The 72,089-nt window shown below is 40.6% G+C and overlaps 1 long non-coding RNA gene and 1 pseudogene across 1 annotated transcript; one reads left to right on the top strand and one right to left on the bottom strand.

Moving 5' to 3' along the window:
- Window positions 1-13,300: 13,300 nt before the first annotated feature.
- On the top strand, window positions 13,301-13,826 carry LOC133254100 (cytochrome c oxidase subunit NDUFA4-like; annotated as a pseudogene).
- A 19,439-nt stretch (window positions 13,827-33,265) lies between these two features.
- On the bottom strand, window positions 33,266-70,557 carry LOC133254099 (uncharacterized). The gene is made up of 4 exons (XR_009738570.1): window positions 69,968-70,557; window positions 69,368-69,408; window positions 56,110-56,228; window positions 33,266-37,154 (listed from the first exon to the last, which is right to left on the bottom strand). It is a non-coding gene; the product is annotated as an uncharacterized LOC133254099 (long non-coding RNA).
- Window positions 70,558-72,089: the final 1,532 nt, after the last annotated feature.

Raw genomic sequence — 72,089 nt, 5'->3', positions numbered from 1 at the left:
AAATGAAGACCACTGAAGGGCTGCCTAGTGTCCCTAAGCATAAGAGGACAGAGACGTGCTGACAGAGAAAAGAGCTGTGTCAGGTACACCCTGTTCAGGCACGAGTTCTACTGTTATTGGCTTCGAGATCAATGTTAGTGAACTAACAATATATGTTGAACAAGGTGTCTGTGACAGTTAATTTTATGTGTCAATTTTACTGCTCCTTGGGGTGCCTAGATTAAACATCATTTGGGAGTGTGTCTGTGAGGTGTTTTCTGATGCAATTTGCGTTTGAATCAGTCAAGTTGATTGCCTTCCCCAGTGTGGGCAGGCATCACCCGCTCCTTTGAGGACCTACATAGGGCAAAAGGTAGAAGGAGGAGGGATTTGTCACTTGTTCCTCCTGCCTGCCTTGAGCTAGGACTTCTACTCCTGGGCTGGGATTTACACCATCAGTTCCCCAGGTTCTCAGGCTTTTGGACTCAGACTGGAATTACACCACCAACTTTCCTGAATTTTCAGCTTGCTTATGGCAACTCATGAATCAGCCTCTATAATTACATGAGCTAATTCCTTGTAATAAATTTATACATATATACATATTTACTATATTAGTATATATATTGTATATGAACTTTCCAGGTGGCACTACTGGTAAAGAACACGCCTGCCAATGCAGGGGACATAAGAGACAAGGATTCAGTTCTTGGGATGGGAAGATACCTTGGAGGAGGAAGGTATTAATGTATTAATAAAATTTTAAGGTATTAATTAAATTTTCATTTAATGGAAATGGAAGATACCTTGGAGGAGGATTCTCCAGTATTCTTCCCTGGAGATTCCCATGGACAAAAGAACCTGGTGGGCTACAGTCTACAGGGTTGCAAAGAGTCAGGCATGACTGAGGCAACTTAGCACACATATATTCCATATACATAATATATAGTATGCGTGCACACTCAGTCACTCAGTCATGTCCAATTCTTAGCGATTCCATGGACTATAGCCCACCAGGCTCCTCTGTCCATGGGAGATTCTCCAGGCAAGTATACTAGAGTGGGTTGCTGTGCTCTCCTCCAGGGGATCGTCCCAACTCAGGGATAGAACCCACCTCTCCCATATTTCCTGCATTGGAGGTTGACTCTTTACCCACTGAGCCACCTGGGAAGCACAATATATAGTGTGTGTGTGTGTGTGTGTGTGTATATATATATATATACACTCTGACCAACACAGTGTCTTTAAATAGAAACACACCTGTAACAAGGATATGTATTAAACAGCTAATGAAAATGTCATGATCAAAAGCTCACATGAACATAACCCTGTATTTCCCCTAACTCAGTGTTTGCAGCAACTTCATAGAACAGAACTGTGGTTAATAAGAAAAATGACTGCCGCCATTCTCTCGTTGTGTGGGTGCATGACTGCTCAGTTGCTTCAGTTGTGGCCGGCTCTGTCTGATTCTGTGGACTATAGCCTGCCAGGCTCCTCTGTCCATGGAATTCTCCAAGCAAGAACACTGGAGTGGGTTGCCATGCCCTCTTTCAGGGGATCTTCCTTACCCAGGAATCAAAAAAGCTAGAGATTTCTAGAAAAACATCTACTTCTGCTTCACTGACTACGCTAAAGTCTGACTGTGTAGACCACAACAAACTGTGGAAAATTCTTAAAGAGATGGGAATATCAGACTACCTTACCTACCTCCTGAAAAATCTGTATGCAGGTCAAGAAGCAACAGATAGAACTGGACATGGAACAACAGACTGGTTCAAAATTGGGAAAGGAATACATCAAGGCTATGTAAGGCTGCCACCCTGCTTATTTAACTTCTGTGCAGAGTACATCATTCTAAAGCTGGGTTGGATGAAGCACAAGCTGGCATAAGGATTGCAGGGAGAAATACAATAACCTCAGATACACAAATAACACCACCCTTATGGCAGAAAGTGAAACGGAAATAAAGAGCCTCTTGATGAAGGTGAAAAAGGAGAATGAAAAAGCTGGATTAAAACTCAACTTTCAAAAAACGAAGATCTTGGCATCCAGTCCCACCACTTCATGGCAAGTAGATGGGAAACAATGGAAATGGTGAGAGACTTTATTTTCTTGGGCTCCAAAAATCACTGCAGATGGTGACTGCAGCCACAGAAATAAAAGATGATTGCTCCTTGGAAGAAAAGTAATGGCAAACCCGGATGGCATATTAAAAAACAGAGACATTACTTTGCCAACAAAGGTCCATCTAGTCAAAGCTATGGTTTTTCCAGTGTTCATGTATGGACGTGAGAGCAGGACAGTAAAAAAAAACTGAGCACCGAAAAACTGATGCCTTTGAACTGTGGTGCTGGAGAAGACTCTTGAGAGTCACTTGGACAACAAGGAGATCAAACCAATCAACCTTAAAGGAAATCAACCCTGAATATTCATTTGAAGGATTGATGCTGAAGCTGAACCTCCAATACTTTGGTCACCTGATGCAAAGAGCTGACTCATTGGAAAAGACACTGATGCTGGAAAAGATAGAAGGCAGGAGGAGAGGGGGACGACAGAGCCAAATCAATGGACATGAGTTTGAGCAAGCTCCAGGAGATGGTAAAGGACAGAGAAGCCTGGCATGCTGCAGTCCATGGGGTCACAAAGAGTTGGGCACAACTGAGCTACTGAACAACAATAACAACAGGGATCGAACCCATATCTCCTGCCTCTCTGCATTGACAGGTGGGTTCTTTACCGGTGAGGCATGTCCTCATCATCTAACACCAAAAAGATCACCATGAGCTCCTAATTTGTCTTTTTACTTTCATCTTTCCCCTCCTGGTTACCCCTCCTCCACTGCCCATGTGAACTGACTGCGGGAACCTCTCCTGATTAACACTCTGTCCTCTGAGATCACACTGTGCCTGCAGCCACACCTCATCTCCAGATTCCAAGGAAGCACTTGAAGTTCCTGTGATAACAAACTGTTGGAGGTCTCTGCATTGTTAGGCTCTCTTTTCCATATGCTGACCTCTCTGCCTGGGACAACTTTCCTTACCTTTTTAAGTCAATGACACCTACTCATTTTTTGAGCCACAACTCAAATGGCACCTCCATCTAAAGTGTTCTCTGATCCAAAGACAGGAAGAGACTAGAGCTCCTTGCTTCTGCATTTGTTGCTTCTGCAGGGTAGCTTCTGCATTTGTTGACTGAGCGACTTCACTTTCACTTTTCACTTTCACACATTGAAGAAGGAAATGGCAACCCACTCCAGTATTCTTGCCTGGAGAATCCCAGGGATGGTGGAGGCTGGTGGGCTGCCATCTATGGGGTCGCATAGAGTCAGACACGACTGAAGTGACTTAGCAGCAGCAGCAGCAGCAGCATGCTAAAGGCCTTGATAATATTCAGTGGTAATTGTTTATATTTTCCTATCTCTTTGCCCTACTGGACTTTGAAAACAGGAATTGTCTTTTCATGTGTGATCTGCAGGAAGTTGCCTATACTACTCAGAATATAATATTCAGTAAGGAATGATGAAAAATAAGTAAGTGAATGAATAAATGATTTCACTCTGACTGACTTACTCTCCTTAATCTTATGTGACTCTCATCCTGGTCTCATTCTCTACCTGCTTAAAGTAATTATAATTTGATAACTAGCCATTGAAAGAAGGGCAGAAGTTTCCAGGCAAAACTGTAACTGCCAGGTGTTGGCTATTTTAAAGCTTATGGTTGAAACCAGAAAAATACCAGGCCTCCTGCCTAACCTTTGCTTTGACCAGGAAACTCCCTCCCTCTTTTCTCTATTATCTACAATGTATCCTTGCTTGAAGGTCTAAACTTTTTCTTCTCTAAAAAGCCTTCCCAGCTACCCTCCCATCTGCTCCCAACCTCTGATTAACTTATCTTCTTTTTCTCCCTGAGAAGTTCTTAGTACATGTGATCCAGCACTTTCAATTCTCCTTCTAGTTCTGCTGACCTTTCTCTAGACCTGTCTCCTGAGCAGAGACAGGAGATTCTTGAGAGCACGTATCAACACACAGGAGATGTGAAACAGATATTTGCTAAGAAGTTCCATTCAGTCACTCAGTTGTGTTCAACTCTGTGCGACCCCATGGACTGCAGCATGCCAGGCTTCCATGTCCAACATCAACTCCAGGAGCTTACTCTAACTCATGTCCATCGAGTTGGTGATGCTATCCAACCAACTCATCCTCTGTCATCCCCTTCTCCCCCTGCCTTCAATCTTTCCCAGCACCGATGAGTCAGTTCTTCACATCAGGTGGCCAAAGTATTGGAGGTTCAGCTTCAGCATCAGTCCTTCCAATGAACATTCAGGACTGATTTCCTTTAGGATGGACTGATTGGATCTGTTTGCACTCCAAGGAACTCTCAAGAGTCTTCTTCAACACCACAGTTAAATAGCATCAATTCTTCGCTGCTCAGTTTTCCTTACAGTCCAATACTCACATCCATACATGACTACTGGAAAAACCATAGCTTTGACTAGACAGATCTTTGTTGGCAAAGTAATGTCTCTGCTTTTGAATATGATGTCTAGGTTGGTCATAGCTTTTCTTCCAAGGACCAAGTGTCTTTTAATTTCATGGCCGCTGTCACCACCTGCAGTAATTCTGGAGGCCAAAAAATTAAAGTCTCTCCCTGCTTCCATTGTTTCCCCATCTATGTGCCATGAAATGATGGGACCAGATACCATGACCCTAGTTTTCTCAATGTTGAGTTTTCAGCCAACTTTTTCACTCTCCTCTTTCACTTTCACCAAGAGGCTCTTCAGTTAATCGCTTTCTACGGTAAGTGTCGTGTCATCTGCATATCTGAGGTTATTGATATTTCTCCCAGCAATCTTGATTCCAGCTTGTGCTTCATCCAGCCTAGCATTTCTCATGAGGTACTCTGCATATAACGTAAATAAGCAGGGTGACAATATACAGCCTTGATTTACTCCTTTTCCTTCTTGGAACCAGTCTGTTTTTCCATGTCCAGTTCTGTTACTTGTTGACCTGCATATAAATTTCTTAAGAGGCAGGTCAGGTGGTCTGGTATTCCCATCTCTTTCAGGATTTTCCACACTTTATTGTGATCCACACAGTCAAAGGCTTCAGCATAGTCAATAAAGCAGAAATAGATGTTTTTCTGGAACTCTCTTGCTTTTTTGATGATCCAGCGGATGTTGGCAATTTGATCTCTGGTTCCTCTGCCTTTTCTAAAACCAGCTTGAACATCTGGAAGTTCATGGCTTACATACTGTTGAAGCCTGGCTTGGAGAATTTTGAGCATTACTTTGCTAGTGTGGGATGAGTACAATTGTGGTGGCAGTTTGAGCATTCTTTGGCATTGCCTTTCTTTGGGATTGGAATGAAAACTGACCTTTTCCAGTCCTGTGGCCACTGCTGAGTTTTCCAATTTTGCTGGCATATTGAGTGAAGTACTTTAACAGCATCATCTTTTAGGATTTGAACTAGCTCAACTGGGATTCCATCAACTCCACTAGCTTTGATTGTAGTGATGCTTCCTAAGGCCCACTTGATTTCACATTTCAGAATATCTGGCTCTAGGTGAGTGATCACACCATCATGGTTATCTGGGTCATGAAAATCTTTTTTGTACAGTTCTTCTGTGTATTCTTGCCACCTCTTCTTAATATCTTCTGCTTCTGTCAGGTCCATACCATTTCTGTCCTTTATTGAGCCCATCTTTGCATGAAATGTTCCCTTGGTATCTCTGATTTTCTTGAAGAGATCTCTAGTCTTTCTCATTCTATTGTTGACCTCTATTTCTTTGCACTGATCCCTGAGGGAAGCTTTCTTATCTCTCCTTGCTGTTCTTTGGAACTCGGCGTTCAAATGGGTATATCTTTCCTTTTCTCCTTTGCCTTTTGCATCTTTTCTTTTCTCAGCTATTTTTAAGGCCTCCTCAGACAACCATTTTGCCTTTTTACATTCCTTTTTCCTGGGGATGGTCTTGATCACTGCCTCCTATACAATATCATGAACCTCCGTCCATAGTGCTTCAGGCACTCTGTCTATCAGATCTAATCCCTTGAATCTATTTATCACTTCCGCTGTATAATCATAAGGGATTTGATTTAGATCATACCTGAATGGTCTAGTGGTTTTCCTTACTTTTTCAATACAAGTCTGAATTTGGCAATAAGGAGTTCATGATATGAGCCACAGTCAGCTCCCAGTCTTCTTTTTGCTGACTATATAGAGCTTCTTCATTTTTGGCTGAAAAGAATATAATCATTCTGATTTCAGTATCGACCCTCTGGTGATGCCCATGTGTAGAGTCTTCTCTTGTGTTGTTGGAAGAGGGTGTTTGCTATGACCAGTGCGTTCTCTTGGCAAAACTCTGTTAGCCTTTGACCTGTTTCATTCTGTACTCCAAAGCCAAATTTGCCTGCTACTCCAGGTTTCTCTTGACTTCCAACTTTTGCATTCTAGTCCCCTCAAGGAAAAGGACATCTTTTTTGGGTGTTAGTTCTAAAAGGTCTTGTAGGTCTTCATAGAACCATTCAACCTCAGCTTCTTCAGCATTACTGATTGGGGCATAGACTTGGGATTACTATGATATTGAATGGTTTGCCTTGGAAACAAATGGAGGTCATTCTGTTGTTTTTGAGATTGCATCCAAGTACTGCATTTCAGACTCTTTTGTTGACTGTGATGGCTATTCCATTTCTTCTAAGGGATTCTTGCCCATAATAGTAGATATAATGGTCATATGAGTTATATTAACCCATTCCAGTCCATTTTAGTTTGCTGATTCCTAAAAAGTCAGTGTTCACTCTTGCCATCTCCTGTTTGACCACTTGCAAAGCTGAGTGCCAAAGAATTGATGCTTTTGAACTGTGGTGTTGGAGAAGACTCTTGAGAGTCCCTTGGACTGCAAGGAGATCCAACCAGTCCATCCTAAAGGAGATCAGTCCTGGGTGTTCTTTGGAAGGAATGATGCTAAAGCTGAAACTCCAGGACTTTGGCCACCTCATGAGAAGAGTTGACTCATTGGAAAAGACTCTGATGCTGGGAGGGATTGGGGGCAGGAGGAGAAGGGGACGACAGAGGATGAGATGGCTGAATGGCATCACCGACTCGATGAACGTGAGTTTGAGTGAACTCTTGGAGATGGTGATGGACAGGGAGGCCTGGCGTGCTGCAATTCATGGGGTTGCAAAGAGCTGGACACGACTGAGCAACTGAAAACTGAACTGAATTTGCCTTGATTCATGGAGCTAACATTCCAGGTTCCTATGCAATACTGCTTTTTACAGCATCAGACTTTACTTCCATCAACAGTCACATCCACAACTGGGTGTTGTTTTTGCTTTGGCTCCATCTCTTCATTCTTTCTGGAGTTATTTCTCCACTGATCTCCAGTAACATATTGGGCACCTACCAACCTGGGGAGTTCATCTTTCAGTGTCCTATCTTTTTGCCTTTTCATACTGCTCAGTACGAAAGTGAATCCCAATAATTCTATGAGGTAGGTGTTACAAATAGCATAGGAGCATAGCAATAATGATTGAGACTAATGTTCCAGGATCTAACCACTGGGGCTGTAATCCTGATGTCCCATTCTCTCTGGGAAACCTTAAGTTACTAAATTTCTTTATGCCTCAGCTTCCCCATCTATACAATGAGATTAATGAAAGCACGTATCTATTGCTTAGATCTTTCATCCTTATTAAAAGGGAGAATGCACACCAATCACTAAGCAAATTCCTTAGCACAATCCCTCGCACACTGTGCATAGTCAATACATTTGCTGTTTAGTTGCTCAATCCTGTCTGACTCTTTTGCAACCCCACAGACTCCTCTGCCCATGGGATTTTCCAGGCAAGGATATTAGAGTGGTCTGCCATTTTCTTCTCCAGGGGATCTTCCCAACCCAGGGATTGAATCCAGGTCTCCTGAATTGCAGATTCTTTACCATCTGAGCCACACGGGAAGCCCCTACTTAATGCGTAGTTGGCTATTATTCATCTATTTTATGCCATGCCATGCTAAGTTGCTTCAGTAGTGTCCAACTCTGTGACCCTATGGGCTCTAGCCTGCCAGGCTCCTCTGTCCATGGAATTCTCCAGGCAAAAATACTGGTGTGGGATGCCATGCCCTCCTCCAGAGGATCTTCCCAATCCAGGGATCAAACCCCTATCTCTTAAGTCTCCTCCACCGGCAGGCAGGTTTTTTACCACTAGTGCTACCAATCTATTTTGTAGTGATAAGAAAACTGGTGCTAAAGAATAAAATATCCTGTTTTATATAGCAACTTCTCACTAGCTCTGTGATGACCTAGAGGGGTCAGATGGCAGGGTGGTGGGAATGCTGGGAGGAAGGAGGGATGCTCAAGAGGGAGGGAATATATGCATAGTTAGAGTTGATTCACGTTGTTGTATGGAAGAAACCAAAACAACACTGTAAAGTAATTATCCTCCAACTAAAAATAAAAATTAAAAAAAAAAAAACAAATATATTATCCAAGATCACTCAGATAAATTGAGAGGTAGGGCTGAAGTAGCAGAAAGTTAAGAGGGTTTCAAATGGTAAAATGACAAGGCTGAAATGGAGTAACAAAGGTCAGCTGACTCGAAGAGGAGGGTCTCAGACACAGTCCTGTTGGGTCCATACAAAGGGGATGGCTGCACAGACAGAGATCATGGTAGGATGCTCTGATCCTGGTGAGCAAGGCTTGGGGTGAAGGGATGAGCAATACAACACAAGAGAGTGCATTCTAGAATGGGGTTTGAGGGCATGTTGGTTCAGATAAGGCACACAGGGCTAAACAGAGCAAGATGGGCTGGAAAAGAGTTCAGCACAATGAGCAAGTAAGAGCACCCCCAGGTGAGCCCCCTCCCCAGGAGATAAACACTGCCCTGGAGCCTGTGACAAAGGAGTGTCTGGAAATAAAGCTGTGAATGCTTTAATCTGAGAGAGGAGTACCCCTGTGGCATTCTCACTTGTACTTGGTTCCTTCACCTACATTTTCTTCCCTTTGGGCAAAGATCAGCTATGTGCTTGTGCCCACCCCTGCAGCCAACATCTACATTAGGCAGAGGAAGCACAGTGCCCAGGGTCTAAGATACTTTCAGTGGTGCATGAAAATATTTTCATTTTCATTACTTTTCAAGTTGGAAGAGAAAAATGACATAAAAATAATGAATACATAAAAATGAATCCACCCCATGTTGTATGCATCTTTATATCAACACAGTCCTAAACTATGATTATCAATGTGGAGGAAGGGGTTTTTGAAGGCAAAAGTGCTCAGCTTAGTGAGGGAATTACTTTCTACATAAAGCACCAAAGTCATAATGCAGTCCTGCCAATCATGTGGGGTGGAATCAGTGAACAAGAAATGCTAAAAAGACTTGGAAAAAGCCCAGAACACGAGGGACCTATGTTTGGGAAAGAAATCTCTCTCTTTGGGGTGAGGACAAAGAAGATGCCAGATTCTGCCCACTCCCCCAGCCCCACCCCCCACCTCAGCAAGGGTACAGCTTTGTATCCACCCACATTAATTACACCTATGGGACCCATTCAGTCATTTTCATGCAACATCGAAGATGACCCAAGTACTTTGGCATCTTTGTTTCTATCATTTGCTCAAGCTCTTCCTCATGTTCCGCCTGTGAAATACCTAGCTCATTGATGCTGCCTCAAAATGTTTTAAAAAATGACAGCATCAATTTTCCCTGTTTTGAGCTCTTGAATCATTCATTTAGAAGAATGGAATTTTCATGCTGCAACCTAAATAAGACCTATACATCTAGTCTTACAAAATATTAGTATCAATTAAGAACAGCTCTTATCACTGAAATCTTTTGAACAAGTAAGAAAGACAAGGAGTTGCTCCTCCTCCGTATTTTGCACTGAACACAATCCATTGGGGTTTATAAATACACTTTATCAAATCCCTCTGAGCAAGTAGTCCTGAGTGTTTCCCCCACCAACCCTGCACCATGAGAGAATGAATAAATGAATATCTAAGAGGGCCCACACAATACCCACGAGATAATCGGCATGCTGCAAGTGTCTGAAGATATCGTGTATGATAGACACCAAGGAGTGACCCTGTGCGTTTCACTCCTGAATTACTGGTTGGCAGAAATGGCTGAGCAATACAAACAGATCCGAGGAGGATACAACAGATAAACTCAGAAAACCAGTGGGCATGATTAGTAGATGGCAGAAATATATTTCTGTCCCCTGCCACCCTCACCGATTTACGCAGGACACAGTTTCTGATTTCCTTTGTTTTTCAACCTCAGTCTATTCTAGCTCCAGTGACTGACTACAAATGGCCACACTGTTTACAGAAGGCTGGGGTGTCAGTTGTTGAAGGAAGATGGAATCGAGCAAGTCCACCTCCCACTCCAGAAGTCTGGTTCCCAGCTCAGTGGAGGCTCCTGGGGTTCCAGCCTCCTAGGGAGTCAGTGAAGACCACCGGAGGTGATCTCTAAATCCAATCTCTGCAAGACCAGCTTGCAGTGGCCTTGCAAGCGGAAGGAGACAGAGGGAGCATCGCCACAACAGCCACACTGAAAATAATTATTCTGATCCACCAACACCAACTAAACTATGAGAATGGTCTTGTAAGCAAGGTCTGCTTTAATAGAAACATAAGTATTATGCATTGCAGTCTATTATAAATTGGTTGTAATTTTCTCCTGACACTTTCTGAATTAGTTAGTATACAAAAATAATAATAATAATAATAACAAATGCCACAAAGCAAAAAAAAGCAAACTCGATGTCTGAAGGTTAATGATTGCTCATGAAAGCCACAGAAATAAATTATCTGCCTAGGGACACTGTCACATGATCAGCACAAAAGCAGCAAGAGCCAAAAATGTTTATGTAGAGGGAAAAAACACTGTCAGCGTCACAGAACCCTTCCCCCCACAGCTGAATTCGAGTCCTGAGCCAGCCAGCTGCTCCTGACTGCTTACATTAAACTAATTTGTGCTGCTACATTGCAGCTGCTTAATTTTTAGGCTGAACTTTATCACCAATAAGTGTTACAATAACAAGCGATATGATGGTATCTCTGAAGAAATATCCATCAACCTCCAAACAATGACAGCTTCAGGAGAGGAGACTGCAGAAAAACAAATTAAAACAACAAAAAAAAAGACAGAAAAGAAAATCACCCCCACACTGCCTCTTTAAAGGGGGGGAGGGGCGAACTTTTAGTGGGAAAGGCTTTAAAACGCTGCTTTGTTCCGAAGGCCATTCTGAAATGAAGAAGGGGGATGATTGAAAAGGTTAGCGAGCAGGGGAGGAGTTAACAAGTAAGATGTGCTTTTGCTAAGAGAGGGTGATTTGCAAGGTGAGAGCCTGAGATGGGAGAAGGCAATTTTGCTACAACAATGCATCCAGCCCCTCTCTTTCTCTTGCTCACTGCCCCCCACCCCATACCCCAAACCTTATGCCAACCCAACCTGGAGCTTAAGCTGTGATTCCAGACTTGTTCTCCACATTCTCCTCTGGCCAGCCCGGCACTGGAGCTGACAGTATTACTTGTTGTTCCCCAGGTCTTCCTGTGTTGTTTTCCTAGCCCAGTGTAAATGCAGAAACTCTTCTTTGGACAGAAACAGACACTGACCTGAACTGGTTTCAATTCCTGCCAAATATGCAGGCACTGTTTTTGCTACATTTTGGAATTTGGCTTACACCCTAAGTCAGGCATTTATTTGTACTCTGAAGTAGAATAGAGACCTAACTACTTAAAACATAAAAAGATTTTTTTTTTTAAGCATTAGGAATGTACTGAAACTTTTCCACTATTAATTCGTCTGAATATGATGAATGTTTTTTAGTTGAGCTATCTCATTACCCTCTCCTGTTTACTATGTGTGGGGGGGGGAGGTGGGGGTGGAAGGGTAAAGGTTGTGGGGGACAATTCAGCTTCACCCTGCTCAGTAATTACAAAAACAATTCCTTTGAAAGCCGGGGAAGAACACTCATGTCAGCTATTTACAGCATTTTTTAAATTCTGTGGTTTTCAGAATTAAGGTTCAAAGTAAGTGTCACTAATGTTGAGTAATAAAGTAGTTTTCCTTGCACAAAGATACTCTAAATTTAAAGAGAGATGTTTACGCTGGAATAATTTTCTCTGGCAGGAAAGAGGGGCGGGCGGGCGGGGGGAGATTTAGACCCATCCCTGTTTTTTTCAACTCCGGGACACCTTTACACCTCATGGTCCCAGCCCAATCCTAGCAGTATTTTCTTTTTTCAGGCGGCTGATAAATCACACTACGGAGCTGACTCAGAATGCCACAGGGCAGGGCCTTGTTTCCATGGGTTTCTGTTGATGTCCCCCGACTGTGGCTGGGTGAGTGTGTTTGTGAGAGTTCTCTAAGGGACAATCCCAGAGGACGTGGATATGGAAGGAGTCCCTAGGGCCCGTCAGGATGGCTCAGCCCCTGTGCCAAGTGGGTCACTGTTGTGTAACTCCAGGCTTTCTCTCCACCCAGGGCTCAGCGGGATGTCTCTGTCTGCTGTTGGCAAGGCTTTAAGACCGCTGGGAACTCAGACACAAGCATCCTGGGGCCTGGAGGTGTGGCAGGGTGTAACTTGAATGAGGGTAACTTTCTAAAAGGCGCCTAACCATAGGCAGCCTGGGAAGGCATTAAGATGAGAGGATAATGGAAGGGAGGATCTTTGAACAGCCACTCGATTTTCTTAATGCTGGAGTCCTCTGCTTCCTTTGGTTGCCCTTGAACAGAGTACAAGGCCTTCTTACAGTGGGAGGCCAGTTATTGTTCAGTTGCTAAGTCATGTCTGACTCTTTGTGACCCCATAGACTACAGTACACCAGGCTTTCTTGTTCTTCACTATGTCCCAGAGTTTGCTCAAACTCATGTCCATTGAGTCAATGATGCCATCCAACCATCTCATCCTCTGTCATCCCCTTCTCCTCCTGCCCTCAATCTTTCCCAGCATCAGGGTCTTTTCCAATGAGTCAGCTCTTCACATCAGGTAGCCAAAGTATTGGAGCTTCAGCTTCAGCATCAGTCCTTCCAGTGAATGTTCAGGGTTGATTTCCTTTAGGATTGAACGGTTTGGTTTTCTTGCAGTCCAAGGGATTCTCGAGATGGACATCCTGTCAAAACTTCAAGTGTGAAATGAGGAATTAATTTGATGGAATGTATCCATCTATCTTACCTGTTTCTCCAGAGCTGGACTGAACTGGCCTGACGAGGACACTTGAAGGCTCGTGAATAAGTTCATACATTTGGTGTGGAAGACAGAGCTAAAGATGTGGGTACTAGTGTATACGTGTGAATGTGCACATACGTGTATGTGTGGGGAGCACATATGAATTCAAAACCATCAGTATCTGAGGCTATTTAATCCTGGACCTTGCAGGTTAGTTTTTCTCACTGTTTGGACTTGAGGCCTCTGTTGCAACCATGCCCCAGCAGATCATTGGTCAGGCCAAGAAGCATCGTAGCTTGATCCCCCTTCATATTTACTGGAGCAGGAAGTACTGGAGCAACACTGCATGTCTTGCACCTGGCCTTGTTCAATTGCGATGTCAGGTGAGCCAAAAAGAATAACCCAGAACCCTGGAACCAGCTGGATCCTAATGATCAGTACAAGTTCTATTCAGTGAAGGTAGATTACAGAAAACTGAATAAAGAAGGTCCGGACTTCTAAATGAAGTATTTCACTATAAAAGCTGCTTAGAATGAAGGTCTTCCAGAAGCCGTCTACACAATTTTCCACTTAATCAGGAAATATTTCCCCTCTAAATGCATGAAATCATGTTGGTGTTTTCTGTTGGGGTTTACACTGATTAATAAATAGTCTGAAACTTGAAAAAAAAAAAAAAAGGAAACGGTCGGTATGAAGACATTCTTCATTCTCAAGCCAGCCCCATGATGACAGAAAGAACTTGCTACCAGCCAGAAATGATGTCTCAGCATTGAGCAGTTTGAATTGGCTACTTTCCTGAAAATCTCTAGAAACAAATGTTTTTCCATGTAGCCTTTTCCAGAACAAATTAGCATAGACTCTGCAGATCCTGAATTAGGATCATAACTCAGGAACGTGGCTACATTTACCCCTGTGAGCTCCATAAGCATTGAGGCCTTATAGCTGCAGATTCCCTCAGCCTGTCTCTGAACTTCCCTCAATCTAACTTTGCATTTAAGCTAGAAATTATGCCTTTCTGGCTTCTAATTGTCAGAGAAGTGAAAACAGTTAATGAGGTAGGTTGTCATTTCCAATTCACAGCATTAAAGTTTATCATCAGTTTGTGATGTATCATTTTTCACAAAGTGTGGAAAGCAATATATATGACTAAGGAGTATAAATGCTGTTCTGCATTTTTGCTTTCCTGTGAGCACATAGGCCAAATTATAAAGTGACCAAAATCAGATATCTAAGTATTCTTTCTTAGGATTATAAGTGACAAATAATTTATCTCTAAAATTAAAACTGCTGTCACTATTAAAACTTTTTAAAGTATGTATTTTTCCTGCACTGGGTCTTCATTGCTACACACAGGCTTTCTCGAGTTGTGGTAAGCAGGCGCTACTCCCTAGCGCCTGTGTGCACAGGCTTCTCGTTGCAGTGACTTCTTTTGTTGCTGAGCATGGTCTCCAGGCACTTGGACTTCAGTAACGTCCGCACTTAGGCTTAGTAACTGTGGCTCGTGGGCTCCAGAGTGCTGGTGTACAGGCTCAGTTGCCCCATGGCATGTGGGATCTTCCTGGACCAGGGATCAAACTGGTGTCCCTTGCATTGCAAGGCAGATTCTTAACCACTGGACCACTAGGGAAGTCCAACATTTTTATATAAGTTCATGATAAAATATTTTTGTCCTAAAATCATAAATGTCTTTACAGGTCATCAGAAGAGATGATGTACGTGAAAATGTCTTGCAAACAGTGGATGCTATTTAAACATAAAGGATATCCACATCTGTTTTCAAATTTTAACCATGATCTCTTCTTTTATTTGAAACAAAAGTAAAGAAAGATAAATTGATCAGGCAAAATATTCCAGGAAACAGGACTCAAAGACAAATCTTGTCACAGTTCTTCACTCAACCAGTATTTACTGTGTGTTTGCAGTGTATACAGTAAGGGTATTGTGTGTTTACTGTGTATACTGATATCATGGGACTTGAGAGGCACTTTGAATAACATTCTCCTGCTTGAAATATGTATCCTCACTAGTGGAAAACATCTCCCCATTCAAACACAAAGAGGTGAGACAACAGAGCAAGAAGCCAGTATCTCTGAAATCCCTCAGTTGGCATGTACTTGGCTGTACTGAGTGGTGAACGATGGGAAAGATTTGGATAGAGATGCCTGATGGCTCAGACTGTAAAGAATCGGCCTGCAGTGCAGGAGACCCGGGTTCGATCCCTGGATCAGGAAGATTCCCTGGAGAAGGGAATGGCTACCCACTCCAGTATTCTTGCCTGGAGAATTCTATAACAGAGGAGGCTGGCGGGCTACAGTCCATGGGGTCACAAAGTCAGACATGACTGAGCACGCACACACACCTATAGGGAGAGCCCACCTGTCCAATAGGCACACTTGGCCCTATGCCCAGAGCCGAGGGTACTTTTAAGTACCTATAAAAATGTTCCAATTTCTTTTAAAATCACGAGACAAAGGAAACTGTTAAGTCAAAGAAAGTTTCAATTTATAATATTAATACATCTTTGTATTAACAAAATCATAAAATAATTTTTAACATTTCTTTTAAGGGAGGAAAAAGTCCATGAAGGCAAAATTGCTTGTATTAGTTTCCTGCTGCTATTGAAACAAATTAGGACAAACTTGATATCATTATCTTTCAGTTCTGGTGGTCAGAAGAACAAAATGGGTTTCATGAGGCTGGACACATGGGGGCTTGTTCCCCATAGAGAGGAAAAATTAAGAGCCCTGCATCAACTGAGCGCCTGGCAAGAGCCCCATTGAAGTGAGAGGCCAGTCTTAGTGGGAACTTCTGGGACTGCACCATCTGATACATGGGTATGGACGATCCCTACCACCTTCTGCGTGTGAATACACACTGATCCCACCAGCTCATTCACTTTAGAATAAAGTTTCTAAAGCCAATGCTCATAGCCAGAGGCAAACAGAACAAGATGGTTAAAATACCTCCACTCAATTCAATGGATGTTTTCTAGAGACAGACTTTCTTGTCCAAACCTTGTTCTCTAAGGTCCCAGCAGTATAATCTTAAAATGACCTTTAAGAATCTAAGGGACACATTTTCAGGACTGGAATTATAATTACAAGAAGAATGTGCAAGGCAGCTATTTCTGGTACCATGATGGATAGGATAGTGATGTTTATGAAAACAAACTTGAGTTGAGCAATGTTCCAGCAGACTTCATGCTGCCAGGGAAGACCATTGGGCCAACAGGACCCACGGTTTCCTTTACTAAGAGGGATCTGTCTCCCCATAATATTATGTAATTGACTCACATCTCCTCATTTTTCTTTAACAAACCCAGACACAGCTCCAGAGATGCCAAGTCCACACATATTTCATTTTTTTTTTATCAGATATTTAACACAAGGAGACACATTTGCAGTCTACAGTTTAAACAACAGTCTAGGAAACTTCTGTGATTGTAGGATCTAATTTCAGCTTTCCTGTAATCCATTCCTCTGTATTACCATCTATAAAATGGATATAGCAATAATAAACCAAGTCATGAAATTATTTATAGGAATAACCACTGATGGGGATTGTATAGCACTTTACACATATAAAATCCTAAATAGTCCAAGCAATAAAAAGTAACATTTCCCAGTGACATCTCCATGAAAGCTAGTTTTTTTCTGAACAAGTACAAATTTTCCATAGAGATGCCTAAACTATAGTACTGCATACATAGATATGAAATGTAAACCGGATAGAAAAACAGAGCTATGTAACAAAATCTGAATTGAATGTTGGACTTTTATCTCAATACATCTGGCAATCTTCTTTTTGTTGTTGTTGTTGTTATTGCTTATTGCATTTTGGTTTTCTTCCCACCATGAGGGAAAAATAAAAATCACAGAAACTATTTTACAGACAGGCCTACCAAATACTTTCTGAGTCTCTTAGTGAAAGACCAGGTCTTCAGAAAACTTCTCCAAGGGAAAATTCTTTGAAGTGTTTTATAGCCATTTGATCATTGGAGATTTTGATTATTTGCATTATTCTAAAATATCTTCATTCTCTAAAGCCTGGTAATAGTAAGTATTGTAGGAGACACTTTGATAAATAAGAGAAAACTAATAAGTAATAGTAAAAAAAAAAAAAAGACATGGCATTCCTCACTGAAGAGAACTGACATGGGGAAGGGATGGTTAAAATAAAAAATTGACAATGGAAATTTGGTGCTGCTTTATTTTTAAGAAAAGAAAATAATTCCCCACCACTGAATTTTTATAAAAACATTCAAGGTTTAAAAACAGTAAAAGAGCAAAATCATGAAGGTTGGGGCGTTAAGTGGGATTTCTGCAGAGAAATCACATAACAACACTTTGGAAAGCAGATTCAGGTGAAACTTGAATAGTGACATCCTGAACACTGTTTGGCCACAGACAGTAGAAATTTCTCCCTTTGTAGCGCTTTTCACCTCATCTCTGCAGGACAGAATAGGGAACGGAGTAAACTCTGAACAGCAGAAAACTACATCCAACTTGCAACAGGAAACAAAGAAACCATGAGTGTTGTATCATTCCAAAATATTCTTGGACATTCCCTAGATTTTTTTTTTCCATCTTGCTGCTATACTTGCCCAACCATGCTGGGGTGTTATGCTATTTTAGACAAGAGTTAACAGGTCTTTTATATACACACATTTCCACATTCCAATGAGACCTATTATATCCTTTTCCTCCCCACCCCACCCCCCACCACACACACACACACACACACACACACACACACACACACACACACACACACACACACACCACTCTCTCTCCTCCTCCACTCACACAGTACCCTCTCCATCCACTCATTTTTCCTTGTTGTTTAACACTTCCCAATGACTGAATGTTTCCAAAGCCATGCAAACCCACAGGACTGAGAAAGGTTTCCATCACGTGACATGGTTGATTCTGCAAAATGAAATGGCTGCAGTCAGAAAGCAGGTAAAACAGAGCAAATGGCAGGGAAAGAAAGGGCTTAGACTGGGCTGATAATCAAGTGACGGGGTGGGAACAGGCCTCCAGGAATACTGTAGCATCTTTCTACTCACTCTGTTTCATGTAGACCAATAGCATCAGCTGGGATCTTGTCAGAAATGCAGAAACTTAGGGCTCACTTGGATTCAAATCTATTTAATCAGAATCTGCATTTTAACAAGACCCCTAGATGAGTCAGAGACACTAAGGATAGAGAAACACTTCCTTGGGTCAGTCTCTTGCCACCAGAAAACTAAAGAGAGTAGTCAATAATATAAACATTTATATCCAATAAAGGAAAAAAAATATAATTTCCCTTGATATTTCAAGAACTATTAGGCTTCGCAATCAAGATGCAGTTAAACTCCTTCTCCTGCTCTCATCTACTACCCTTCTCATTATTTAGGAGGATTTTCTGTGCTTGACATGCGGATTCCCTCAGTCAGTCCAATGACTTCATGGCAACACAAGGAAACTACAGTCTAAAATGTGGGCTTTGGAACAGAGACCTAAGGCCCCACACCATCTGCCCAGATAATTAATACTGTGATGGGCACTCCACCCTCCCCTCCCAGTGAAATCTGCTCCCAAAGAGGGGAATGTAGTGTTACCCCTTCCAGAGTCATTTTCATTCAACTCAAAAGAAATTACTGAATATAGAGTATTTGGTAAAGGAGATGCAAATTTATTTTTTCCTTTTTAGGCTAAGTTGCACTGGAGGATGTTCAGGAACCCCTATACCACATCAGATGGTCATCAGCCCTCTTTATAAGACCTGTCCTGCTCTCACTACAGAAGAGAAGGTTGAGGGGAAACGTTTAGAGTCACTTGGGGTTCTATAGAAAAGTGCCTTCTAGACCTTTGAAGTTATGGGAAAAAAAACAAGTGAAGAATGAGGGCAGAGTTATGCAGTCACCTAAATAAAAGAGAGAATTGCTCTAGGAAAGTTTAGTCTGTCTGAAAAGGGGTTCGTTGCACAGAAGCCACAGTGGCAGAGTCCATCCAAGCAATCTGGGACAGGTATTCTCCACCATCAGATTTTGAGTGTGAGCATTTCCAGTCCCACTGAAAATCCATCCTTACGGTGGAGTTGGATGCAAAATGTGTGGCCACAGACTACTTCTGGTCCCATTCACAAAGTTATTCCTATTATAGCTTGAATGTTTCGGGCTAACTTACCCTGATGCTGCTAGTGATCCAATTTCTCTAAATCCTACGTTTTAGATTCTGCCCTACAAAAAAATTTTTTAATGAAGTAATACTTTACTTTCCTTAAGGCTTGATCACAACAAGGAAAGAAGGAATCACTATTCAGGTTCTTAACGCCAAACTTCTCATAATGAATGGATGGTTTGACTTTCTAAAACATATATCAAATTAAAACCTGGGTTAACATGAGTCTTCCCGTAAGAAAGGGACAACTTGCAACACCATGGCACACCAATAACAGGCATTCTTGGGAAACATGAATCATGTGTTTATGCTCCTTCCCTGGTGGCTCAGCTAGTAAAGAATCTGTCTGCAATGTGGGAGACCCAGCTTCAATCCCTGGGTTGGGAAGATTCTCTGGAGAAGGGAATGGCAACCCACTCTAGTATTCTTGCCTGGAGAATTCCATGGACAGAAGAGCCTGGTGGGCTTTGCAGTCCATGGGGCTGCAAAGAGTTGGACAGGACTAAGTGACTAATACACACTCCTACTACAGTACTAAATAGAAAGCCACAAGCCAACCAACACCCACCCCCAAGAAAAGACTTGTTAAAACCAGAGATGAAGTGATATGATGTCTGGGGTTGTCTTTAAAATAATCCAATGCCATTCAAGTTGAGAGGAAAGGGAATATATCGACCAAGACTGGTCATGAGTTAACAATTGTCAGAGCTGGGTGAATTGCACTTGGAATTATTGTTCTGTTTCTAATTTCCACAATTAAGAAAAACAAATTTTTTCCAAATACCAGGAATGACAACTGAAAATTGAACGTACCTTCTTGCTCTGAATCTGTATATTTGACTAACTTCTTGCTCCGAACAAGTCAGATTTCTAAGGATGGGGCAGGACACAAAGTAAATACAGTTCTATCTTTGAATTTGCCAACAGTCTCAAACTATCATTCTTTGCTTAAGGCGGTTTTTGTCATTCCAATTAATCCAACATCATTCAACACATTCATTAACATTATATTTACTACATCTTCCAAATCATAATTAATAGAAATAAGACCAAGTATTTTATGATGGTATAAATCACTGGGAGAATCTTCTCAATTAAATAGTTGATGAAAAGCAATAAATGATAATAATTCTGCAAATTCACCTCAAGATGATCCTCAAAAGATCCATAAGGTGCATTCACTTAATTTAAATGCCTACATAGCACATTGAAATGTCTCCAATATTTCAAAAGCCAAAGTTAAAAAAAGAAAATATAATGGTAGTTATGTCTAATCTGGCTTTTAATTTATTGGTAGGGAAAAGGTTTTTCATGAGAAATGCTTTTAAATATATCCTCCAAGTCTCTTAGTTTGCCATTTAGAAACAAATTAGAAAAAAAAAAAGCTTTTCTAAACACTGAAAAATTCAGTATAATGATAAAAATTCCTAATATCAAGTAAGAAATAATTAATCCTATTCTTCAATCCACACTAATATTCTTACCCAAATATATCTGAATAAATATCATATAAAGTAATTCACATGACTAAATATGTCTAAAATATTTCATATAAAACTTGACTATTATATGAATAGAATATATTTTTTTCTTTTATTATACCATTTATTCAGGTGATTTGCCTGTTTGTTCTCAGAACCATTCCTGATTTTTCCTAATCGGCACAGTATTTCAAAGGAAAACTCTATAAACTACATTTCCCAGGACCCCTCTCAGAAAGACTTCCTGTTAGGTTTGGCCAATGGGAGGCAGTAGTGGGAGATTGAGGGTTGGGAGAAAGAAGCCAGAGTATTTCTTCTCTTTCTCTTTGGGGTAGTGAGTATACTCCCTACATAGACCAGAGAGTCTCTTCCCTTTGTGGCTCTAGTCCCTGGTGGATGGCCCCACCCTGTGCCTCTGAGCAGCCCCACTTCCTACCCAAGCGGTGCTGGCCTCAGGCCCAGATGACGCTGTCTTCTGCCTTGGTTCCTCCAGCTCTAAAGCTGACAGGATTCTTGCTATTGCTAACCTCTGGTTGCCTTCCTTCCTTTTCTGACTTTTAAGCACTGCTAACACCTTTTGTAATTATTTCCCCACGATAAATGTGTTTACTGAAATAAATGTGGCTTAAATTCTGTTTTCCTGACTGGATCTTAACTAATATACTCTTCATCTTTAATTTTGCAATTTTATAGTCTTTTTTAAAAAGCTGTTATGTGTATTGGCATAATTTTTATCCTTACAAAATGATTCTATTTATTGTTTATGATCAATTTCTTCTTAAGTGGTTGCAAGTATTCTTACCAGAAATCCTATTATTTTGCTAAATACTGGGGAAAAGCAGTTTCCAAACATTTGTAAGAGACTTTTACTTTAAAAATTGGTATTAATGTTGTCCTGTGCTACCCTAGAGGTTTGGTCAATAATTACATAATAATTTCTTACCACATATGAAATACTAAAAATAAAAATTTTAAAACTATGAGCCCTCCCTGAAAAGGAACTTACCACCTCAGTACAGAACATTGGACATATTCATTGAAAAAGGCTATAGGACATTAGTAAACATATGTTTTCCTTATAATATCTACATATGCCTTCACTTGCTTGTATAATAGATGCATTCCTAAAATATTAAATGTAAATCAAGTCAAACATAATTTTGTTCAGTAATGCAAAATGTGAACAATATTGAGGTGAACAATATTGAGGTTTATAAAAGACCATCATTCTACCTCTTTCCTCCTTCAATTCTCTCCCAGCTTCGCTAACTATATTCCCCAGAGATGGGTATTGTTAGCAATTTGGTGTCTATTCATCCAGACACTTTTCAATACATATATTAACTGTTTCATTTATTCAACAAATATTTATGAGCACCTACCATAGACCAGGCACTTTCTAAGCATAAGGAATATAACAGAGGAAGAAAGAGATCAAGCTGCTCCATGAAGTTTATATTCTGACAGGAAGACAACGACAAACAAATAAAGACATAAATACCTGTATATAGGAAGTAATAGAGCTAAGAAGGAAAATAAAGCAGAATAATGAACAGAGATGATGGGGAAAAGAGGAGAGGTTTTCAGTTTTAGTACTTTCTCAGAGGTATATGTTACCCTACAGATTTTAGGGAGCTTAGTTTAGACACAAATGTTTAAATGGTTGACAACAGCCTCTTTCAATCTGTATAGTAGGAAAATGATCTAGGTAATCCCTTGAGGTTCCTTTCTTCCCCATCACTTCGTTATCAACAACTTCACAATTAACCACATAATTAATGACTCTATTTTTATAATTTCTTTAAATTTTAATATTCATAATACCCTAACAGTTTCATGATCCTTAGCCCCTCATTCTCTTTCTGTTCTAACAAACAGATTTTTTCTCTGTTCCCCAGCCCACCAGCCTCACAAATCACTGACTTGGGTCACATAGGCATTTAATGTAGAAATAAATCAATAATATTTTTATACTGGGAAAGCTATGCAACTTGTCTGACAGTTTCACTACACCCTTCTCAGATTCTCAGAGTGCCTGATATGCCCAGAACTTCCTGCGGAAAGCTTCTTATATATCAAATGCTAGGTATCATCACAACCTGACCATAAATTAGTAGGCAGAAGTCAGTTCCTGAGTCAAGGGCAACTGGCTCCAGACTGGCCATCAGCTCATGCGGGACCAACACTGAACATCTGCCCTAACCAGGTGCCTTAAACTAGGTCCCATTGGATACTCTCTCACGGGCAATGTAAATCTGAGGCTTGCAACTATGTTAGCAAACACAGAGCACTATGGAAATAAACATACAGTAGATGTCACGAAGCAGGGGAAGCAGGCTGTAGTAAGAAGGTGTGCTATCAAGAATAAATGTGAATGGCAATAAAAAGAATAAACATGGAGAGGGAATTGAACTGTGGAGAAAAATTAGGCAGAGGAGAGTTGTTCCAAGGACAGCCTCCTCTAAGAGATGCTGTTGGGTCTCCAGGTGTCCTGCCAGCCTCCCTGAAGGATCACTGTATCCCAAATGCCTGGAACTTTCTGGCCTGTGAGTGATGATCTTGGGCCCTCCTTACTTTGCCAGGGTTTATTCTTATTTAAAAACATGTTAACTGAAGTCAACTGAAAATAAATCTCGGGATTAAAGCAAAATTAAAACTGCATTGAAGGAAGTTGGCCAACATCATTTATGCACCCTGATAAACTTCTCTGCATGACTGGTGAGGTCAGTTATCAATAACACATTCCAAAGCTTCATTGTATTCAGAGCACACTGGAAAATATCGATGACATGGCCCACAGGGACATTATGACCCAATGAAAGGGAGAAGGATAAGTATTGACACTAATGCTCTGGACAGAGATTTACAGGAAGTTTAGCACAAGCAATTGCATCATTGCAATATATTTAGTCATGATGAAGACTATAGACTGGGTCGACACTGTGAGGGTTCGGTTCCCAGCTCAGCAGCTTAGAAGTTGTTTTACTCTGGGTAAATTACAGCCATTGTTTCTATGCCCAACTGCTTTCATTGGCAAAACGGAGACACCTAGACAGAGTGGTGTGGGGATTAAATGAATTAATATGTGTAAGATGCTTATTGCTACACCAGTATTTATAGCTCATGACAGTGGAAGAAATGGGCTGCACAAGTACAAATCTTGAAAACAGTAAAAAGAAAAAACATTGTTTCAATTATATATTTATCTTTTACACATGCTAGTGTTTAAATATGCACAAAAGCTATAAACCCCCACAAGACTATAAGTTCTGGGAAGGCAGGGATCCTGTTTAAGTTACCATTTCTCTCTCCAACTGTAACAGTTTTTAGCACAAAATGGGTAATTGATAGTATTTATTATATCCTATGGTCAATACACTCAATTAATAGTATAGTGCTGCCCCATTTTTCCTTTTCATCTTTCTGATATAGGTTTTATCTGTTTAACTTGCTGCTTCATTTATCTGACATGTAAATTTCCTCAGCAACAGTACAAGGGGATTTAATCTTGCTGCAACCATATCGCTACTTGAGAAAGCATTTCTCCCACTTAGAAGTCTTGTCTATCTACTTTTTAAGAGCAAACAATTTACAACATCTATTCTCCATTCTAGATTCTGCCAGAGACACAGTAGGAAAATCCTGGAACACCCAGTACCTACTGTGTACCTGGGATTCCCACAGATGGCCTCTGAATCTGTTATAATTGATTTACCAGGACTTGAGTGCACACAGAGTAGTGTGGGAATTCTGAGTGGCATCCTTAGATTTCTTTTTGCCGCATCCTTTGCCCTGACTTTAAGAGGAAGCCAACCTTCTCTCCTCTGACCTGTGCCACAGATGTCTTCCACATCAATACCATCTGTGATCCCAACGGAAATGATAGTTAAAATTTGTTGCATCTGTTATTGGACCTATCTTTGCAGTATGAGTAATGAAATTTGGCTTCCAAACTAATTCATTTTTATGCAGATAGCCCAAAATAACCTGTAATTAAAACACTAAAGGTAGACACAACTGGGAGATACATGATGAATGTCAGAAAAAGTTTTTTTTCAATAAAGAAGTCTGACAATTTTTTTTAAAAAATATCAACTCTAAGAGATATTTATCTAAGTTAGTATCTAAGTTATTTATTTTCTAAGTTAATAGAAAATAAAATTATGGAAAGATAGCTTTTTATTGGTAGACCTGAAACTGGAAATGAAGTGTTTGATAACCTGAAATATTGCTCTTTCTAAAGCACTATTTTTATAATGGAATTGGAAGGTGACTATTGTTTTGCTATTATTTTAATTACTGTGAACATATGGGGTAAAGAGAGGGAACATAAAAATGATTGCAGTTAAAGTATACCTATAAGAATCAATTAAATTTATTTTCTAAGGGATCATAAAAGTGATAATTCTATCACTCAAAATTGAAGATTATTTAATTTATATATTAAATTAGTAAGATTTTCAAATAATGTATCTTATATTAATTAAATGAGACATTGGGAGATTGCAAATGGCAAAAGAAAAAGTTTAATGGGCTTGATGTTTTGGTATTTATCAAAACTATATTCTTGTAATTTCTAAGTTGATATTGGCAATAAATAATAACTTCCAGCCCTAGAAGAAAACTTAATTATATTCTACTTAGTTTTGCATATTCTTTTCATGAATAAAAACCTGGTTTTCCAGTGGCCTCATGTATGACCAGTGGCAAGCTGGACCAGAGCCTTATTTCCCCTCCATCCAGGCTCTGGAGGTTCCACCACCCTTCAGCTAACAGATTACAGAAAGTTTAACCAGTTAAAACTCTCTCAGAGTGAACTGTTCAAAAAACACATGCATCATCATGTTTTCATCATAATGACTTTTCTAAGGATGACTATTTTTTCTGCTATAAGTGATAAAATAATCTTTGCTTTCAACAAAAATAATTTTGCAAAACAAAAATTTAAGAGATAACCAAAGTTATGCTGGCTAGCTAAAACTATAAAGATTACTGAATAAAATATTCTTAGGGCCATTTCACATAGAAGAATCAAAAGTTCTATCCTGAGAAGTGAAAACAAAACCAAAAATCAATTGCTATTCTAGAAAAACACACTTCAAGTCTTACCCCATTTTATTGGTTGCACCAGGTTATAAAGTAGGATTGGTATTTCATTTAAGGAAGCTTATCAGCATGACTTACACAAGAGTATGGCCATATGTGGAAGGAAACATTGCTCTGGGATTAGGATCTCTGGATTTAATTCCAGGCTCTATCATTTCCTAAATGTGTACCTAAAGCACGTGCTTAATCTCTTTCAGTCCCTCAGTTTCCTGAAAAAAGGGTATAATATCAACCTTAAAGGGTTGTTTGTATAGATTAAAAAGGTAGCATATAAAGTTCTTGGAGCTTCCTGGGCACATATGGAGTAGTCAATAAATAAATATTGGGTCACTATTATTGTTGTTATGATCAGTACTCTGATTGTAGGTCACCAACAACAAATATCAGAGAAGGCAATGGCAACCCACTCCAGTACTCTTGCCTGGAAAATCCCATGGATGGAGGAGCCTGGTAGGCTGCAGTCCATGGGGTTGCTAAGAGTCAGACACAACTAAGAAACTTCACTTTCACTTTTAACTTTCCTGCATTGGAGAAGGAAATGGCAACCCACTCCAGTGTTCTTGCCTAGAGAATCCCAGGGACGGGAGAGCCTGGTAGGCTGCCGTCTATGGGGTCATACAGAGTCGGACACGACTGAAGCAACTTAGCAGCAGCAGCAGCAACAACAAACATCCATGGAATGTGAACATTTTAGAAGACACTGTGAGATGTTACAAAGGAATAATGATTCCTTAAGAATTGATGCTTTTGAACTGTGGTGCTGGAGAAGACTCTTGTGAGTCCCTTGGACTGCAAGGAGATCCAACCAGTCCATCCTAAAGGAGATCAGTCCTGGGTGATCATTGGAAGAACTGATGCTGAAGCTGAAACTCCAATACTTTGGCCACCTTATGTGAAGAGCTGACTCATTGGAAAAGACCCTGATGCTGGGAGGGACTGGGGACAGGAGGAGAAGGGGATGACAGAGGATGAGATGGCTGGATGGCATCACCAACTCGATGGACATGAGTCTGGGTGAACTCCAGGAGTTGGTGATGGACAGGGAGGCGTGGCATGCTGCGATTCATGGGGTCGCAAAGAGTCGGACAGGACTGAGTGACTGAACGGAACTGAAGAAGATACAGTGCAGTAGAAGGGTGATAAAAACAAAAATATAAGTGGGTGATAAAGCCTAACTGGGCTTCTTCTGTGGCTTGGTGGTAAAGAATCTGCCTGCCAATGCAGGAAACACAGGTTCAATCCCTGATCTGGGAAGATCCCACATGCTAAGAGCAATTAAACCCATGTGCCACAACGATGGAGCCTGTGCCCTAGAGCCCAGGAGCCACAACTACTGAGCCCATGTGCCCTAGAGCCCGTGCTCTGCAACAAGGGAAGCCACTGCAATGAGAAGCCTGCGCATAGCAACAAAGAGTAGCCCATTCTCACTGCAACTAGAGAAAAGATGGAACAGCAATGAAGACCCAACATAGCCAAAAATAAATAAATAAAATTATTTTTAAAAAAATAAGACATGAAGTGGAAATAAGAGGTACAGCTATATCATTTGCCAGTAGTGCTGTGGTCTGCTAATAATTTTCAAGAAATGCACTGAAAATTAATATGACTAATAAAATTTACTAATATAATTAAAAGTACCAAAAATCAGCAATTTTCTTAAATAATATCATTAATAGAAGTAAATGTAAGATAAAAAGTGTCTTTTCACAATTGCTATTTAAAAAAATAGAAATAACTTAGAAAAGAGTAGAACTTCTATTTAACCCCACCCACTGCCTCACAGGGGGATCGGGGGGTGGAATAGGGAGGCGGTTGGGGAAGGAACCTACAACATTTTATCAGGAGACAAAAGAGAACTTGAATAAAGGTTATATACCACAGTCTTAGATGAGAGATAAAATATTAGAAAAATAACTACTTTTCATGGATGGATTATAATTTCCAGTCAATTATAATAAAGATATCAGTGAAATTTCCTCAGAGTTGGCAAAGTGATTATAATATCCTCTGGAAGGATGACTGAAAGATAAGGTCAGACTTCATTTGGATTAAAGAAAATAAGTCTTAAACATCTAAGCTAATGGACTGAGGGCCATGCATATACATATACATGGGAAAAGTACAGAAGGAAATTATCTTAAAAACATTATCTCTAGGTGATGAGACTCTGGATGGATTTAATTTTTTTGTTGTTCTTCTGTATTTGCCAAAATCTTTATAATAACTACTTACTGATTTCAGAATCAAAGGAAATACACGTTTTTAAAACAGGAAACAAAATAAATAGCTTGAGTTCTGGAAGCAAAGTTGAACTCCAACAAAAATCATAATTTTGCCAGACTCAATAAAAATTAAATTGATACACTAAGAAACCACTTACAAGGAAGGAAGCACATATTCGCTATTAAATTCTATGAGACTAGGCAACCACACAGGTATAATTCTTATTCTGTTAATAATTGACCAAAAAAAAAAAAAATGTAATGCCATATACTTAGACCTGGCACTCAAGACGAAGAAAAGGGACTACAGACTAGGAAAACCTAGCAATTTTCCCATATAGAAGATGGCTTTTGAGGAGAAGATTGTATGTGGATAGTTGAAGCAGAAGATTACTTAGGCATGTAACATGGCTGCCAGTGAGGATGAGTAGATTTTGTGGATTCTGCCTGGCCCTGGGTCAAGATTACCAAGACTACTTACTCAATTTGGTTCCACTTTACTAGGATTGACGGGTCTCCTCTGAATTCGGCATACTATTAGACGCTGTGATTGTCACAAAAGCAGTGTAAAACATGGCCCTTGATCTCCAAGACCTTTCAGTCTGATTGTGGAGGCAAGATAACACATGAACAACTTGAATACAAGACAAAAGAATAAATAGATTAAGTGCACATACGAGAGGTTCAGAGAAGAGCCGCAATAGAAGGCCAATGAAGGATAAAATGCAGGGGCCAGAGGGGAGAGGAGAATGTTCATGCCCCAGAAAACATGTTGTGACTTGTAAATGTGTCCCTGTAGCCTCCATCCCCTCTTTGATATTGCATGAGAATCACAAATTCTATAGGCCAGCCACTCTGACTATAAGTCAGTCCTTAGAAATATTGCCCATCTCTTAAACAATAGCTTGGTTTCAACCCACTTTTTAAAAACCATATCAAGGTTTAATCATGCCACTTTTCTCTGACAAAACCCTTACATTTTCTAAATTCGTGAAGCTGACATGTCAAGATGTTTTCCACTAAAGTCAATTTATCCAAGCTGTGATGAGACTTTAAAGAAACCTTGTTTTAAACAGCTTTGAATCAGATACAAAGAACCAGTGTGGGCAAGGATCCAACAGGAGAGCATACTTTTCACATAGACTGCTCTGGAGATCCTTGTCAACATCAGATTGCATCAAAAATTTCAAAGGGATTTGGATTATTCAGTCTTCTTTGATTGGAATTCAGAAGCAACTGGAATTCAGGGTGAGATCTGAACAGATAAGGCCGTTGTTTTTGAAGGAATACCAAGGCCTTAAAAGTGGTCAGAGATCACTCTGATGGAGAGGGGTTCAAATTACAGAAGGAATTTAACCTAACACACACAGCACATTGGCTCCACAGATAAACATGACACAGAGCAGTCATAGTAGATTACTAAATAAAATCACAGTACAACTCGCCACTGCAAGTTTTTCATTATGCTCTATGGGAATGAGATGTAAAGGAATTGGTGCCTTATTTTACAGGGAATTAATGGAATCATCCAAGATATTTCTAGCACATGATGAAATCTAACCTGGAGTTAGAATTTAAGCATTCCCCAGATGAAGATACTCGGTCTCACATTCTGTCCTTGTGTCAGGCAATAACACTGAACATAAAACGCACTCAAAGTGCACTTCAGATTCTTTGGTAGAATTTCTTTGACACCTGTTAAATTTTAAAGAGCTCTGTGAAAAAGCATTTTCTTAACTATTCAACTAGCTCTTGATTCATTTATGTGCATAGAAATGCTCTGAAAGCTTAAAATTGAAAGTATTCTACTTACTAACATTTTTCCTCCAGTGTGCATTCTCAATCTTACCTGATATGGGCCTGCTCATAAGTGGACAGCCTTGTTTGAAATGTTTATGGGCCAGAATCATGCAGATTTGATACTGCTATCCTGAGCTTTACTGTCAATTATTTTGATGAGCAAATATAATTGAACCACTGTGTGCTTTCATGATAAATTTCATCCAAAATCCATGATAATTTAAGCCCCCATTCTGAATGCTGCTGCTGCTAAGTCGCTTCAGTCATGTCCGACTCTGTGCGACCCCATAGACAGCAGCCTACCAGGCTCCCCCGTCCCTGGGATTCTCCAGGCAAGAATACTGGAGTGGGTTGCCATTTCCTTCTCCAATGCATGAAAGTGAAAAGTGAAAGTGAAGTTGCTCCGTCGTGTCCCACTCTTTGCGACCCCATGGACTGCAGCCTACCAGGCTTCTCCGTCCATGGGATTTTCCAGGCAAGAGTACTGGAGTGGGGTGCCATTGCCTTCTCCACCATTCTGAATAGATGAAACCAAATCTCAGCACTATGTCTCATTTATATGACTTAAATTGATTGAAGCCAGATCATCAGCTCTGTTATTTCAACCACCTTCACCATTTGATGTGAATTGCTGAGTGGACAATCATGTAGACATAGCATGTTGATAAAAATCCAAAGAATCAAATCAACCATGCTTCACAAAGGTTGATGGCCACAGAGAGATACTTAGATCCACACCCAACAATATACAGTTCTCCCCAGGGAGCCACATTCTTCACTCTTCAGTGTCATTGTAAAAATTGTCTTTTGCTGAAACTTCCTTCTCTTCCTCACCTGGCTAGTCCCTTCAGACACCACAGCCTCCGGAATGTTTTCTCTGATTGGGAGGTGCAGAGATCAAGCTCCCTAATACTTTCCTTGCCACTGCGTACCTTAAGCAAACACTCCCAAGGACTCAGGCAACTTGAATTCAAGTCTTGTCTTTGCTAATTTGCACATTTGTTAATTGTGTAGCCCTATGAAAAGACTCTGATGCTGGGAGGGATTGGGGGCAGGAGGAGAAGGGGACGACAGAGGATGAGATGGCTGGATGGCATCACTGACTCAATGGACGTGAGTCTGAGTGAACCCGGGGAGTTGGTGATGGACAGGGAGGCCTGGCGTGCTGCGATTCATGGGGTCGCAAAGAGTCGAACACGACTGAGCGACTGATCTGATCTGATCTGATGCAAGCTCTCCCAATTTTAGTTTCCTCCTATGTAAAATTGAGATAATGACAGTGTTTGCCTCATTGGCCTAATGTGAGAATTAAAGGAAGGATGCTTATAAAAATAGTAGAGAGAAGCCTGGCATAGAGCAACATTTGATAAAGATTAGCCCATGGATATTCACTCAGATCTACTTTTTTTCCTGTAATACATTTAAGCTATTTATTTAAGCTAGGGCATTCTTGTTGATATTTTGCAATGTTATGTTATATATTATTAATACATTTTTCAGGAATTCATACAATCTAAATATGTAATCTAAATTCACTTGTTAAATTGTTGAAAATGATTTTATAATGAATGAGGCCAAATTAGTATTCAGGAGAAGCCCATCTTCAATTTTATTAAGAAAATGAGTGAGGTTTTGGGGCACAGAAAACAAATTTTTCCCCACAGAAATACATCAATTCTATAATCTAAGTTTCTTGGATCTAGCTGTAAATAACTATACCCTTCATGAACAAAAAGAATGATCGCATATTTCTAGATACTTAAGTATATTTCAGTAGGAGAAAAAATGGTGAACATGATAAACTATGTTTAATTACCATTGGAAGTTTTTTTTTAATTATTTGTTTTAAGATAAAAAGCAAGAAATAATGATAAAGGAAAATTCAGAATTTTCTTGCTAGAAGAACTTTAGTATCCAGGAATCTGAATATTCTTCCTGAAAATGGCCAATAAAGTGCTGAGTCAGAAGACTTTAAAACACAACAAATAAAAAATACAAACGAATCGTACTGAGGTCATTAAATTCCAAGGACAAAGAGAAAACCCAAAAATCTTTCAGGAAGAAAAAAAAATGGGTTACCTAAAAACAGAAATCACTTTGCCATCATATTTCATATCAATGATGAAGGACTAAAGGATAATAGAGAAATGCTTGCAAAAAGCTAAGAAAAAATTATTTTGATCTTAGAATTTTATAACCTGACAAAATATCAATCCAGTATGAAGGGAAAAAAGATATTATTATGCATATAGTAATTTATAAAGCTTAGCACCCAGGCATCTCTTTGGGGGAAAAAAAATGACAAAAAGGGAATCTAAAACAAAAGGAGAATTTTCACAAAGTATAACATGTTACAAGGAGATGAGATTAAAAGCCCACTAGCAATTATACTTAAGTCTAAATTATATTTCATAATGTGGCTGTGAGGCTCAGTATATTGATAGCTATCAGGAAATGTCATAAGAAATAGAAGAATAGTATTTTAAAAATTATCAAGTCAAGAAAATTCCAAATGATCTTGTCAAAATAAACAAAGATGGAAAAGGAAGGGAAAAGTAAAAGTGTGTTACCAGTCTTGTCATGTTCAGGGGGACAAAGAAGCTGTAGATCCAGATTAATTATCCATGTTAGTTAAAGTATATAGATCTAGCTATGTTTATTAAAGTGGTAAGGATAGGTTGTTGTTATTTAGTTACTAAGTCATATCCAACTTTTCTGCCAACCCCATAGACTGTAGCCGGCCAGGCTCCTCTGTCCATGGGATTTCCCAGGCAAGAATACTGGAGCAGGTTGCCATTTCCCTCTCCAAAGGATCCTCCTAACCCAGGGATCAAACCTGCATTGGCTGGTAGATTCTTTACTGCTGAGCCATGAGTGAAGCCAAGGATAAGTATCTTAGATTTAATGTGAGTTTTCAGCTAAGGATGTGAACATGGAGGTTTGATTCAGTGGGGTCATCACTGGATATCATATGCCACAAGGAGATGCTATCAAAATAAGACATGCTTCCTGACCCAGCAACTCTAATTCCAGGAACTTAGCTACAGAATCCTTACACCTGGGCACAAAGATATGTGTATATTTAGCATTTGGAGCCCAATCCACATTTTCTTCTAAGGGGAACTGGGTTATAAAATGTATACACCCAGCATGAAATATTACATTACCATTAAGAAGACTGAAGTAGATTTATTAACACAGACATGGAAAGCCATATTACCGAAAAAACGTGCTGAAGATTATACAGCACGTTTATGATATACATCATACGATGTTACCTCAGTTTAGGAAACTTAAAAACTCACTAGGTGTGTATTTTACACATTTAGGTTTATAATGCACGGAAAAGGTATTGCAACCAAAAGTAGGGGAGATTCATAGCAAAGAAGGATATTTAAATTTTACTACATATAACTTTATATTCTGGATATTTTCTACAGTAACCATGTATTACAAGCATATCTCAGAGATATTGTAGGTTCTGTTCCAGATCACTGCAATAAAGCAAATATCTCAGTTAAATGAGTCACATGAATTTTAGGGTTTCCTAACACATATAAAAGCCATGTTTACACTATACTGTAGTCTATTAAGTGCTCAACAGCATAATATCTAAAAGAAATAAGGTACATAACTAAAAATACTTTATTGCTAAAAAATGCTAACCATCATCTGAGCCTTCAAGAAGTTGTCATAGCAACATCAAAGATCACTCATCACAGATTACTAGAGCAAATATAATAATAATTGAAAAGTTTTAAATATTGCAAGAATTACCAGACTTACCAAATAGGGACACAAGTGAGCAAATGCTGTTGGAAAAGTAGTGCCACAAACCTTCAATTTATAAAAAATGCAATATCTGTGAAGGGCAATAAAGAGAAGTGCAGTGAAAGAAGGTGCACCAGGACTTCTGTAATTTTATAAACAAACAAAACAAGAAGAATGAATATATGGTGCACTTTATGGATGCAAAATATTGTATTTTACAGTTCAAAAATTACAAAACCAGCCTGTTTTGGGGAGAGTGGAGAGATGGAATTTTATGTGACATTATCAGCATGCAGTAAAATTCAGCTGTAGGAAGGAAGGGAGAGAGGAAGGGAAGAGGGAAGGAAGGGGCAGGTAATGGAACTAGCAAGTACCTGAGATGGACAAATACCGCCTCACTCAAAACAAAATGGCCTCTTTCAAACCATGACATGACTTAAATTTGTCTTAGGCTTATATTCTGTGAAATGTGGTATTCATCTCTGAATAGAGTAAGGGTCTCTTCAACTAAACCTTACATCTGGACACAACAGCTAAAAAATGCTAAAGGGAGAGGGAAGCAGATACAGACTGTCAGGGCAGCAGTTATGTTACCTTTGGGAAGTGAAACTAAGTTTGCAGAGACAGCATTTTCATATTTGGCTTCACAATGTTGCACACAGAAATGGCTGGCTATGGAAAACATAGAACAAAGTGGATGCATATCAATTGTCCTCGAAAAACAACCCAAAGACAACAATAGCCAATCTGTTTATCAGTCTCTCTCTCCACATTTATTGAATTTATATTTTGTGGCTAGATATAGAGGATAAAAAATTGGAAAGAACACCATCAGAGCCCTTAGAGAGCTGATAGAAGAGTGCAACCAGTCCATTCTGAAGGAGATCAGCCCTGGGATTTCTTTGGAAAGAATGATGCTAAAGCTGAAACTCCAGTCCTTTGGCCACCTCATGTGAAGAGTTGACTCATTGGAAAAGACTCTGATGCTGGGAGGGATTGGGGGCAGGAGGAGAAGGGGACGACAGAGGATGAGATGGATGGATGGCATCACTGACTCGATGGATGTGAGTCTGAGTGAACTCCGGGAGTTGGTGATGGACAGGGAGGCCTGGCGTGCTGCAATTCATGGGGTCGCAAAGAGTCGGACATGACTGAGCGACTGAACTGAACTGAACTGGACTCCTCATTCATAAAATATATATAATAATAATTTTACCATGTAACACTTTGTAACAGTCTTCCAGGGACTAATGAGGATATGTGTTAGTCTTTCAGTTGTGTACAACTATTTGCAACCCTATGGACTGTAGCCCGCCAGGATCTTCTGTCCATGGGATTCTCCAGGCAATAATAGTGGAGTGGATTGCCATTTCCTTCTCCAGGGGATCTTCCCAACCCAGGGATCAAACTCAGGTCTCCTGCACTGCAGGCAGACTCTACCACTGAGCCACCAGGGAAGCTCCTAAATGAGGATAATACACAGAAATCCACACACAAAATAAGTTGTCAGTAAAAATTAGCTACCGTTATGGAGGGTGGGGGGAAGGGACAGGGTAAGTACTCTGGACTCAGGCTGCCTGAGTTTGAAATTTTATTGTGGAAACCTACAAGTTATTTGCATGAGTTGGTTTTCTCATGCAAAATCAGTGGATGATAAAAGTACCTATGTCAGGGGCTTCTGTGCAGATTCAATGAGATCATCCACGAGAACTTAGATCAGAGACTGACATCTATGAATTCCATTAAAGTTAGTCATTATCACTATCAAAATACTCTAAAAGAAAAAAGGAAATAACAAGAAACCCTTCTTCAGAGTGACAGAGAATGTGCTCAAGAGGAGGTGGCAGCAGGAGGGCTGGTCTTGAATAATTAGCAGGAGTGCTCCAAGCTGGGAAGGTGAAGGAGGGACCCAGAAAACAGCATGAGCAAAGGCAGAGAGAATTTAATCATGACGATAATGAGAATAATAGTCCTCATCCATCACATTCAGAGAAAATGGGTGAAAATGTCCTATAGGCTCTAGGAAATATGAACGGGTGTTCAGCTGAGAAATTATAAGCCAGAGAACTTCATCAGTGCATATGGGGTCCTTGAGAACAACAGAGCAGAGTAACGGTGTGCGGTGTGAGCAAACCGTAAATATATCCCCTGGAAAAACAACATCAAAAGGTGGGAGGAACCAGCAAAGGAAGCCTAAGAAGAAAGCTTAGGCAAGAGCTGATGAAATAAAAGCGCCTGAGAAGGGAAAGAGTTTCAATAAGGAGTGGCTGGTCAACCGTGTTAAATGTTGCATAAATGTCAAGTAGGGTGACAAGGAAGAGTGGGGCCATTGAACTGGCCAGTTGGGAGGATACTGGTGAGAGAGCAGTTTTAATTGCACGGTGGTGGTGGAAGCCAGCCTGTAATGGGTTGAGGAATTAATGAGATGTGAAGACACTAAGTATTGACTAAGTGCAGACCTCTTTCAAGACATCCAGTGATTTAAAAAGAGAGAAACCAGTCTCATAGAAACTGGAAGGAATTACTTTTTAAATGTCCAAATAAGTAAAATTCACTTTTGTTAAAAAAAAGAAAAAAAGTAAACTTCCCAAGGTAGCCAGAAAACTACAGAGTAAAAATAACAAAGAAAAAAAGAACTCAATACTTTGCTAAATTGGGATTAGGGGATTAGAATAAGGGGGGGTGGGCAGAAAGTTGGAAAACAGACAATTTTAAACGACTAGGACATTAAGATTCCAAAGAACAGGAAAGAGAGAAGAGTAGGAACAACCTTGGGGATATGTTGAAAGAGTAAGAGGCAAGCTTAAACTGTCCTTAAAGTGATCAAAACCAAAAAGGACTCCTCTCTAGCCCTAAAGAGTGCTAAATAGTCCTCAGTTCTGAGTCTGGTGTGTGTGTGCATGCTTAGTGGCTCAGTAATGTCCAACTCTTTGCGACCCCATGGACTGCAGGCCATCAAGCTCATCTATCCATGGAATTTTCCAGGCAAGAATACTGGAGTGGGTTGCTATTTCCTACTCCAGGGTATCTTCCCCATCCAGGGATTGAACCCACGTTTCCTGCATCTTCTGTTTTGGCAGGCGATTCTTTACCACTGTGCCACCTGGGCAAATGGCTAAAAATGAAAGCCCACGGTGGCGGCCACAGAGATTTGTCTCTGACCAGAGTCAGGGTCCCCTTTAACTCCAGGTCCTGTTTCAGAATATTTGACATCTAAGGCAGTTTGCCATAAAGTAAACTTTTTTGTCACAAATAAACATGAGAAATTTGAGAGAAATATAAGAAAAGACTTCCGGGCAATATGAATGATTGGATTTTAGAATAAAAGAGAATTTTGAATTTTTTTTCTGGAATATCTAGAAAAATATGCCTTGAAATATTTCAGTCAGCTCTTGGATCACAGGCCAAATGTTTTTAGAAAATGTGATCAGTCGCTCTGCTCTGTGGTTCCCAGTTTCCACATCTGTAGAAGAAGGAAGATTAGATTAGTTTTAAGCCCCTCCAACTCTGAACATTATGAAATTTCATGATTCTCTTCTTTGCATCCCCTTCATTTTCACAGGAATACATGTTTCTAGCAAAAGGCTGATGCCCTATCTTCCTAACCATATTGTTAGCCCCAATTTTGTTTTGGTTTCCTTCTTTTGTCTAAAAGGAGTTAGAAAATGTGCTAAAAGATAAGACAGTTTTAGGACACCCTGGGTGAGGCCAGTTCTTATCCAACCACAAGGCTTTTATGCGGAAAACACCCCTTAACTAGGCTGAGCCCACTGGTTTGAAATAAACATTTTGAAACATTCTGTAAAGAAGAACTGGTTCTTACATGAAGAAATTTATGCCTACACCCCAGCGCAATAGTGAATTCCTTCCCCAAACATTTTGCTTGGTGTTATGTAAACATAATCTAAGTGGGTCCATCAAAGATAATTGCTAATATTCTCCTAACCTGTGACTTGGGGGAGAAAAAAAGGGGACAGGAACTATTAAAAGGGAACACAGAGGTAAGGGAGGAAGGACCAGTTTACATGCAACAACCAAATGTATCTTTTGTAACTCAGAGACTCTTGGAAATTATTTTTATACCTGGTTTCTATTTCTGTTTCTATTCTGGTTACTAAGTGGACAGATGATTTCTCAGAGTCTCTTTGAGTGTCTTTTTCTTTGTGTGTGTGAGTATGTGTGTCAGAATACACTTTGCATCTTGAAGTAAATGTGGACAAAACTCATATCTAAGTCAAGATAACATTTAAATTGTGAATACAGAATTTTCAAAGATGAGAACATTTTATTTTTAGTACCTTTTATTTTAGTCTATTCTCACCATACTCTATTTTGCTAATTTATTTCATAGAAAAAGAACTAAAAACTTGGTTTTTAATCAACCTCAAGGCAAAGAAGTAGAAGGTCTTATCTAGGAATGCACGATTTGACAAATTATATCTCAGGGTTTATAGAATGACTGATACACAAATAGACCCCACAGGAGAACTGGTGTCTCCAGCCAGAGGAGTGATGAACCTTGCAGGTTACAAAGGGTCTGGCAGGGTTTGCCATGATTCTTCTGCCCTTGATGTGCTTCCCAGGTGACTCAGTGGTAAAGAGCCCACCTACTGATGCAGGAGACATAAAAGACCTGGGTTTGATCCCTGGGTAGGGAAGATCCTCTGGAGGAGGGCATGGCAACCCACACCAGTATTCTTGCCTGGAGAATCCCATGGACAGAGGAGCCTGGTGGGAGACAAGTCCACAGGGTCGCAAAGAGTCAGAGTCAACTGAAGTGACTTAGCACACAAGCATGCATGTATGTGAAAGGTGCTCAGTCATGTCCAGCTCTTTATGACCCCATGGACCCCATGGACCCACCAGGCAACTCCATCCATGGGATTTTTCAGGCAAGAATACTGGAATGGGTTGCCATTTCCTTCTCCAGGTGTGCTGCCTTTTAAAGCACCTGAGATGCTCAGAGATCACCACAGTCCATGACTGAAGTTCTCTTGTCATCCTATCAGCCTGCGTGCTTTGAAGGAAAGGCTCCCAGCTATAAGATAGAGTCTTCTTCTGTAGAGCTGGCGCTTTTCAAACCATTTGAGCTACTCTGTCTGTGACTGCCCTTTCAGAAAAAGTCCATGTTTAACACGCACTGAAAATAAACAAACAAAAAACCCACCAACCTGGAAGCAGATCATGCTCTAACACTAACCTGCAGAATTTTAAACTCTGGCCAAGATTCTGGTGTTTTGCCTCTGACTTTTCAGGAGACCGTAAAACACCAGCAAAACCTCTTGGTGACTTAGTTTACCTCCTTGTGAAATATTTGCCCAGTCCTTAGGGTTGTAAAAGAAAATCTGCTCAGAGTGTTATAAACTTCCATATTTGCATAATTTTTTCTCTAGCATTTAAAGTTTGTTGAGCTAATCCAGATGGGGACATGCAGCAAAATCAGAATTCAAATGAACCCAGTGGAAACGAGTTACTATTATTGTGTTATGAATGAGGCTGTTCCAAACTGAATTATCTTAGTGAAGAAGAGCAGCCTGCACACCCCTCTGTGAGATGATACAGTTACTGGTGGGAGTTTTTGTTTGTTATTCCTGTTGAGTGACTCCTTAACAGAACACATGTGGGAGACCAACATGAGAAAAAGCAGGTTTGGGCTATAATTTTTCTTATATTCTAATTGGGGGAAATAGTTTGAACCCAAAAGGATGCATTGAGTGCAAACACAAACCTGGAGCAGGGCCCATTGGACGTGCATCTCAGGAGCTATCAATCTACAACCTTCAATTTGTAAATATGCAGGAGACTGAGCCAATAGGGAAAAAATAATAATTTTAAACATCTGTGGTATTCTTTCTGTTCCAGATTAATTACACTGCTTGTTTGCTGACGCTGACCAGAATTTTCAATCTTCCGATGTTATGCTAGGAACGCCACAAGTATTTCTCTATGTGTTTATCACTCGTGTCTCATGAAACTTTATCTCTGCCACAGTCTGTCTTTTATCGTATATTTTAGGTCCCAATTTTGTGCTTTGGCTCACCCGCCCTCGGCTTCTTGGTTTTCCTCTAATACTTAGAAATAGGCAACTCTTTTTTCCATGCAGTATTTATTATAACTTTGAAGAGATACCTTGTTAATACACAGTCCCACACACATACACATCATTCAATCAAAATGATGATATAAATGAAAATCTAAATGTGCTGTTTAATCATTTGGAGAGGTTGATAATTATTTTCAATCAGCTAGGATTGCTCTGCCAGTTCAAAGAATTATTAATGAGAGCCAAATTCGTTAATAGATTGTATGCAGTTCTTTTCTGTGTGGGGGTTAAGATATTAGGAAGATCGTTCTAGAAATTGCTATTCAGCCTTCATAGCTGTGAAGCCCATACACTGAGTCAGTCAAGAGTCCAACTGCTAAAATCTCCATCCTACAACCTATGAAGGTACATTTCCTGAGCTGAATCCTTGTAGCTTTAAATAGAGAAGAATCACAAAGGTTTTTTTTTTTTCCCTAAAATAGCCCAATTTGGACATGAAAATGGGCAAATCCTTTGCAACATTAAACTGCCATAATCCCCATCTCCAAGTCTGGTCTGCCTTGAGAGTTTGTCTCCCTCCTCTTGCCCCTCCCCCACAACCAATTTCCCGTGCGTGACTTTTGTGACCCCAAGGTGACCAAAGAGCTCCTGTTTGGGAAACTCAAACTCCCTTCCTCATTCTAGCCCCAAGAGCCTCTCCTCAGACCCTAGCCCATCCCCCTGATCTTCTGTTCCTGTGTGCCAAACACTTGAGGTCTTGGCCAGCACTGGGTTTCTTTTTACCCTCGCTGCAATCTACTTAATTTCCTGGAGTTTTCTCTCTTCTGGCTGGGGCACAGTCTATGCAGCAGCTCACTTCCTTCCTCCTCCTAATGATAAGCCCACAAGCCATTTTTGTTTTGTGGGTTTTACTGAGAATCACCAAGGAAAAAAAGAGAAAATAACCAGAGAACCCACATAGAAGAGATGTGACTATACAAGAACTCTTAAATAATCACTTGATTCAACAATAACCACTTATTGATCACTCCCTACACGTTGAGCGCTGCCCTCTAGAATCTAATAGTTATTGTTTGCGGGATGATTTTGGAAGCCCCGTTGCCCACTTGCTTCCCTTGGCAAATAGCTGACGAACCTCTCTCTCAAGAAGGAGGGCAAAATAAACAGTGGACAGTGCTCACTCCTTGGGTAATTAGGGTTCTCTACAGTTCTTCAGGTAGATAGTATATGTGTCACTGACCTCCTTCCCTATAAATATTAAGATCATAATATAAATTAAATTAAAATATATACACATGATGCAATTCTAATAATATTAAAATTCTTTGGCATTGAGACTATTGAGAAAACTTCAGAATATCCTCTCATACTCATCCTCCTGTTCTCCTCCTACTGTTGTGTTTTGACCAATGAGGGGTTTTTTTCTAGAATCCAATTTTTTAGCATCTATCCAATGATGGGATCATAAACTGGCTCTCTGAAAAGGACAAACAAACAAACAAGACGCCCTGATTCACACAGCATGTTTGCTGATTTCCGTGATGTAAATACTTCCACCAGCCAGCAGGCAAGAGCTCTTATAAGCCAGTCGGAGCCAGTTCTGAAATATCATTTATCCTTCCAGTCTTTTCTCTTATCACAACTTGTTCTGTGTCTCATCTCCCCAAAGGCTGTTTTGGAATTGTCTCTCCTTTGGATAAGCAATAAAATAAGTAAATCCCAGCAGAATGTTAATGGCTGAATGAGAAAGGCTGGATTGGTAAACTCTGGAAATTGTGTCTGCCTTGTCAGGAGGTGCTCCTGGAAGAGGACCTCCACTCAGTGGATGAAATCCACTCTCAGAAGCAGGAGAGGTCCCCAGGCTAAGGGTGCACTCTTTGGTGGCAGTGAAAGCAAGGACAGGGGAAACCCATACTGAAGGCCAGGAAGTGTACAAAGTAGCGGAGAGCACAAACTGAAGCTTGAATGCCAAGGTTTGTCATATTGGGCAAGTTACCTGACCTCTCTGTGCCCAAAGTTCTTCTTTTGTAAATTGAGGATAGTTATATTGGATTTCAGGAATCGAGGCTAGCCTGTATCGTAAAACATACCACTATTTTATGTTCCATTAAGAAATTTTAAAATGCTACCAATTAAACTATGACATGCTACCAAAAGTAAGACATATTAAAATTTCGCAGATGCTAAAATGTGAGAGAAAATATGTTTTAGAATCAATGAATTATGGTTGTACTCTCCTCATAGGGCTACAAAGATTAAATGAGTTGATGATATATATATATATATATATAAAGTGCTTAGAACACCGCCTGACATCTTGTCAGTGCCATGATTTTGCAATTATAGATTTTGCTAACATTGATCACTATTATCACAAAGAGATTAATGAAAATTTTTAATAAGATGCAAAATATCTGACTCAAACATGAAAAGTTCAAATTTCCTCATAAGACCAAGTATGAACTAAAGTGGTTCCAAACCAGCAGTTTTCAAGCTATTTTTCTCATAACCCCATGGGCCTCAGGGATTGCAACAAAAAGAAGTAAAGATGGAGGTAAAGCTGAGATGAAGGCCAAGCAAGAGAAATTCTCAGTCACCTAATCTGAAACTCAAGTAAAGCAGCTTAGTTTTTATCAACTGAATGTACTGAGTTCAAGGTAAGTTTTCATTTTAATTGTGTGTTTGTGCTTAAATATACATACACATATAGGTTGTACCCAGCTTATAGAACAACTGGCCCCAGGAGACAGAGACACTAGCAGAGGCATAGGAATGGTCTTTCCCAGTATTAAGCTAATTCTCACTCAAATTCACAGATCCCTGAGTCCAGAAAGTTTTCTCTCGGGTCAGCAGGCATGAACCCTTCCCTCTTCTGCTCTCCAGCAGCCCCGTAGTCCCTTCTGACTGTGCCCTCTGCTAGACCATGCCCATCACCCTTACGCCACTTCTGTCTTGACTGGAGCTGTTTAAATGTTCAAGTCCAGTAAGCAAGGACCATGGCAAGAAATTTAAATATGATAGCAAAGTTTGTACCCTAAACCTCTCTGTCGCGGTTTCCTTAGCAACAGCTCTTACTATTTAGGACTCACCTTGGCTACACACTGCTTTAGCAATCATCTGTCAGACTGATTTCCAAAACAGCTCATAGACTTCTCAGAACCAAACATTCTAAGCAGGAGATGAAGGAGAAAACATAACACTTTTTTGAACCAAGGTTTTAAAATCTCCTTAAAAGTATTCAGAGTCTCCCTTGAGATCCAGGTCAATGAAAAAAAAAAAAATATATATATATATATGAAACATAACTGGGGGAAAACAAAGACAATACAATAAACAACTGGTGCACTGTGATTCCAACTATCTAACAAGTGTATGTATGTAAAGTAATACCCGGAGACGAAAATAGTTGTTTTGAGGTACTGTAAAAGTAGATTAAAAAATAATTTTATACTTTTTGTTTGTTTTTTGTTTTATTTCTAAATTAAAAATGTCAAAACACACCTTATACATTCATTAAACAACTGTTTATTGTGCAAGTAACTTGCATTCACCTTAGTTTGCTCCACCACACCTTCATTTTTCTTCACTTCTCTCATGTCCTGAGGTGTTTAAGTCCTTTAATATCTGTGCCTTAGGTGTCTAGGGGCTTCCCTGGTGGCTCAGATGATAAAGAATCTGCCTGCAATGCAGGAGACCCAGGTTCAATCCCTGGGCTGGGAAGATCCCCTGGAGAAGTGAATGGCAATCCACTCCAGTATTCTTGCCTGGAGAATCCCATGGACAGAGGAGCCTGGCGGGCTACAGTCCGTGGGGTTGCAGAGTTGGACATGACTGAGAAACTAGCACTTTCACTTTCAAGCATATATACCTAAGAAATGTATGCTTATATTTAGACATATATGCTTGACCTATATATGATAGTAAACAACTGTCTGTTTTCCCTGTAAACCTTAGCAACTCCCCTCCTATGGACAGTATAATGCTTGAGTTACAGAAAACAAGTTCAGCCAACATACCAGGTGAATTACAGAAAAGACTCTCATGCCTTCCCCCTCTAAAGCTGGTGTTCCCCAAGACAGTACAAAGAATATTTGAACTCCAGGGCCACTGCTTTTTTAAAAAAAAGGTTGGTATTCATTCACGATAAGAACGGTGTTACCAATCAGGGTTCAATTAGAGAAGCAGAGGTGGTGTTGAATAGGGATTATTATCAGAACTAAACTTGACACAAGAATGGGATTGCTGGAAAAGGAAGTCTATGGGAGTTGTGCCTGTGATTGGCATTGGGCATGAAGTTGCTGTGGATCTGCACCAGCAGTCTGGAGGATGATCTGGACAGGAAGGAGAGGCGAGCAAGGACAAACAAGAACCTAAGACCCATGAGGACAAATTGGAACTCACAGCTGTCTTTCATCACCCTCTTCTTAATGATGAGGTGATCTGCATGGTAACATCAACACAATTTACTATGGGACTGCCTATACCTCTGGCTCAGGACTCAGTCCATGGGGTTGCAAGAGTTGACATGACTTAGGGACTAAACCACCACCACTGTTAGCTTCGTGTGCTTCCCGCATAGCTCAGCCGGTAAAGAATCTGCCTGCAATGCAGGAGGCCTGGGTTTGATTCCCGGGTTGGGAAGATCCCCTGGAGGAGGGCATGGCATCCTACTCCAGTATTCTTGCCTGGAAAATCGCATAGTCAGAGGAACCTGGCAGGCTATACAGTCCATGGGGTTATAAGAGTCAGATGTGATTTAGCGACTAAACCACCACCAGGATTCAAAGAGGCAGAGGTTGCCACAGGAGCGGTGACCTTGAGTGGTCCACAGTGTGGTTAGCAGATCAGCATCAAAAGTCACAACCCACCATTGCCCCTGGAGTTCCACACCCAATTTCTATTGATAAACAACAGCTAATGCTTCACTGTCACCTTCCAAATCTTGTTTAAATGTATCTCATGCTCAGTATTAACCTGGACCCATACAGGGAATGAGACTATGGGAAACATTGCTCCAGTTTAGGGGACTGAAGGAAGCCACACAATAGACCTCTCCATTTCCCACCCTAGAAAGAGTCTGTAGAAACAACTGATATAATAATTCTAAATTCAGTTTAATCCTAGGCTTGGCACCCAATTTCAAGACCCCAGAATTTCCAAAAGATTCTCTTAAAGGACTCACACTTATGCCCAAATGTAGGGGGCTAGAGAAGTCAACACAAAGAGAGATCCTTATAGAAAAGGGACAGAGATCAAGGATTCAAACTGGGAGATATTTGAAATTGTGCTAATGGTCATGTCTTCTATTGCATAAGGAGCAACCACAAGTAATGTACTAAGGAATTTTCCAAATGTGTTAATCCTCTCTCCTCCCTACCCACCCCTTGCCAGAACAACAACAACAAACCCACAGAAAATCAAGGGGAGAAGGAGCAGGTTGCTCTTTGCATAAAGAAGCCATTTGAGTATTCATTATAAGAAGCAGCAGCCAAACATTTACAGAGTACCTAACTAGCTCCTCTCACGGGCTAGACACTGTGCTGATACAGCGTCCTACACGGGTGTCTTAAGGCAGGATAGGGACAAAGGTCAAATTAGTTCTCAACATGTTTGAACAGTGAAGCTGCTAGGCAACAGCCTCGCACCTAAGCAAAATGCTGGCGTTGGCCCTGAGCCTGGGCTTGGCCAAGGGCAGGTGTGGGCAACTGACACCAAGAACCCTCTCTCAGAGGTAAGACAGCCCCTGCAGAAGCCCCACCACCAGAGCGCACCTGAGATCTTTAGACAGGAAATCATGTGCAGATATCCACCACAAATTTAGAACACTCAACTACCAGCATCATCGTCCTCACTGTCGCCATCATTGCCATGGCTACTGCAATAGCAGGACTTTTGTCCTTCTACAGAGACATGGAGTCCAGCCAAATATCTCCGAGAGCTACAACAACTGCAGGTCATAGACCTCTGCATGGTTGAGTGACTGGGTGAGGGCCAGAAAATACTCCCCTGTTGTCTCTCCCACCTGGTAGAATAAGCACACCGGGCTGCATTGGTAAAGGCCACTGCTGTGTCTCTTCCCCTTTGCAAAGGTAGGCTGGACTTCATTATTTTGGAAACACAGTGACATTTTTTACATTAGTGAGTTGGGTTGGGTTTTGTTTTGTTGGGGTTGTTTCCTGTATAATGATTATTCACATACACTTGATTAGCCACCTGTCAAATGAAAACTCAAGGGCCTCCCATCAGGAATTTTGAGGATTTATGTTCTCCACCACAGAAGCCCCAACAGGAGATCCTGTTAGAACCGGCTGGATCGCCAGAGCTGATTGCACGCTCACCATTGCCTCACAGTCCTTTCCCCACACCTAAGAGTCCAGGCAGGCGCCTGGGAAGCCTGACTCCACTGCTGGATACTTCGTCCAAGTCGAGAAAATGGCCTCCTCTCTCTTATTTGGATACAGTGTTATAACAACATCATCCTATTAGCCTCAATGGGGTTTATTTGACTATCTGCTTTTATTCAAAAACAGCTAGTCAGAAGCTTGACCTGCTATGGATCACATGCTGCCCTATAAAAGTTAATTGGTCTTGGCCTTAGTGCCATCTTTTGAGAAACCTCGAGCCATGAGAGCAAAGTGGAGGAAGAAGTGAAGAAGAAAGATGAAGTCCAAGTAAACTTGTACATCCATGGAAGCCACAGAAGCAGAAGCAAGGGAAGCCAGCAACCAGGGACACTGGTGCACACCGTTGGACTGCATGCCTACTGTTTAGAACTTGTCTCAACGAATCTGGAGCCTCTATGGCCATTCTAATCGCCTTGGCCATTTTCGACACCCACCTTGCTCATATCAAAGCCATCCAAATGTAATACATATCAACATTAAAAAATTTGCTATATGCCAGGAACTGTGCTACACACCTTATGTCTATTATCTCCTTGAATCCTCATACCACTCCAACGTGTCAGTACTGCCGGCGTTAGACCTGTTTCATGAATGTAAAATGTAAGATGTAGAGGTAAAGCAAATATTTACACCCATCCAATGGTAAGTGATACAGATGAAATTTTAACTACAATTCTGATTCTAGAATCTGAGCTCTTTGCAACCTAGCTATGCTAGTGATAAACTAGTGACCCTTAACTTTTAGGGGGTTATGGGTCACTCTGAGAATCTGGTTAAAGCTATGGAAACTCTCCTCAGAAAAACCCCTCAACATACACACACTTTCACCACTTACAATTTCAGAGGTTCTGTCAACTTCCTTGAAGACCATCTAGAGTTTCCTTGGGGTTCATAAGCCCAAAATTATGGAACTCCAATATAAAAATCTCCCTAAGGATCAATGTACGGGAACTTGATGTTGTCTAACTAAGGAGCTGTGCAGTGCAGAGGAAAATGTTACATAAATATGAAGAAAGAGGGACGTGGATCCTTGAATGCCAGGATGACCTACCAATGCCAGAGGAGTTCAGGAGCCCTACCTTAAGGATGGCTGTGTTAGACTCTTCCAGTTACTCAAAAGAAATGAGTAAGGGGTTGTTGTAAGGATACACAATGGAGAAAGAACCTCTCAGAAATAAGAATAGGAACTGTGTCTAGGCTAGACCTTTCTGAGCATGAAATTGAACCAGAAGGTTGTGCAGGTCCAAGACAGCCTTCCAGACCACAGCAGCTTGACACCCATGGTCTTTCTCTCCTTGCCCACTCTGTTCTCTTTTTCTGACTTGCTTACACTTTACTCCAGATCATCTATGACATTCCTCAGGGACTTTTCCATGTAAGTGAAAGTTAGTCACTCAGTTGAGTCCAACTCTTTGCAACCTCATGGACTATAGCCCGCCAGGCTCCTCTGTCCATGGAGTTCTCCAGGCAAGGATACTACAGCGTGTAGCCATTCCCTCCTCCAGGGGTTATTCCCCACTCAGGGATCAAACCCAAGTCTCCTGCATTACAGGCAGATTCTTTACCATCTGAGCCACCAGGGAAGCCCATGTGCAAGTATAACCTCTTAATTTTTGCAAACTCCATTTTCTGCCTCCTCATCACTTCAGGCTGCCATGACCCCTCGTGGTTCTAACCTCACCTCACAGATTCTCCCTTGTGTGTTTTCAGTTAGTTTCCACCTCTGGATTGAATGGGGTTAGGTGCCCCATTCTTGCAGTACTTCCCAGTTCAAGAGCCTGATGGCAGCTAATGTTTTTTGCACGAGGTCACTGCAGGTTTTTAATTAGCCTACAGTTTGATTGTACTTGTGCCAGATGCCACCCAACCCAAACAGTTGCAGTTGGTGGCACAGAGGGTAATGGGTGCCTCTATGGGAAGGAATATGCCCCCACCCAGGCAGGCTCTCCTAAAAGATGCGGTTGGACAATTTTCTGGAGAAAGGTATCTAGTCCAGACCCTTGGGATAGGCTGGTTCTGGGAGACACCTTGAACTTCCCACACTTTGAACTAAGTCCTCCTACTATTGGGTCCTTCACACCTTTAGGTGGCTGTGTGTCCAGATAGGGATTAATGGCAACAGGAGTCCTCACTACCAATGAAAGGCAGGAGCTGGAGGAGGCCTCTGGATCTAAGACCAGCCAGGCATGCTCCTCAGTTGCATGCCATCCAGGAGAACTGTGCCAAGAGATTTTTGTGCCAAGCTTCAGGACACGCACTACTTCCTGGTATATCTCACTGGTTGCTCACTGAGCTTTTTAAGGAGGAAGTAGCTTAAAGGGCACCGTGACACAGACAGTATAATAGAGTTACAGAGTTAGAATGTTAAACACCACCTATTCTACCTGCCTATCTATGGAGAGGGAAGTTGAGCCTAAGAAAGGCTAAATGCTAAAAGAAAAGCACTTGGTGAGCTAGCGGTGGCACCCCAATTTCTAGTCCACGTCTCCCTTGATTATTCCTGGATTGTGAGCCACAAGCCTCTTCATCCTCTTGCTGCCACTGAGTGCTACCATTCTGCAGCAAACCAAAAAAACAGAAAAGCCTGTAAAACAGTATCTCACACCATAAAGGTTCAATCCCAATTTGCCTATATCTAGAGGGTGTATCTAGCTGCAGATGGATGATTTATCGGAAATAATCCTGGACTAGAAGACTCACTGTGTCACTCTTAGATTTGTGAGTTAACCTCTGTTTCTTCTTCTGAGAAATTGCAATGCATTATGCACTCGTCATTTATCTAACAAACATTAACAATGTCTGCTATGTTCCAAACCCTGAGAGTAAAATGACATTGAACAATTGTCTTGTTTCTCAAAGAGCTTTTACATTCTGGTAGAAGGAAATGAAAACCCACTCCAGTATTCTTGCCTGGAAAATCCCATGGACAGAGGAGCCTGGTGGGCTACAGTCCATGCGGTCACAAGAGTCAGACATGACTTAGCACCACCAGGGGAATGTAAGAGAACTTAGATCCAAGAGATACGGAAGTGAATGAGGAAGGGGGTCAGGAAAAACTTGCAGATGGATGCTTGCAATTCAAAGGCACAGGTGGAAGAGGAGTTAGCCAAACAAGGACAAGAGCTGGGCAGGCAGATGAGGGAGGGTACTGCCCATCTAGGGAAGACATGCAGTATGACTGAAGCACAAAATTCAAGGGGAAGACCTGGTAGGAATGGCAAGAGATGAGGCTGGCCAGTAAGCAGGGTCCTGGTGTCAACTTCACATACCATCCTCTCGGTTCACCTACAGGCCATAAGCTATACAGCTAGCTTTTATTTTAGAAAATTATTGTAATGGCTATAGGAGAACCAAAAGCTAAGATGGGAATCATGCAGATAAGTTAGGAGCCTACTGCAATAATTTAAGAGTGATGGTAGTCTTCTGACTAATGGCAGTGACTATGGGACCAAAGACATACTCTAGACATTTGGGGGCATACGCTAGACATTTTTAATAGTTATCATTCAAAGAGCTCAGACCATGACTGTAGGCCATGTGGAGTATGGGATGTGAGTGGAGAGTGAGGAACAGAGGCTGCAGCTGCATTGCTCCTGACTTGGGTGGGAGCAGGCACTAGTGGGTTGGGTTTGGGACACCTGAGTAAAGTTATGGTGAAACAGCCAAGCATAAAGTTTCTGTAGAAAACTAGACAGTAGATCCAGAGTTCAACAGAGAGTTTGGCTGGGAATATAACCATCAGCATATATAGGTAAGTGGTATTCAAAACAGAATATATTTATAGCTTTCCTACATAAAAACTTTATTTCCTATAGAAAAAGTACATAAGAAACCACTTCCTCCTCTTCCTACCTCCCTTTCTGTGCCTTGTATCTCTCCAGAGCCTGTGTTTGCTGTCTGATTTCCAGCATGTTCATATCCAAATCAATCTGAACTAATTTTGCAAGTAAAATGTTTTGAGAGCTCACTCTAAGTGCTTTCCTGAGCTCTAAACATTTAACATCTGCTTGGCTGGACTCAATGCCTAATCTTGTAAGTCTACTTAAATCCACCAATTTGACTTGTCATAATTTATCATTTCAAAATCTATATTATTTATTGCTCTTGATTACGTTATCACAGGTGTTCTGTACTATTGGTGATTCCTTCCACTTTTCTTATATTCTCTTGTGAAATCATCATATCTAATTTACCAAGAGGTCATTTCTACTCTTTTTTTTTCTAGCTTTTGCAAACTTTTTCCTAAATTTATTCCTAGCACCAGTGTGCATTTTTAAGGTGATAAACTCAGGAAGTTTATCTTCCAGACCTGCAGATTTTCAGGGCATTTACATTTCAGAGACCTACTTTCTACGAGCAGATATTTTTACAAGGTGTTTCTAACTAATCATCTCTTCTTTATTCTCAGGTGCTAAATGAACTTTCCATAGGCAGAGATGAGCTTTTCTATCCTTAGAGCTTGTCCCTGCCCCCATTACACTCCTGGACACACTCTTTCCTGCAGTGTACTGTCCTTCCTCTTCCTCCTTTCATACCCAACAAGGAGCAGTGAAGAGTACAGCCTCACCCTGCAACCTTTGGTCAGAACCATCTATTGCTTTCAGTCTCACTACCCACCCCTTTCAACCTCAGGCCTGGATAATAGCAGATAAAGGGGGAGCTTGTGGCTGCCAAGACAGTGTCATAGTAACAAGTTCAGAAGACTACAGCCTCTGACTCCACCCTACAACCCACAAAGATGGAATGGATTTCTGCCTCTTCCTGCAGATTTTGAATTCAAGGCAGAAGAAAGATCAAAATAGCAGAGCTGTATGAGCCTTGCCTAGATGACATATGGATACCTGTTAGTGTATTCCCAGCCCAGTTAAGGATTTGTAAACATCGGAAGTACAAGCCATCGACATAGGCAGAGAGACAGGTATCTACCTATTAAAGTCTCCGGAGCAAGTGGTTTAAAACCAACCCTCGGGACTTCCCTGGTGGTCCAGTGGCTAAGACTCCGTGCTGTTCATGCAAGGAACCCAAGGTTTTATCCCTAGAAGGGGAACTAGATCTCACATGCCACGACTAAGAGTTCGAATGCCACAACTAAAAATCCTGCATGCTGCAAATAAGACCCTGCGCAGGCAAATAAGCAATAAAATAAATATTAAAAAAATATTAATTATAAAAAATAAACCAACCCTTACATGCTATGAGTTTATTCAGCACTTATAAAAGAGAATTTGGGTCAAGTATTTCTGAACCAGTCAGCTAATGATCAAGAGAAAAGAGTTAATATAGATATGGACATTGGGAAAATTACTGTCAACCTAATTTGTATCTTTTGTATCCTAAAATATCAGCTCCTTCTTAGAGAAAATATTTGTTGCTCACCCTCCCACACTATCCTCCCAAACTGATATGTTTTTCTCCAGCAAACCTCTTAAACATCCTTGTTCTTGGTCAACAAGGGAAATAAAACCTGTTGATCTGCTTCATTTCTTCCAGTCTTTGAGAAAACAAAGAAAAAAGAACAACTTGGAAAAACCATCAGCTAAAATCTTGATATGCAAGCAACATATGTAACCTCCCTAGACCTCATTTTGGCTATTTATAAAGTGGAGGTAATTACACTCACAACCTAAGGGTTGTTGCGAAGACTGAATGGCATATCTAATGTAAAGCACAAAGTATCTCACCTGGAAAGAGCTCAAAAAGCACGAGCTGTAATTATGTACGTCTGTTTATATTTGTTATCCGTAAAATGTACTGCTTTGCCAGGAAATACACCAACAAGATCAGCCTAACCTCAGTAGACTGACAGGTTTTCAATGAGCCCACATTCCTTCATATTATGAATTAGAACATTACTACGTGTGGTAACCCAAAGTCCCTGGGTGTTGCTTAAGTATCTCATTGGTTGGAACCCTGCTTTCATTCTATCTCTCTGGATTCTTCAGCTCTCTCAAGGTCTCTGTGTCACCCTGGGCACCCCCTCCTCTTCTATGGCTGGTACCTGAAGGTTTGTAATGAGTAAACAATTTATTTATGCCTGAATCTTATCGGAAGGCATTCTACCAACCGAAGGGAAACTACCCACCTGGCAGAGACACTCTAACTATGGAAAATTACTGATCCACTCTGAACTACACAAAAATCCATTCGTAAAAATCCTAAGAAGAGCAAACACTTCCCCTGGCAAGTTCTCCAGCAGGGTCTGTGGCTGGCAGGGCCAACCACCCTCTCTAGGCACCAACCAAAGGCCAGACCTGAGCAGTGACAAACCTGGAATCCTCTGGCAGATACTGATCCAGGGCCTTCTGCACAAAGGGGGTCCTTCTTACCAGCTCAGTACTGGATCTGAACACACTGAGGATTAGTTTTGGCTGTCAGGGAAAAGCCAATGTGGAAAATAGAATCTGATAGACAGGATTTGAAATGAAAGACACAATACTGCCCAAGCTTCCAGGATCTAAATTCTTATGGGGCAGAAGAATAAACACTTTTCCGAAGCTAAGACCAGGACACAGTAAGATACTTCAGCAAAAACTCAAGAGTGGTCAAGAGTTTGAGCATTAAAAGACTAAGTCCAATTTTCACACTGTGAATCACCAAAATCTAAACAGAGAGGAAAAGGTGTATTAGCCAGCATTTACCTTGCTGCGCCTGTGCTGAAAAACTCCCCTGGTGCCTGCGGCATTCTCTAACAAAGATGAATAAGACAAGCCCTGGCCCTTGAGGAGTCTGTACTTCGTGGGGGAGGCTGGCAGGTAATGAAAATACAAGCCTTAGTACGGAAGTGCCCAAAGCTGAATCCAAGCAAAGAGCAGCAGGAGCAGATAGCTCTAATCTCTAGGGCTGCCATGAATTTCCTCCCAGAAGAGGGGTCATCCCATGTGGGTCTTGGAAAGACTGCAGGTTTTTGAGAACAGATGGGCTCTCCAGGCCCAATCCAAAAAGAGGCAGCTCAGAGAGGGAAGAACAGGGTGTGGCAAGGAGCTGGGCTCAGCTTAGCCATGGCAGTAGCTGAGCCAAGTGGGGTGGGGGACTGAGAAGACTTGAACATGCAGGAAGATTGGCTTTGACTCCCTGGGCTTTTTGAACATGGCAGATGTGCTTTTCAAAGGAAAAGCTATAGAACAGGTGTCAAGAATGAACTAGAGAGAGCTTCCCTGGTGGTCCAGTCGCTAAGACTCCTTGCTCCTAATGCTGGAGACCTAGGTTCAATCCCTAGTCAGGGAACTAGATCCCACATGGTACAACCAAGAATTCGCATGCCACAATTAAAGATCCTGAGTGCCACAGCTGAGACCTGGCACAGCCAGATAAATAATTTTTCCTTTTTAAAGAATGAATTGGAGTCAGAGAGAGAGCTGAAATGGGTACCTTTGCATATGTACTTTTTTCTTCTATTTTTTGCCACTTGAAACATGCAATCACACATGCAAATCAACAATTTGTATCCAGGAAGGACTTATACCTGAGCATATATTGACTCTCCACAGCAGTGATTCTCCACTGTAGGGGATCCATCCAGCCCTGCTGGACACATTCCAGTAGACTTAGAGGCCAAGGGTGATACCTCTGTGCCCAAGGGCACTGGGATAACCTTATGGAGTTCTCTCACCTCCAGTCCAAACAAGTTCATGTTCTTTGCTGTGCCAAGCTCACTGTATGTGAAGTAGAGTAAGACCTTTGATGTGATGAAAAAAAGGCGGTGTGATGAAAAAAGGTGATGTGATGAAGGCAAAGAAAACATAAACTGTCTATGGCTTCATAGGGCCCTATCAGACCAGATCGGCTTTTGTCTTAGGGATTTTCTTTCACTTGTTCATGAGCCCTGGAAAGCTAACCTTCAATGTGCAAGGGTCATTATTCCCACTGCAAGTGCATGAGTCCTCACAATTATTTTTTATTTGGTTTCTGTTTGGTTTTTGTTTGTTTTACTGGGTTTCCTCTATGTATTTTTGATGCAAATGGAATTTAAAGAATAATTCTATAGGGATGTTATTAAGTACTTAGCTTTTTCTTCTATATCATAAAAACACAATCCCATACCTTGTTGCTCAAATGGAAACTATTTTGGTGACAATTTAAACATGAAATATCCAGCAGAGACAAATCATGATTATTTACAAAAGGCTTTATCAAGGAATTATTTACTTCTTTGGGCAATTTCCACTTTGCTTGTGATTTCAGTCCTAAGAGTATATTCATCTAGTTCTTCACACCAAATTAATGGAGCTGTTTCTTATTATTGTTTTTGATAGTACAGCATGTTGAATCCAACTCCCATCTTACTTTTCCTAATTATTTGTAAGCTCTCCTCACTTCTGTTTTTCTTTCATGGAGCTGTTCTAAATTTCATTAAGGAGGCAATGTGTGGAGTATCAGATGTGGTTTTGGAATTGTTCTCTAATGCTGGAGCCCTTGTTCTGGAGCAGATGCTGAGCACTCAGATTACAAGAATGAGAAGAGCAATTTGTACTTGTCACCTGGAGAAGCTCTTGTCCAGCAATACCAAGTACTGTCCTTTGCACCTGATTCAGAGCAAAGACATGGCATCTCTGTGTCTTGGTAGGTCCAAATTTCTGTCCCAAATTTCCCCTAGTTTTCCAAACTGTGGCTCTGTCTCCTTGGTAAGCAAGTGCTCTTACCAGTCACCAGATTAAGAGAGAACCACTTGATTATCACCTGGGTCATTGACCAGAAACTCACTCTGTGGTGGTGATGGCGAAGAAATTTCTGGCACAGAAGTCCATACTGAAGAAGAGCTTTATGAGAGGTGAAGCCAGAAGAGAATGCACTGTTTACCCAGCACACTTGCAAGTTAGGTGAATGGAGCTGATCACATAATTCCCAAACCAGTGGATTTTAAAGGGCAGTCACACCTCAAGACTGAAAGAGATCAGCCTCAAGGAAGGTTCTGTCACTTTCAGCCATCAGTTTAAATGAGTGTGTCTTGTAATCAACACAGAGGTAAAGAGAATACATTTCCCACCACACCGCACGTGGGGAGCCCACACCTGTAAGACGCACCGCAAACCCATTCATATTGTATGAAGTCCTAATAGACAATAAAACTGTCACATAAAAACGTCATTCCCAGGAAAGCTTTATTATCGAACTAAGGGGGAGAGGGTAGAAAGATGGAAACTAACATTTTCCTGAGTATGTTCTATCTAAATGCCAGGCACTTTCTTTGTTGTCCCATCCCTTTTAATCCCTTTAAAAATAAATAAATAAATTGTAAGAGGAACTTTTCCTTCATTTTACAGGAAAAAAAAATGAATTTAAAGAAAGGTAAACCAAATAGTTCAAAGCCAAACAACTAATAAAGTATCATGTCAGGTTCCAAACCCAGGACTCCCTTTATATGAAATCCCTCCAAGGAACCATAATCCCTAATTTTAACCTGTTGCCTTGAATTAAACATATTAGATGCACATTCTAAAAAAGAAAAGAGGGTAGTGAAGACATGAAGGTAGAAATGCCCCAGTTTTTCACGTTACTGGTAGGAGTAGCTTTCCAGATTATTGAGGATATGGTATAAAACAAACGTCATTTACAATTGGCGTTAGAACACATCACATAACCATATTTTTGGGAAAGCAGCAAAAGTAAGTGTACCTTTTTTAATATTTTTAATATGTTCTGGTTGTACTAGTACTGAAATTAGACCATGGGCACTGAGCATGTAGCAATTCATGAATAGGCACCTTAAGAGCTTTCAATCTGGAAATGAAAGCTTTGCAATAAATTCCTACGGAAAGAAGAAAAATGGCCTGGGAAGGAATGGGGGAGTTGATGAGTGGGGAGGGGGAGCAAAGCAAAAGAATTCACAAATAAAATGTTCACCTTTATAGCCTGTCAAGTTATATCCTTTGAATGAACATGTACACAGGCAAATTCCCTGGGCACTACAGCAAACGGAATGTGTGTGTGTGTGTGTGTGCATGTATCCCGCTTGTGCTGTGAAGAAGTCTTACCTGGATGACATCCAGTGATGTGACCCATTTCCAGAAGATGCAACTGATGTTAAATCTCAGAAGACAGGCAACAAGAGACTGGATCAGGGTTTGCTAATATTCGCTGGTATCACTAGAGCCTAGGGAAGAAGAAAAAAAGATTTTGCAATTTTAGGCTGTGGGGAAAAAAAAAGAAAAAGTCGCCACCTCTCACCAGCTCTCTAAGGAAATCTTGTGACCTCTGGGATAACCCTGGTATCAGGAAGCACGGTGGTGACCATCAAATGAGCATGTATTTATCTACCTAAAGTAATCACCATATACCCAATGAATAACCAGGTTTGTTCCAAATATGTGCTTGAAGTCCATTGTTTGAAATTTCTAACACTTTTTCCTACAGAGAAAATGACAAAAATATTTCCAACAAAAGTCTACAGAAGATTAATGAGAAAACGTCAAGATGCCAAGCTCTGTAAAGTCTTTTAACCTCAGTTTCCTTATCTTTATAATGGGAATGAAAATATCCTCTCTGTCTCTCTCACAGAAATCTTGAAAGGAAATTTTAGAAACTGTGTCACTAAACAGGTACAAGGCATTAACATAAACTCATAGCACTGTTCTGCTATATTATGAAATTAGTCTCAAATAATACTCCAGTCATATGTGTGCTTAGTCGCTCAGTCATGTCCAACTCTGCAACCCCATGGACTATAGCCCACCAGACTCCCTCTGTCCATGGGGATTCTCCAGGCAAGAATACTGGAGTGGGTTGCCATGCCCTCTTCCAGGGGATCTTCCCAACCCAGGGGTCAAACCCAGGTCTCCCGCACTGCAGGCAGATTCTTTACCATCTGAGCCAATTAGTCTCAATACTCTAGTCGTGCTGGTAGTGAAAAATACTGAAGGATAAAAAATTGCAGTGAGGAAAAATATTGAAGGATATTCTCAATACTCAAAGGAGAGGAAAAGCACAGGAGGAAGATTAAATAAATGACATCTTTTCTTTTAGTTTCCTTTTGTTCCTTGGCTCCATCACCTTCTAACATGCTGTTTAACTTATGTGTCTTTCCTGTGTGTTGTCCGTCTCCCCTGCTACACAGTATGCTCCCTGAGAGCAGAGATCTTAGGCAGTTGATTTATTGATGTACCCCCAAGCAGGTAGCTCAGTGCTTGGCATGTAATAATGAATATTCTTTAATAAGTGAATATATCATGTGGTAATGTTGCAAGGCACCTAGTATACCATTCAAGAAAGACTGATGGAACAAATTTCTCTTGGGCATTTCCTTAACAAACATTCCTAGGAAAACCGAGCAGCTACAAGCCCTTCTGTCAAGGTTTTGTGAACACGAGGAACTTGGGATCACTCTGGGCTTAGGTCAATCTTCAGGAGCTGGAATGTTGCCCTCTGAATAGGGCTACAGCATGTTTCTTTGTGAATCTTTGTAGGGAGAACACTTCAGTCACCCCTGGTTCACCCCATCTGCTCCTCCTCCCCCGCGGGAAGGGCAAGCTAACAGCACACTGATAACACCCCCTCTTTGCCCCTTGATTAGAAGAACGTCCAACACCCCCACAGGTCTTCCTCTTTCTCCCCCGGAGCCTGTTGATTCATTCCTCTCTGCAGGCTCCCACCCATTTTCTTAGAACTGCTACCTTTTATCAACAGGCGCTGTGCTGGGTGGGTGGGTGGAGAAGGGGAAGCGAGTAGGGAGCTGGTTGTTGGGTGCAGCCCTTCGGACATCTCAACAAAGGGAGTGAGCCACTGCCCACCTCTCTCTTGGGGGTGGGAAGAGTTCAGGGTCTGCCACTCTGGGAGATCCAGTCTCACTGGGAGCCTGCTTTGCAGCTCTGCTGAAGAGGTTATGTTCCAAAGCCTTGCTCCTAACCAGCGTTCCTGATATAACTCATTCCATTTCAGAGCTCTAAGGGAACTTGGAAATCAAATTCAACTCCCTCATTTCAGAAAACAACAGAAGCCCAGAGAGGAGAATGTGACTTGCCAAAGGTCACACAGCCAGCAAGTGGAAGGCAGGGAGGCCTTTCCCAGCTCAGCCCACCTTTCCCTGCAGTGCCAGGAATGTCTGGGGAAAGTCAGACACCCTTACTTCCCAAGAGTGAACACCAGCAGCGTCATCAGAGCAGCAGCAAAAGGTTGCCTGCATTTGTAGGCATGAATCAAATTTTCATAATTTTTGAAATGCTGACATCCAGATAAATCCAGTAGTAGTTACTTGATTTATTATTTTTTTTAAAGTACTCTTTTTTTTAAAAAAAGAAAAAAGGGCTTTCCCAGCAGCTGGTTTTAAATAACCTGTTCTCTCTAATATATGTGAAAAGTGGTTTTCATTCCCACACTCTGCTGCTATAATCTCAGTCCACAATGTAGTCTTGTAAAATGTGATTGAAGTCAAAACTTCTTGATGCAATCATTATAACAAATGAGTATCTAAAGTCTCAGTATAGGTTAATAAAGTTGGGGCAGAGGGAGTGGGCAGGGTAAGGGTAGAAATGAAATAAAACAAGTAAACAACTCCAAACAAATATTTTTCAAAAATAGGTTTATAAATTGGTGTCACTGAGGGGATTGGAGTCGCTTCTAAAATCTGAATTGGCAGACTCAAAAAGCCAAGAAAAATTAAGAATGTTCAGATGATAGTATTCTAGAGCTGAAAGGCCATGAAGATGTGTTACCTAACCCAACTATTTCAAAGCATGGTTGAGCAATTAATAGCCCAGAATTGGGAGGGCTGTCTCACCCAAAGTCAGTGAGGTCTACAGCTTCCTAGTTGGGTTCTCATTTTATCCATTTTCATACTGAGTGGAAAAAGAGAGGAGTAATAGGGTAAGTAATAGGGCAAGACCAGAGAGGAGCATGGAATTTTCAGGAAATATCATGAGTTCCACCCAACCAATAGGGAAGCTGTCAAAATCTTTCTGTCATCTCTAGCTGGTTTTGGCAAAAGAGTTCAGTAAATGGATCTTTTAGGATCACTGGGCAAAAAGTATAAGCAGAATCTTGGTAAGAAGGCAGGCCTCATTGGAGGTAAATTTACTTTCAGGGAATAAGACTAGTTTATGTCTAGATAGGGAGAGACTGCCCATGGGAGGGACAAGGAGGGAGGTTTACCAAATCTCCTACCAGAGTCCAGAAATGCATTCCTGGGAACAGTGCCTCTCATCAGGAGACTCTGGGCCATGTCTGAAGGCATTTTGTTGTGGTCACAGCTGGGGAGGGCAGGGCTACTACTAGCACTGAATGCACAGAGCCCAGGGGTCCCCTGAAACATCCTGCATACACAGGACAGCCCTCCACCCTGAAAATCCAAGTATCCTGCCCCAAACGTCAATAGCACCAAGGCTGAGAAACTTGTTCTTCTGCTGACTGTCAATCAGTCTTCTGCTCAGATTCAGTATTACTTCACCAAATGCTCCCTTCTAAACCCAAGAAATCAAATAACACTTCTAAAGACGCACCTCCCCCTCTCTCTTCAGATCTTCAGATTTTTAAAGCCCCTTCCCATCCCCCGCTACTCCAAAAATCCAGAGGAAGAGGAGGCAGGAGAACAGGAAGCAACAATTTCAATAAAAATACTTAGGGCTGAAAATATCTGCGTAGGAGAGACTATTTCCATGTACTTATATTTTTCTTGCTCTTTGTTGTCGTTCCACCATCCTCGGTAAATTTGTTTTCATTTTAAGTGTTACAAGCAGTTATTATGTATTCCAGGCAGGGCTCCCAAGCTGTGACAATTTAAATAAGGGAGACTTTTTTTTTTGTAGGAAGAAAAAAAATGATAAAAGTATAAATGGTTTGTTGAAACACTGAAGAAAAGCTTACCTCAGAGAACAAAATGCTTTTTTATGTTGTCTTAATATTAATCCAAAATGAAAATGTCCTTCACTTCAAAAGGGTAAGATTTGGCAGGTATAAGATATAAGAGGGCAAGGATATGTCCCCTCCACATTTAGAACTGCATGACTCCTGAGAGGACTTTGAAATAAATAGTACATAAGAAACTACAAGTAATTTTTTAAATGGCTTAAATCTTTCACATATTCAACTCAAAAGAAGAGAAAGGTTCACAATGGCTGGATAGAATGGATTTTAGATGAAGGATCTGAAAACTTGGGTTCTGGTCCAGGTTCGTGACCTACAACCTTGGGCAAATAATGTACCTCCTATGTGCTAATTCCCTGATGCTGGGAAAGATTGAAGACAGAAGAAGAGGGCCGCAGAGGACGAGATGGTTGGATAGCATCCCCAACTCACTGGCCATGCACTTGGGCAAGCTCCAGGAGATAGTGCGGGAGAGGCAGGCTTTGTGTCACAAAGGGTCAGACAGGACTTAGCGACAAGACAACCAAAGTGTTAATTTGCTCTACAATTTTATAATAATAATACTTGCCTTACAGACTTCGGGTGAGGCTGGAAAGACTTGTAATTGCAAATACCAACGTGTACCTTCCCCACTATTCCCCCCACCTCACATCCTGAACATTCTCATCACAATGAGGAACAACGGCCACTGCTGGCAAACGTCATCAGAGTCAGACTTCACTCTATAACAAAGGAGAGCTTTCAATGGATTGCTTTTTACACACTTTCCAATTTCCTTTTTTTAATTCCCCCAAAAAAAAAATTTGTGTAAGGTGAGGAATTATTGGAGTAGGGTCAGCATAGCCCAAATAAATATCTTTACAGAATAAAGTCCTGACAAGGGGTCATGCCCCTAAAACCAAAATATTGGAATGTTAACTACCAAAGAGAATACTTGCCTTCTTGAAATTTCTGACAGGTTCCTGAATGAGTGAGTTAGTAAGTCATGATTCTTACAGTTCTGAAGGGGTCAAGCAGTGGGACCTATTTACTTTGTAAAGTAGCTCTAAATCTTATTGTGTTACAGCATTAATATGAGGTGGGAATGTCTTTGGTTTGCAGAGGTTCGGTGCGGATGATACAAAGAAAAAGTTATCATTAAGGACAAGAAAAAAAAATCAGCGCTAGAGGACAGGATAAAGGGACATATCCAAAAGGGGGAAAGAGGTTATTAGAACACCTAGAAGTTGTTGCTTTACTTATGTCCCTTTGGTATGTTTAATGCAAATTTTTATGGAGGCAACAAAATGGTGAGTAAAGGAAAACTAGGGATGTCATTTATTTAGGCTCTCAAATAGCTTTTGATGAAGTCCTACACAAGAGACTATTAAGGAAACTTGCCAACCACTGGGCAAGAGGTAAAGAACTGTCAATCACGGGTTACAAGTGGGTTAAGAGACAGAAGGAGAATAAGTGACCAGCTCTCGGCATGGAAAAGAGTTAATAGTGGGCTGTCGGCAATCAGAACAAGAGTAGTGTCCTCCAGGATATTCGTTAACACCCTTGAAGAGGGACTTAAATAACGAGGTGCTGAAATTTGCTGACTAAACAAAACTATTTTGGTTCCTAAGTCTATACAGATGGATGTGAGAAACACAGAATCCAACTCGGTAATTGGGCAAAACAGTGGCAGATGAAACTCAGAGCAAAGTAATACATGTTGGAAGTAGCAATTTAAATTACTCATCCACTCGGCTGAGTTCTGAATTAGTTCTAAACTTACAGGGAAAAGATTTAGACTCATGGAAGACATCTTAATGAAGATGTATGCATGATGCTAAGTAGAGTTTTAAAAAGAGAGAGAGAAAGCAAATACACTGTTAAGTTTCTGTAAGAATAAAAGAGAATATATTCCAGTACCATTACAGAAATCAATGGTGCACTCCACTCTTGTTCTACATTCAGTTAAAATCACCTTATTTCCAAAGGAAGGTGGTAAAAATAGAAAGAAACATCCAGTAACACCCAGGAAACTCATTAGAAGCAGTGGGGAAAGACAGGCACAACAGAAGATGGGAAATTTTTAAAGTTAGCAACTAGATAATAAGTTGAATGAAAGATGAACATAAGTAGCATATAGGTTTTACATAAACATAAATGCCTGTATTAATATTTTTGCAACTTAGATTGTAGGTAGACTAGAAACTATCTGTAAATATCATTAAAGGTAAACAAAATTTTCTTCTGATTCAAGATGCTACGAGCTGATTGGGACTTCAGTTCTGCCTCATGAGACCCAGCCCATTAGTTGCCATTTTTCATTTATTCTAAGATAGGAAATGAGAAAATGAATGTATTACAAACTTTTAGAAATATTACTTTAAATACCATTTACAAATCATATATCTTCTTTAAAGTTCAGAAAGATTCAAAAAGATTTCATATTGATATTATGTATCAACTCTAATAAAATAAAGGCAAGTGCCAGTTAAGCCAACAGTTAAATCATTCAGTTTAACCTGACCTTGTAAAGTTCCTGGATACACAAATCATTACACACTCTCTCCTTTTTTGTTCTTCCCCAGGAGGCAATTTATCCCTGGACCTGCGCACCAGGAACAGTAAGACTGCCCACCCTTCTGCCCTCTCCCTCTCCCCTAAATGTCTGAGACTGCCAACTGTGTTTACTAGGAGATAATCAGTCCTAAGGCTTCTAGAGATCAAGCATCTCCTGACAGAGGGGTCAGAAAGAAATTCTCTCCTACAAGGTCCAGGTACTTTATAATTGACCCAGTGCTTGTTGAGAAGATGACATCCGCACACTCAAGCTACGGGTTGCATAACTGGGCAGGTGTATGGAAAGCAGAGGATGATGGGTGAGGCGGGAGGCGGGGGGTTATCGGTTAATTTCCTTCCTGAAGCATTTAGACTTCACCAGAAAATTGGAGACTGAGCTATTGGCGTCTTGGTGTTTCTTAGCCTGTATTTATTGTACTGAGGCAATTGATGTGGTATGGAACTTCAGAAGTACTTTTCCTTGTTTGTTTTTCTTCCTGAAATCTAATCCCTGAGCACTGTGGTAAACAAAAATAAACTAAGAATGACTAGCAATAAAATATGAGCAAGAACAAACCAAATATTAATCTGAAAATAGCATTAATAGAAGCTGAAAATTGAATTTCACTACAGAAGAATCACAGCAGAGCATGTTTTTTTAATTTTGCAAGTGGAGTGTAAGTATTCTGTAAGGGATCAGCTTACCCTTAAGAAATGATATATATTTTTTTGCTACAGGCATTTGAATGCTTTAGTAAAACATTTCAAAGTTACATAGACATTTTCCCCTTCAAATATGTAGATTCTTTATAAAAAGGGCATAAGGTAATATTTTCACAGCAATTCTGGAAGTATGAAAGAACATTTTGCTGGGTGTTGGCATATCACAAGAGCATTCTATCAAGTGGAAAGTTACTGGCGTGTCTGGATGTTTACATAAGTATCTTCATCTCTACACTCTGCACCAAAAGATTTTACAAGTCTCTTTTTGAAACACACACACACACACACACACACACACGAGCTGTTAAAGAGTTCACCATTTTTTATCATCATTTATCTTCACCATCATTTATCTTCATTCTATCATTCTTCCTCATTACTAGTAGATTTCTTCATTGTCATCCCCACTCCTCACTTCGTTCTCCCTTAGCCAGAAACTAAAGTAACTTTGTGAACTGCAATAACACTATGATCATCCAAAAATATTGAACTTAAACATACACACAAACGGATAGAGGTTTATTCAGTCCTTCTGTATTTGTTAACTGAAAGGACAATTAAAATGCTTGTATGGTAAACAACTCATTCAAACGGATGGCATTATTTATCCAAGACAGTAACTCTCCAGAATATAGCCAAAAAGAATAAAGAGTTTCTTAACAGCCAAAACAAATGTCAAAAATCCATGTACTTCCCTTTTTGATGAGCCCCTCAGGTCGTCTCTCAAAGCCAATTTGCTTTTTCTTTTTAAGTTAATTAATGTATTACATTGATGAAGGTGAAAGAGGAGAGTGAAAAAGTTGGCTTAAAGCTCAACATTCAGAAAATGAAGATCATGGCATCTGGTCCCATCACTTCATGGGAAATAGATGGGGAAACAGTGGAAACAGTGTCAGACTTTATTTTTTGGGCTCCAAAATCACTGCAGATGGTGACTGCAGCCATGAAATTAAAAGACGCTTACTCCTTGGAAGGAAAGTTATGACCAACCTAGATAGCATATTGAAAAGCAGAGACATTACTTTGCCAACAAAGGTCTGCCTAGTCAAGGCTATGGTTTTTCCAGTGGTCATGTATGGATGTGAGAGTTGGACTGTGAAGAAAGCTCAGCGCTGAAGACTTGATGCTTTTGAACTGTGGTGTTGGAGAAGACTCTTGAGAGTCCCTTGAACTGTAAGGAGATCCAACCAGTCCATTCTAAAGGACTGGGATTTCTTTGGAAGGAATGATGCTAAAGCTGAAACTCCAGTCCTTTGGCCACCTCATGCGAAGAGTGGACTCATTGGAAAAGACTCTGATGCTGGGAGGGATTGGGGGCAGGAGGAGAAGGGGACGACAGAGGATGAGATGGCTGGATGGCATCACTGACTCGATGGACATGAGTCTGAGTGAACTCCGGGAGTTGGTGGTGGACAGGGAGGCCTGGCGTGCTGCGATTCATGGGGTCGCAAAGAGTCGGACACGACTGAGCGACTGAACTGAACTGAAATGAATGTATTAAAATATTTTCTTAGGTTTAAATCAACCTTCCAGTCTATGAATTAAACCTTACTTTGTGATAATATATTTTAAAAAATTTTTAACAGCTTTATTGAGATATAATTCACATGGCATGCAATTCATCTATTTAAAGTATACAATTCAATGTTTTTCACAGACATGCATGACCATCACCACAATCCATTTTAGAATATTTCCTCATCTCAAAAAGAAACCCCATAACATGTACCATCATTCCCTTATTCTTCTCTGTCCCTACCCCTATCTTAGCCCTCAGTGAATAGGGCTAATAGATTTTCTGCCTCTATAGCTTTCTTTTTCTGGGCTTTTATATCAATGGAATCATATAAAATATGATCTTTGTGACCAGTTTCTATCACTAAGCATAATGTCTTCAAGGTTTATTCATATTGTAGCATGTATCAATATTTCATTCCTTTTTATGGCCCAATAATATTCTGTTGAATGGATATACCACATTTTACTTATCTATTGATATTTGTCAGTTGACAAATACATACATTATTTCTACTCTTTGGCTATTATGAATCAATGATACTCTAAACATTTTTGTACCAGCTTCTGTATACAAAAGGCATCTATAACTAGGAGTGGAGCTGCTGGGTCATATGATAGGGATCTATGGGTCTCTCTTTAATTGTGTGAAAAACTGCCAGATTGTTTTCCAAAGCAGCTGTACCATTTTACATTCCTACCAAGTGTAAGAGGGTTCCAATTTTTCTACATCCTCATCAACAGTTGTTATCATTGGATGGTTTGATTGTAGCCATTCCGATGCATATGAAGTAGTATCTCATTTACTACTCATGGTTTTGATTTGCATTTCCCTGATGACTAATGTTGTCAAGTGTTTTTTCATGTGCTTTTTGGCCATTTGTATATATCTTCCTCAGAAAAATATAAGTTCATATCCTTTGCCCATTTTTTAATTGGGAGCCAGTTTACTTTTACATTATACAGTATTTTAACAGCTGATTGTTTCAATTGAGAAATTATGAGAAATAGCAAATAATAAATGGGAAGGAGCTATTAGAGACAGATATGCTAGCTAACGTGATATAATAAAAGAAAAAATATTCTAAAAAGCAAACATAAAACTTCAAAAAGCAGAACATTCAAAAAGCATCCAATCATACAGGATGGAGATGAGTTTCAATGAGCTCCAACAGAATCTCCGTGTTATAATATGAAAACTGACTGAAGTTTACTGTGATTACCTTAAATTATCTTTATAGGTTCATTTTTAATTCTACACAGACTGTTTGCAAAAGACTGGGAGGTTTATAATAAATTTTGGAGCTGTGGCAAAGGAGGATTATGAACACTTGCCATCAGCTATGTTCTCTGAAATGTTTAACAACCAGCTCTCCAGGGAGAAGGAAAGGTCTGATTTGCTCTTCCACCATAATCACTTTCAAGCTACCCACTAACACAAGAACTGGCTCAGGAGCCAGGAGGAGTCAGCCTGGACACAGCACAGCTTGCGCGTGTGACTGGTGTAAACCAGGCACTGTGTTAGTCTCTATACATCCGTTATAACCTCATTTCCTGTTTTCAACAACCTTTAAGAGGAAATAAAACGTTCATCTTCGAAGTAAACTGAGGCTTGGAAAGGCTTTATAAACTTGCCCAGGGAGACACAGCTGGGAAATGCCATTCTGGTCTTTCCAACAACTATTCTTCCTATTTAGGCTAAACTGATCCCTCATTTTAAAAAGTTAATCAAAAACAAATTTTAAATTGGGTTAAAAGGCACTTCTGAAGGAGAGTCACCCATTATTTTGAAATTTTACTCATTAGGAACACCACAGGCCCTCACATCCAGCCACGGGCAAGTGAAGTATAATGCACAGGTATTTAGATTCAGAAAAGGCTTCTCCAGCGAAAAATCAGTGGAGGCCTGTTCAGTGATAAGTCCAAACTCAAGCAGGAATTTGCAAATAAATCTTCTCAACACCCCAAGCAGTGTAGAAAGTGGCTCTGAGTAATCTAGAGATAGTCCCTTCCAGCTTGCAAGTAGCAGTAGCTCCCGCCAAGACCAACCCCAGCCTGGGCCAGGCATGGGACTCTCACCACACCAGTTCCACATGCCCCCAGTTCATGTGTTCACAGATGCAAAGTCAGCACACTGACACACCTCAACAAACAGCCTCACAGCAAAGTGCAGGAAATTCCATTCCAGCACTTATCATATAATATGTGTCATACTGTCATATAACAATATGCCCCCTACTTGCACCGAGCATCAAAAACCAAGGGTGCACCTAATCACACTCTTTGGGAGGAGAATAGGTATATCTTGAGAGTGAACATTACCAGGATTCTATTTAAATTAAACACCAAATTCTCCACCCAGAAGCTAATGATCACTATACTTAAAAATTTCTAATTAGACAAACTGCATGGAAGGAATCGCTTATGCAACCAGTGGCAAGTTTCAACTTCTGTTTCCAGCCAGAATCAAAGAGGTGGGTTGATCTTACCACAGAATAACACATTCCCTTTGCCCTCCCTGGCACCCGCTGTGGAATATATTACTCCATTATGGAAGCTGCTATTGTGTGCCTGTTAGGTAAGGAGGATTTATAATTCAGCAACCAAACTTTGGTAATTATTTCTATACCAGCCAAGGCTCAAAACTCACCATATACCAAAGTCCACAGGGCTTCAATACTACAAAAAACAAGCATAGAGAGCTATCAGTAAAGGCTTTGGAAGTCTACTTTTAACTTACAGCAAGAATACAGAGCTATAATCTCTCAATATCTTCAAGAAACTGAGACTGTTAATGTACAATACTCTTCATTGTATTTTCAGTTCAGTTCAGTCACTCAGTCGTGTCCAACTCTTTGAGACCCCATGGACCGCAGCACGCCAGGCTTCCCTGTCCATCACCAACTCCCGGAGCTTGCTCAAACTCATGTCCATCGTATTTTGATCTTCCCTATATTAAATCTGAATGCACTGAATAAAAAAAAAAAAATGCATGCACTTTTTTTCTAACCTTTCACCCAACAAAGAAGATAATCAACAGTAGCCTCATTTCAGAGATCTTTGCTAAAAAGCAGAATGCTTTGACATGTAATATTGCCATCATTACAGATTAAGTAGTAGACACATAGGGGAATAAGGAGAGGAAAGACAAGAAGAAAGCAGCAATGGGCAAAGTTGGGATACTCCCAGCCTCCCCTTTCCACAGCCCACACTACTGGCAACCACATCCACCTTCTGTGGATGGTCCATTCATAACTAGAAGTGCCTTCCTAGACATGACCTCGTTCTAACCCAACCTTCCTCATGCCATGCTCTCTTCATTCTCCCTCCACTCCCCTCATGCTCCACTTAGCAAGTCAACCCGGGTCTCCCGCATTGGAGGCAGACGCTTTACCATCTGAGACACCAGGGAAGTCCACCAATGCATGAAAGTCCTTCTCCAATGCATGAAAGTAAAAAGTGAAAGTAAAGTCGCTCAGTCGTGTCCGATTCCTAGTGACCCCATGGACTGCAGGCTATCAGGCTCCTCTGTCCACGGGATTTCCAGGCAAGAGTACTAGAGTGGGGTGCCATTGCCTTTTCCTCCTGTTTCCTATAGGTACATTCAAACAGCTCCCTAGGGTCTCCTAGAGGTAATGGTTACTTTTTACTGACTCATCCCAAGAGCGATCCCAGGAATGAGGATTTCAGTCCAGGCCATAAGAAGAAATGACACCGTGTCAGGCTGCATCACTGGGGTGGAGGTGGCTGGAATAAGCAATGGGTGCAGTGAGAACTGGCCTTATCAGTATGCACCTTCCTTAACAGTATGCAGATAGCCAAGCAGAAATCCAGCCAGCCTTCCCTGGGGACTTTTCCATTCTCACATCTGTGCAGATTAACCACAATCAACATTTGAGTCACAACACCCGACAAAGTAAACAGCTTGTTGAAAACAACCTTTTAGAATTCAAGCACCAGAAACACCAGTCTCAAGCAACAGTCCTTATCATAACCAAGATGTTGTAAGTTGTGCAACCAATTTCATATGGCTGGAAGGTTCTTTTGTTTGGCAGCCAGGTAAAACAAGAGTTGATTCCTTTAAACAATCTCCCTTCCCCTACATACCCTTCATACACAGAATTCCTTTTGAAGCCACCGAAAATCCCTTTCACAGAACAGAGGGATGAGAGCAATCCATTTGTTTTTGTATGAACCTAATGCTCTCTCTCCAACTGTCCAAGCTAGTTCCCTTTCCTTCTGTAGACCTCTTGTCAAAATTCTCACATTGCAGGAAGCTGTTTCCCACAATGGGTCTCCTCTAAATCAAAATGGCTGCAGTCCAAAGGTTGTGCCAAAATAAAATCCAGTGCACTGCCAGCCACGTCTCAGCAAAACGAGTGACCTTTCCTTCTTCCACGTTTTTAATTGTCATGTCTGTCCCAGTGAAGTGACAAACATCTGAGGTCGAAATTGCTTTTATCCTTGTTTTTTTTTCTTTTTAAGAGCTTCGGATGATGACTCTATTCAATAAATTAAAAATCATTATTATATACAAATGCATATGCTAATGATGACCTGCAAGCTCAGATGGAGGAATGAATAAACAATTACTGGCAAACACTGTGGTATGGCATTTCAATGAAGTCATCACAGAATCACTAGCAATTATCCTCACAAACTTACGCTGAGGTGTCTATGGGCTGAGAGAAATGCATACTTCTGTCCTAAAAAGAAAAATAGGAAAAACTCAAAAAATCAGATTAAAAACCTTAACACTCAGATCCAGAAATAATATTGCAATCTTATAAACACACACAGAGAGAGAAACATGCCAAATAAAATGAATGCAGTTTTGTTAAAAAAAGAAATCCTATCACATTCGTCAAATGCTATTCCTTAGAAGCATGACAAGTCTGATAAAACTAAGGCAAAGAGGGGCTTCCTCTGTGGCTCAGCAGTAAAAAATCCGCCTGCAATGCAGAAGACACAGGTTTGATCCCTGAGTCAGGAAGATCCCCTGGAGAATGGAATGGCTATGCTGCAGTCCATGGGGTCGCAAAAGAGTCAGATACGACTTAGCAACTGAACACCACCGACAAAGAAGGCAAAGACATGAAATAGTTTTGACTGTTGTACAGTTTTAAGCTTTGTCTTGCTTGACATTGGGCAATAAAAGTACTACATCCTGAAATCACCTTCTCATCAGGCAGATTCATAAATGACTAGAAGGCCTTTCTCAGTAAGTAATTATTAATGGTCCAGTGTCAGCCTAGAGAAGCATACCTCATGGGATTCCAAAGAGGTTGGTCTTAACCTGGTGCTATTTTTAGTAGTGACTTAGAGGATGGTAGAGAATATGGTTATTAAGTTCAGGATGACATCAAACCGGGTGTGGTACATTCCACTTTGGAAAACTAGATAGAAGTGCAAATGATCTTGATGAGTTGGAGAAGTGGGTGGATGTAAACAGATTGAGGCTCTGTAGTGTAATTCACATGGGAAGAAAAACAAACCACACAATTGCAGGATTCATTTTGTGATGTCATAAAGAAAACAATCCAGGGGTCAAGAGTCAACACAAACTATTGGTGTTTGTGCTTTAACCTTAAAAAAGCATGATTGACTTAGTAAAAGAAAACCAGGAGCCCTTTCCTTGATCCTCAGTACAGATACAGGCTATCCTAGAATACTCTGTAATGTCTATAGCACCACATTTTAAAGTAGGATATGGAGAATATGGGGGCTTTTAAGAGGAAATCAAATTTTCTTATTGATTACAACCTAGAGAAACAGCCCTTAGAGAAACAACTATAATGATAAAGGTATAGACTTAGAAAAGATTGAGGAAAGTACTAAACCACTTTCAAGCCTAGAAAGAGGGGAAAAGACAGAAAATCAGTTTCAAAGCTATTAGAAAATCTTCCTAGCAAAGAAAGCTGTGGGAAACCAGAGAACATTGCAATGGACTCAGAGGTCCTCTCTGAAAACTTCAAAGAATTGGCCTTTCTCTGAATTTGGGAACAGCTTTAAGTACAGACAAAAGACTACACAGGAGAAAATAAAATCAAAAACTTTGTATTTCCTGTTTATCTGGGTTTCCCCCCTTTTATTTAGTGGTGGGAGGGAAGAAAGAAGAAGGGTTGTCCACTGTGTTTCAGGACCTTCACCTCTCCATTTGAGACGGGGTGACAACTCAAGCCCTGTTTCCCACCTACGCTTCTCCGGGTCCAAACATGGCCTTGTTTAGATTCTTTGCTATCTTGTTTCAGGGATGGTTCCTTGCAGGTAATACTGAGTTTTGAAGAAACTACAAAGCCCAGGCTCTTTGCCATCTCTGAGTGGGATGCAGCCTGAATCCCTAAAATCAGGTTTTGCTCATTTCCCACCATTCAGTTTTTGCTCAAACCTGGCGCTGTCTAGAATTTGAAATACTTCTTTCATCAACTTCCAAGGAACTTCCTACCTTTTAAGGCCAGGTGCTGTCCCGCCTCTCATGGAGCTGGTCTAACCTCTCCTTGCACAGTGTTTTCTCCTTCCCAGGAACTCTGAGCATTCATGGCATTTGCTTGATACACAGTCACACACAGCCCTGTGACATTTCAGGTACTGTTGACTTACCACTTAACATTTACTGTGTGTCTACACAACATTCCCAACTAGACTGTAAGCTCTTTGAAGGTGAGGATTATCTGTTAAATTGTTTCTTATCTTCCAGCACCCAGTTCAGCCAGTACTGTGATCACAGTAAGGATGGAGTTAATATTTGCTTAATGAATGAAGGAATGATTAAGAAGAATGTTTAAAGTAAATTTGATTCTTTACCCAGAAAAGTTGGAAAACTTGGAAAACTATTTCTAAGGAGAGACTATTTCACAAGAAAATAAAAACTGATAAAGGGGAAAAAAACTTAACATTTCATACACTCTTAGTAGGAAAAGCCAGTGTTAATGTTCTAACCCCCCCAAAAAAAACACAATACCTTTATATATAGAAAATATTATATTACAGTCTTTAAATGGTGTAGATTATAAAAAGTATGCAACCATTGATATTTTTCATCTGAATAGAACATTTCTTATCAGTACAAGCAATTATAAAAGCCAAAAAGAAGTCAATCTTGTAATCGTGTGTGTGTGTTTCATTTAATATGACTTAGTCTAATAAAATTTGATCACTTTTCTTTTATTATTTTAAGATTAAAATTTTATGTTCATTCTACTCCAGCTCACTGAGACTGGTCTTTCTGCTATGATAGACAGTAAGGTGTCAGAGGTGGTGGCCAAATTTAATATGTATATTTCCACACCTTAGATTTCTAGTTAGAACACTGGTTCATTTTATAGAGATAAATATCCTATGATAGCCAGTACTCTAAGTTGCATTTGAACTCATGACCTGGAACTTA

This window comes from Bos javanicus, chromosome 9 (assembly GCF_032452875.1).
Source record: "Bos javanicus breed banteng chromosome 9, ARS-OSU_banteng_1.0, whole genome shotgun sequence".
Classification (NCBI taxonomy): Eukaryota; Metazoa; Chordata; class Mammalia; order Artiodactyla; family Bovidae; genus Bos; species Bos javanicus.
This window is presented reverse-complemented; position numbering and strand designations above follow the sequence as displayed.